Below are 64,780 nucleotides of genomic sequence, written 5' to 3' on the forward strand. Positions count from 1 at the left end.
CCAGAGTAAAACGTTCTCAGAACCTCCCTGCAAAAGTTTCACTTCCATTCTCAGAACGTTTTAAAAAAACGTTCAGTTTTACCGGTCAAGAAACTTATGGCTTCGTTCCCAGAGCCAATGGAAAACCAAAAATGTACGTTCCCACAACTTCCAAGGAACCAAATGTGCTAGCTGGGAGGTCTTTCAGCAAGTGCTACAATAGTTGGGTGTTACCCATTGCTCCTCTAGTGCCTACCACCCTTTCAAGTCTATGTTGAGAGCTTACTGCTTTGAGTTCGAGAAAGACTGGCAGGAAGTGGTATTGCTATTTAAGGCATGGGAGGTTGTTCATGAATCTCTTGATTTCAGTCGGAATGAGCTCGTGTTTGGACATCATGTCAGAGGTCCTTTGAGCTTGCAGAGAAACATGTTGTTGCAGGACAACACCTCAAACACGAAAACAAATCTGTTGGAGCACGTTAGCTCTTTTCGATTCAGATTGCACCGCGCCTGTGAGTTTGACAGTGAGAATCTGGAGAAGGCACAAACGAAAATGAAAGGTTGTTACGATTGAAAGGCCCGAAGCCACCCTTTCGGTTTTGTTGCCTGTTCTGGGGTCACCGTCGCAAGCTCGCTTTTCAGGACGTTACACCACAGAGAAAAAAGTTGGTTATCTGGATTACCTTATCGCCACACCGGAGCGCAGGAAGAAAGTCAGGCTGTGTCATGTCAACATGTTGAAACCATACTTCTCCCTCTGCGATCGGGCGGAGAAGTCGGTGGGAATCAGTAGTGATCCTCTACCTGTGGCCACTGCCGTAACCGTTGACTATAGTATTCCTTAAGAGCACGAGGAAACCCCAATACACCCTGTGTCTGTGGGATGGTTGAGTAACTCAGAGATTCTGTGAAACCTTGATGGCTTTTTGGCTCTCCGGTGGACCGGGTTTATTCTCAGATGTGCCAACTCAGTCAAATGTACTAGAGCAGGGTTTCCTGCCCCCGGATGCACGTTTTGTTTTTTGCCCTAGCACTACACAGCTGATTCAAATAATCAAAGCTTGATGATGAGTTGGTTATTTGAGTCAGCTGTGTAGTGTAGGAAACCCTGTACTAGAGTATGACATTGATGTTGGAAACTCTGCCCCAATCAAACAGCATGCCTATTGACTTAATCCTGAAAAGAGTGAGAAACACTGCAGTGAGGTGGAGTTCATGTTAGCGCATGACATTGCACGACATTGCAATACATGGTAACAGTCCGTGGAGTTCGCCCTGTGTATTAGTACCTAAGGCGGATGGGTCTCTGCGCTTTTGTTCCGATTTTCGCAAACTCAATCGCATTACTAAGTCAGACTCATCTGACATAGGAGAAGATGTGGGGTATGAAACGGGGTATGATTCTCGCTTTGGGTGCGAGAGGTCCTGGGTCAGATCCCAGATGAGCCCCCATTTTGTTACGTTCCCTAACAAGAAACCGAAAATTTTCACTCAAACAGAAGGGGGAACTAACAAAGAGTCACTAACAAGATCTAAGATCTTACTACCATGGAAATGAAAATACCTGTCAATTTGTGGAAAAATCACCCTGATTAACTCTTTAGTATTATCCCAGTTTACCTATTTGCTTATGGTCTTGCCTACGCCTAGCAAACAGTTTTTTAAATTATATGAGAAAAAAATATTCAATTTTATTTGGAACGGCAAGCCAGACAAAATTAAAAGAGCATATTTATATAATGAATATGAATTCGGAGGACAGAAATTATTTAATATTAAAGCATTAGACCTATCACTAAAATCTTCAGTCATCCAAAAGTTATACTTAAATCCGAACTGGTTCTCAAGCAAATTAGTAAGATTGTCTCACCCACTGTTCAAGAAAGGCCTTTTTCCCTTTATTCAGATTACAACCTCTCACTTTCAGTTATTTGAAAAGGAAATAATCTCCCAAATGTCACTATTTCTAAAACAAGCCATAGAAAGTTGGTTGCAATTTCAATTTAATCCTCCAGAAACGACAGAACAAATAATGCAACAAATATTGTGGTTAAATTCAAATATACTAATTGACAAAAAACCTTTATTTTTTGACAGAATGTTAAAAAAAAGGTATAATCTTCGTAAATGATATCATCGGTAGGACTGGTGGAGTTATGTCGCACATGCAGCTAACAAAAACATATGGAAATGTCTGCTCTACCCAAAATTACAACCAAATAATTGCAGCCTTACCGCAAAAGTGGAAGAGGAAAGTTGAAGGGGGAGAAAGTAAGGAACTTGTCTGTCGGCCTTGCATTAAAGAACATAATTGGTTAAGGAAAACTGTGATAAATAAAAAAGTATATCAGTTTCACTTAAGGACCAAAGGATTGACAGCCGTCCCATATAGATTGCAAAATAGTTGGGAAGAGATCTTTGACGTACCGATCCCATGGCATAGTGTTTATGAACTGACACGCAAAACAACACCGGATTCAAAAATTAGAATCTTTCAATTTAAATTATTATATAAAATTCTTGCTACCAATAGAATGTTATTTATATGGGGGATACAATCTTCCCAGCTCTGCAGATTTTGCTGTGAAGAGATAGAATCATTAGATCATTTGTTTTGGTTCTGTCCATTTGTAGCTTGTTTTTGGACACAGGTCCAGGAATGGCTAAAGGATTGCAATATTTACCTGGAACTAACCTTGCAGATAGCATTACTGGGTGATCTGAAAAGTCATAGTCAATCAATCAATAATATAATAATACTTTTAGCAAAAATGTTTATTTTTAATTCACAATCTGTAGAAGCAATGAGAATAGAAAGGTTCAGAACTTTTGTAAAACATCACAGTACGGTTGAAATATATATGGCAAATAGAAATCCTATATGGATGGTGTTAAGAGATAGATGGGAGGTATTGAATAGAGTTGAAGGATGGGACTAATAACAAATAACAACAAATAATAACAAAGATAGCTAATAATGTAAGCATACTGTGTCCATAATAAGTATATGGGTTGTATGTTGGGAGCTTTTGGGAAAGAGCACAGTTAGAAAGATATGGCATTTAGAAGCAAACCGGATGGACATCATGAAAATGATCGGAGAGGTTGAGAGTAGAAGAAGTTTAGGAGCAAAAAAATAAATATGTATATATATATATATATATATATATATATATATATATATATATATATATATATATATATATATATATATGTATATATATATATATATATATAGAGAGATAGATAGATATAGAATTATTGTAAAATTAACTCTGTCTATAAGGTGTAGATAGTAAGTATAGACCGGAAGTAGAGGCCTGGGCGTTGTTGTTCACTAATTTACTCCAAGTAGGGAAAGGATGGTGGGGTTGAAAAGTAATAAAGGGGAATATATATATAAAAAATAAAAATAAACATGGGGGATTGGAAGTGATGCAGACAATTACATTGATAGAAGATACAATCTATCTGCAATATTAAGCTGATCCATCCCCCAAAGAAAGAAAAAAAAATAAAAAGAGTCACTAACAACAACTAAAAGGGGTTCTCAAAGACACCTATTGGGGTGTCCACTGAAAGTTGCAAGCATCAATAAATATGGATCCTAAAAGACACCCACTAAGTTTGCCCAAGAAAAGGCAATCTAAAATAAAAACCCACACCAACCTGTAAAAGGAAAGTGGAGCAAACCAAGTAGACAGCGTTAAGTTCCTTGGTGTCCAAATCACTAAAGGCTTAAAATGGTCCAAACACACACACAGTTGTGAAGAAGGCCCCCTCAGGAGGTTGAAAAAGTTTGGCACGGGCCCTCAAATCCTCAAAGGTTCTACAGATGTACCATTGAGAGCATATTGACTGGCTGCTTCACTGCTTGGTAAGGCAATAGCACCGCCCTCGATCACATGGCGCTACAGAGGATTGTGCGGACAGCCCAGTGCATCACTGAGGCCAAGCTCCCTACCATCCAGGACCGCTATATCAGGCGGTGTGAAAAAAAGGCCCGGAAAATCGTTGGACTCCAACCACCCAAGACATAGACTATTTTCTCTGCTGCTGCATGGCAAGAGGTACCGGTGCATCAAGTCTGACAACAACAGGTTTTTGAATATATTTTATCCCCAAGAAATAAGACTGATAAATAGCTAACAAAATAGCTACATGGACAATCTGAGTTAACCTTGTGTCTTTATTGACCTTTTATTTTTTGCACTGTCTCTATGCACACTCACAGGGCCCTACACACTCACACACACCGTTACTCCAACACACACACAAACACTCACTCCCATCATTTGCTCACACACACATAATATGCACATACATTTATACTGACCCACACACCCACTCACATACAAGCTGCTGCTACTCAGTTTATCTTATAAACTGCTAGTCCCCATATCTCTATACATTCAGTATCTACCACCATCACTCCAGTATCCCTGCACATTGTAAATATGGTATTGGAACTGACTTTAAAAAAATATTTCCTGTATATAGTATGCTTACTTACTTACTTTATTTATTTCTTATTACTTGTGTTTTATTTCAGTTATACATTGTTATTGATTATTGCATTGTTGGGTTTTGAGTTTGCAAGAAAGGCATTTCACTGTACTTGTGCAAGTGACATTAAAACTTGAAACTTGAAATAGGGAGACACAATAAAAGGTTTTGTATTCATGAACTTAAGAGGGCGAGCTAAACAGCGGTCTAGCTCTTCCAACATCTCTCATGTGACGCTGCTGGGACATATGCAGTGTTTACTTTTTCACTCTTTACTTTCATTGCTGTTTGATCTGGCTTTGGAATTTAATGTTTTTACCGGCTTCTTGGTTTTGTCTTTACCCAGCGTTTTTCATTAAGCTTTGTGCGTTTTTATCTGCTCCACCACGCACCTGTCTGTTAAGGTTGAATGCCTCCTCTCCTACTTAGCCTCTTAACAAAAGCTTCTCCCAAGCGGGTGTGACAACTACTCCCGTTGCCTGCTGCACTGCTGCTTGGATCCCACCCGGCGATCTGCTCCCCGTCTGCCCTGGCATGTCTCCCCCAATTCTGACTTGTGCTCTGATTTCTCCTTCACTGATTTCTGCTCTTGTAAAAGCCTGGGTTTTCTGCATGTTAACACTAGAAGTTTATTACCTTAAATGTATCAATTGAAAGTGTGGGTTCACAGCGCCAATCCAGATGTGTTGGTCATTAATGAGACATGGTTAAGAAAGAGTGTTCTGTTAACCTTTCTGGTTAAAACCTTTTTCGGCAAGACAGATCTTCCAAAGGTGGTGGTGGCAATCTTTACAAAGGAACACCTTCAGTGCTCGGTTGTCTCCACCAAGTCTGTCCCCAAACAATTTAATTTGCTGGTTTTAAGCATTAAGCTTTCAAATAGCTCTTTGTTCACTATTGCTGGGTGTTATTGTCCACCATCAGCACCGGCCTGTACCCTACCTTCCCTAAGCTCTCTCCTGGCTGCTTACACTAAGTCTGAATTTGTCCTGCTAGGTGACCTAAACAGGGACATACTTAAACCACCTGTCCATGTCTTAAAACAATGGCACTTCCTAAATCTCTCTCAGATTATTACCAATCCCACAAGGTATGACTCCAAACACCCAGAAAAGGCTACTCTCCTTGATGTTATCCTCACAAATAATCCTGAACAGTCTGGTGATTTCTGTAATGACCTTAGTGATCACTGTTTTACGGCCTGTGTTCGTAATTGCTGCTCAGTTAAACGACCTGTCCTGATTGGTCATAGACAATTGCTGAACAACTTTAATGAGCAAGGCTTCCTTCATGACCTGGCCTCTGTAAATTGGTATAGAATCAGCTTGATCCCCTCTGTCGAAGTTGCTTTGACATTCTTTTTATCTTTTCAGTGGTATTTGCACTGTAATGCACTGTAAACATTTTAATATTTGATAAAACATTCAGCCTATATTCAGTCAGCAAAACAGGCTTTTAGAAATTCAAACAAATTGAGTAATCAAAGTAATAACTGACCGATTGATTATCAAAATAGTTGTTAGTTGCAGCTCTAAAAACAGTTCTCAAAACACATTTGTAACAGCTTTTACTTCATTTGCTTGAATAGTGTAGGCTCACAAGAATAATAAATTAGGGCAGCAGCAGTGGTGCAAGCCTCCCCAGTCACGCCATGCTGCCCCTCCCGGCCTGCCACCATGACAAGTAACCTAAATACCTGTGGGAAACACTGGTTGGGATGGTTGGCAAAGCAAACTAAATGCTGAAAATCTTGGAGTGCCCCTTTAAATATCCCAAAAGCCTGATTATTAAAAACACCCTTTTACATACAGTTTGTAAGTGACCAAAAATGTCCTCGGAGTGAATATAGGTAACCAAAACGGGTGGCTTTTTCAGAGTCAAAATTGCTCATAATTCTGTGTTGATCGACAACTGTAACAATGACAATGCACCTCTCAACTTTCTCAGGCTTTTCGTCTTTCTTGTCAGGGTCCTTGAGCTCTTTGCAATGCCATCCTCTATCATATCAACTTGCATCAAGTGTAACCCCTGTGCAAATCTGCAATATTGCAACAAAGAAATGAACAAATCAGATCAATAGTATATGACAATAGAAACCCAATTTTTGTTTTCATAAACGAAACCCACGATAGGCCCCAGACTCAACCCATTGAGACCCAGCTTTTGGTAACACAACCTTAACTTGCCCTTAACCCTCCCGCAGTCCTCGGGTCAAAATTACCCGCCACTGTGTTGAACCAACTTTAATTTATTTGTATATTTTACGGATCATTTGTGAGAAGGAGGCATTGAGACTTATGAATATAAAATTTTAAAAAAAGTTGGTTCAACACAGTGGCGGGTCATTTTGAGGGGTTAAACCACATTATCTTCAGCCTAGAGAGACCTACTCGCCATACATTGTTCCATTTCTGTACTAACCTATGCCACGGAACACTAACTAACATGTAATTACTTAGCAGAGAGCCCCACACTCACTAGTACCTTGTGTATGGTTGTTATGCTTCATTTTATTGGGGTCTGAAAGAGCATGGCCTTTCTGTGGGTGACAGCTATTAACAAACAAGGTGGTAAAAATTATGTATTTTCTGACCTTGGCAGGTCTACCTCTATCCCAACTATTTATTCATCAATGAAGCATGCCAGACATTTTTGGAAGCCCTTTTGGGTAATGCAGCCCCAGATTGTGAAACTTTTACATTTACATTTTCGTCATTTAGCAGACGCTCTTATCCAGACACTTTCTAAAAATGTCATTATCCAAAACTTTCTTAGTTCATTAACCTACCGGTGAAGAAATGTTACCCAATCCGTAAGTGGAACCCGAGAATAGCTAAACATTGAATCCTTCAGGATGGAGCAGGAGGGAGTCTGATGATGCCTCCTCTTGTATGGACAAATCCTGCAAGGAAACATGCACATTTAACTCTGACACAGGTGCGTGTTTTAGAGGCTGACACTAAGTGATAATTGAAATGGAATGTAGGCTAAGTAATTCTATTACACTCAATTCCATTATACTATGATTATCAATTAACCTTTTCAGTAGCAGTAGGAATACATCCACATTGTTGGAAATAGGAGAACAAAAGATTTCCAGACAGACATTAAACATTTTGAGTGGTAGGCTGCAGGCCAGAGCTAGACAAGAAGGGTGTGTGCCTCTTAAGCTCTTCACTTGCTCTACATGGGCTCGCAGTCCTGAGTGTCCAGAGTTGGATTGCAGCCTGGACACAGAGGAGCACAAGCTCTTCTAGAAAGACTGGAAATCTAATTTCTCGAGCAGCACAGACACAGTTATTAAAGACACTGGCCACTGGAAAGCTTAGATTCTTCTATTCAATGCATGTTCATATAAAAAAAAAAAATAATAATGTGCTGGTCAAATGATATATGTCATTAAAGAAGAGAAGGTGGCTTATATCACAGACAGTCACTGATTATGACTGTAACCAATCATCTGTTGGCTGACATTAGGCTGAATGTTCTCTTTATTTCTCCTTTTACTGTAAGACAAGGGGGTCAGACTCTCTCCCAAGGACCAAGTCCTGCCTCTTCTGTCTGTACGTTTATTTGCATTGTTTAATGGCATCTTTAAAGTTTTGTTTTAAAGTAAGGGACCGAGAACTTTCACATACAATAAGAGTGATAGCAATTAAGATGATTATAATGATGATAGCTACAAGTTTGACTCTAGATCTGGGTCTCTAACTTTACTAGCTGTTAAATAATTCCTCTGACCGTTTCCTCAGACAGGGTTTAAGAAGTCTTCCTAAGTGTGTGGGTTTTGTTCACGCAAAATTAGGCAAATATGACTCTGTGTATGCGACATGAACACAGCAAGTCATGAATGTGTCATTTCACATCAATCATTTCCAGACCCAGGGACATGTACTGGTCTGTGGCGACCTAAATGCCAGAACTGGGACCTGACACACTCAGCACACAGGGGGACACCTACAGTGAGGGAAAAAAGTATTTGATCCCCTGCTGATTTTGTACGTTTGCCCACTGACAAAGAAATGATCACTCTATCATTTTAATGGTAGGTTTATTTGAACAGTGAGAGACAGAATCACAACAACAAAATCCAGAAAAACGCATGTCAAAAATGTTATAAATTGATTTGCATTTTAATGAGGGAAATAAGTATTTGACCCCCTCTCAATCAGAAAGATTTCTGGCTCCCAGGTGTCTTTTATACAAGTAACGAGCTGAGATTAGGAACACACTCTTAAAGGGAGTGCTCCTAATCTCAGCTTGTTACCTGTATAAAAGACACCTGTCCACAGAAGCAATCAATCAATCAGATTCCAAACTCTCCACCATGGCCAAGACCAAAGAGCTCTCCAAGGATGTCAGGGACAAGATTGTAGATCTACAAAAGGCTGGAATGGGCTACAAGACCATCGGCAAGCAGCTTGGTGAGAAGGTGACAACAGTTGGTGCACAAAAGACCTGTCAATCTCCCTCAGCCTGGGGCTCCATGCAAGATCTCACCTCGTGGAGTTGCAATGATCATGAGAACGGTGAGGAATCAGCCCAGAACTACACGGGAGGATCTTGTCAATGATCTCAAGGCAGCTGGGACCATAGTCACCAAGAAAACAATTGGTAACACACTAAGCCATGAAGACTGAAATCCTGCAGGGCCCGCAAGGTCCCCTGCTCAAGAAAGCACATATACAGGCCCGTCTGAAGTTTGCCAATGAACATCTGAATGATTCAGATGAGACCAAAATCAAGCTCTTTGGCATCAACTCAACTCGCCGTGTTTGGAGGAGGAGGAATGCTGCCTATGACCCCAAGAACACCATCCCCACCGTCAAACATGGTGGAAACATTATGCTTTGGGGGTGTTTTTATGCTAAGGGGACAGGACAACTTCACTGCATCAAAGGGACGACGGACGGGGCCATGTACCGTCAAATCTTGGGTGAGAACCTCCTTCCCTCACCCAGAGCATTGAAAATGGGTCGTAGATGGGTATTCCAGCATGACAATGACCCAAAACACACGGCCAAGGCAACAAAGGAGTGGCTCAAGAAGAAGCACATTAAGGTCCTGGAGTGGCCTAGCCAGTCTCCAGACCTTAATCCGATAGAAAATCTGTGGAGGGAGCTGAAGGTTCGAGTTGCCAAAAGTCAGCCTCGAAACCTTAATGACTTGGAGAAGATCTGCAAAGAGGTGTGGGACAAAAACCCTCCTGAGATGTGTGCAAACCTGGTGGCCAAATACAAGAAACGTCTGACCTCTGTGATTGCCAACAAGGGTTTTGCCACCAAGTACTAAGTCATGTTTTGCAGAGGGGTCAAATACTTATTTCCCTCATTAAAATGCAAATCAATGTATACATTTTTGACATGCGTTTTTCTGGATTTTTTTGTTTTTATTCTGTCTCTCACTGTTCAAATAAACCTACCATTAAAATTATAGACTGATCATGTCTTTGTCAGTGGGCAAACGTACATAATCAGCAGGGGATCAAATACTTTTTTCCTCACTGTACCTGGAGGTAACAGCATTCCCTCTCCCATATGCCCCCCTAGGCACAACTACAACAACATAACCAACAAAAACGGGTCACAACTCCTGCAGCTCTGTCGCACACTGGGTATGTACATAGTCAATGGTAGGTTTCGAGGGGACTCATATGGTAGGTACACCTATAGCTCATCTCTTGGCAGTAGTACTGTAAACTACTTTATCACTGACCTCAACCCAGAGTCTCTCAGAGCGTTCACAGACAGCCCACTGACACCCCTATCAGACCACAGCAAAATCACAGTCTACTTGAACAGAGCAATTCTCAATCATGAGGCATCAAAGCCAAAGGAACTGAATAATATTAAGAAATGCTATAGATGGAAGGAAAGTAGTAGAAAACCTAAACAGTATATTTGACCTCAGCTTCCCTATCAAATCTAAAAATCTCTAACAGAAAATCCAAAGAAAAGTAACAACAATGACAAATGATTTGATGAAGAATGCAAAAACCTAAGAAAGAAATTGAGAAACCTATCCAACCAAAAACATAGAGACCCAGAAAACCTGAGCCTACGCCTTCACTATGGTGAATCACTAAAACAATACAGAAATACACTACGGAAAAAGAAGGAACAGCATGTCAGAAATCAGCTCAATGTAATTGAAGAATCCATAAACTCTAACCACTTCTGGGAAAATTGGAAAACACTAAACAAACAACAACACGAAGAGCTATCTATCCAAAACGGAGATGTATGGGTAAACCACTTCTCCAATCTTTTGGCCCTATAACAAAGAACAAACAGCAAAAAAATATACATGATCGAATGCAAATCTTTGAATCAACTATTAAAGACTACCAGAGCCCACTGTATTCTCCAATTACATTGAATGAACTACAGGACAAAATACAACCTCCAACCCAGAAAGGCCTGTGGTGTTGATTGTATCCTCAATGAAATGATAAAATATACAGACCACAAATTCCAATTGGCTATACTTAAACTCTTTAACATCATCCTTAGATCTGGCATCTTCCCCAATATTTGGAACCAAGGACTGATCACCCCAATCCACAAAAGTAGAGACAAATTTGACCCCAATAACTACCGTGGGATATGTGTCAACAGCAACCTTGGGAAAATCCTCTGCATTATCATTAACAGCAGACTAGTTCATTTCCTCAGTGAAAACAATGTACTGAGCAAATGTCAAATTGGCTTTTTACCAAATTACCGTACGATAGACCACGTATTCACACTGCACACCCTAATTGACAAACAAACCAAAACAAAGGCAAAGTCTTCCCATGCTTTGTTGATTTCAAAAAAGCTTTTGACTCACTTTGGCATGAGGATCTGCTAACCAAATTGATGGAAAGTGGGGTTGGGGGAAAAACATACGACATTATAAAATCCATGTACACAAACAACAAGTTAAAATAGGCAAATAGGCAAAAAACACACACATTTCTTTCCAAAGGGCTGTGGGGTGAGACAGGGATTCAGTTTAAGCCCCACCCTCTTCAACATATATATCAACGAATTGGCGAGGGCACTAGAACAGTCTGCAGCATCCGGCCTCACCCTACTAGAATCTGAAGTCAAATGTCTACTGTTTGCTGATGATCTGGTGCTTCTGTCACAAACCAAGGAGGGCCTACAGCAGCACCTAGATCTTCTGCACAAATTCTGTCAGACCTGGGCCCTGACAGTAAATCTCAGTAAGACAAAAATAATGGTGTTCCAAAAAAGGTCCAGTTGCTAGGACCACAAATACAAATTCCATCTAGACACCGTTGCCCTAGAGCACGCACAAAAAAAAAATACATACCACAGCATAAACATCAGCACCACAGGTAACTTCCACAAAGCTGTGAACGATCTGAGAGACAAGGCAAGAAGGGCCTTCTATGCTATCAAAAGGAACATAAAATTTGACATACCAATTAGGATCTGGCTAAAAATACTTGAATCAGTTATAGAACCCCTTGCCCTTTATGGTTGTGAGGTCTATCCTCCATGTACATTGAAAAACACCAAATAATGCATGCAGAGCAGAATTAGGCCGATACCCGCTAATTATCAAAATCCAGAAAAGAGCCGTTAAATTCTATAACCACTTAAAAGGAAGCGATTCCCAAACCTTCCATAACAAAGCCATCACCTACACAGAGATGAACTTGGAGAAGAGTCCCCTAAGTAAGCTGGTCCTGGGGCTCTGTTCACAAACACAAACAGACCCCACAGAGCCCCAGGACAACAACAACAACACAATTAGACCCAACCAAATCATGAGAAAACAGAAAGAGAATTACTTGACACATTGGAAAGAATTAACAAAAAAACAGCGCAAACTAGAATGCTATTTGGCCCCAAACAGACAATACACAGTGGCAGAATACCTAACCACTGTGACTGACCCAAACTTAAGGAAAGCTTTGTCTATGTACAGACTCAGTGAACATAGCCTTGCTATTGAGAAAGGCAGACCTGGCTCTCAAGAGAAGACAGGCTATGTGCACACTGCCCACAAAATGAGGTGGAAACTGAGCTGCACTTCCTAACCTCCTGCCAAATGTATGACCATATTAGAGACACATATTTCCTTCAGATTACAGATCCACAAAGAATTCAAAAACAAACCCAATTTGGATAAACCCCCTTATCTACTGGGTGAAATACCACAGTGTGCCATCACAGCAGCAATATTTGTGACCTGTTGCCACAAGAAAAGACAACCAGTGAAGAACAAACACCATTGTAAATACAACCCATATTTATGTTTATTTATTTTCCCATTTGTACTTTAACTATTTGCACATTGTTACAACACTGTATATAGACATAATGACATTTGAAATGTCTTTATTCTTTTGGAACTTCTGAGTGTAATATTTACTGTTAATTTTATTGTTTATTTCACTTTTGTTTACTATCTACTTCACTTGCTTTGGCAATGTTAACATACGTTTCCCATGCCAATAAAGCCCTTAAATTGAAATTGGTTGCGATACAGCACGAAATCCCAGCGGATGGTGGCTGTATTACATCCAGTCAGAGGTTCCTGTAAATCTGTCTGGATGGCGATGTATTTATTGGACGTGTCACTAATCCTTATGAAGGACTTCCTGGCAGAAGAGGTTACTCGACCAGTCAGCAGGCTGATTAAATAATTGGTGAAATGTTGCTTGATTATAAATTGTTTAAAGTTAATATCAGTAGTGGGTAGGTGCTCAATATATATAATCAGTTTCCTATAACGATGTTTATCACCAGCGCTGTTTGGCGCGATGGTAAGACATTTATCTTTTGATTAAACGACCGGAGTTTGAATCGCAGACAGCATCATGATTCATGAAATCTCATTCTAACCAATAATGGGGCGTGCTCATTATAAATACATTGTGATTTAGTTTCAGTATCAGACTAACTTTTCGTATGATTTTGTTTGCAGAGCATACAGGCTGGCAGTTTATCGCCAGTTCACCCAATGGGCACAAGGGAGAATAGGACGAGGTGTACGGCATCTCCTCCCACCCTGCGTGTGTTGTTTCTTCCATAAAGCGCGCATACCCAGAAGCAAAGGCATTTACATAGAGTTTGAGTTTGAATAAAACCAGTTCATTTAGTAAATCTAGCCTGCTGTAATTTTTTTCAAGACATAGACCTAATGCCTGTACTTTATATTAGTTAGCTTGTCCACTACAACAACAGATTCAAGTGTAACCAGATAAACTTGCTTTGAAGATAAAACTACTTTCAACTCGCACTAATCCTGTGTCCCTGTCGCTAGAGTAGTGACTTCAACTAGCTTTGGCTGCCATCTATTGGAAAGGAATGGTAACTACACTGGGCAGCTAGTTGGCAGAGTCAAAGTAGACTTTAATAATATATGCCATTTAGCAGACGCCTTTATCCAAAGCGAACTAGGTACATGGTAGTGAAAACAAATCATAGAAACAGGATTACAATTTTGATATACTGGATGGTCAGTCCTTGCATCTATATCTCTGTCTATGAATTTGAGAGTGGTTACATTTCTGTAGCCCCATCCCTCAGCTTTTTACCGAAAGAGGAGCAGGGAGACACTGTGTTATTGTATCTACTGCTGATTGCCACTTTAAGAAAAGATGCTGATTAAATACACATCAGAATATGTTACAGATACTATAAAAATGTCCCATCACTCAGACAGTTAGTGAATACACAGCATCAAGCACAGCAAACAATCAATCAATCAAATGTAAAGCCCCTTTTACATCAAAATAATAACCACATTGGTTACAGAGGGTGCAACAGTTCAACACCTCAGGAGCAAATGTCAGTTGGCTTTTCATAGCTGAGCATTCATAGGTTGAGAGAGAGAGTCGAAACAGCAGGACCGAAACGGGTAAAGAAAATCAGTGGAAAAACAATTCCACTCCGATTCCCTTTATGGATGGGTGTATCTTTGAATTCGCTGTTGAATGGCCTGCTCCTTCTCCATTTTCAGAACACCAGCCCACAACCCCAAAGTGATCAATAGTATATCTTGGCTCGCACTGTGATTGATGATTGTGATTCTGAGCTCTCAGGTTCATACAGCGAGTTATGGTCAACACTGATCTCAATCTCCGTCAGCTCCATCTGTTGGTAGAAAACAATTAAGGCATCTATTAGGCTATAGTTATATTCAAGAATCACTGCATATACTTGAAATAAACAATAGCCTTAGAAATAAAATGGATTTGCATGTACGTCCTCTGCCTCCTACACAGTCTCCTCCAGGATGAAAACCTTTTCAGGGATGAAGATGTCTTCCTGAAAACAAACAAACATTTTGTTAAGACAACTGAACCCAAATATATCAGTTGGCATTAACAAGCTACCTGTCTTCTATGCTTTGTCAACACACATACACACACACACACACACACACACACACACACACACACACACACACACACACACACACACACACACACACACACACACACTCACACACACAGCAAATACAGGGACATTTAATTTTCAGCAAACATTAGCTATGTCAACTTCAGTCTAACTAAATGAGGTGGAGCTAACAAAACATTACAAAAACAAATCTGTCAATAAAATGTGTTACTGTACTTGACTATCTGAGGTGGAAGCTAACTACAGTAACTACCTAATAACAGGGGTACACGGAGAAACTGTGTTGCAATATTTGTTGCAGTTGAGTTGCTTGCTAACGTTATTTGCTGGGGTGTGTTACACAAAACACTTCAGACGCAATTAGCTAGTTACCTTCAACTAGAGTTGCAACAAAGTTGTCCAGTGTCTAATGCTAGCCTAGTCAACAACAGTGACCGGTTAACGTTACCTCAGGCTCCATTGCATTGACTCGCGTCGCCTCCTCCGTTAAGTCGCTTTTGCTTGACTCCAAAGTCAGCGATGTTGATGATTGTCGGTCGGTAACCCCTACACCATAACCCTCGAAATGTCAAATGGAGGCGCAAGAAAAGAGCTTCAACGTAGGCCTATGACTCCTTTCCATTCGGAAACTCCCGGTTCCCACATAAAAAGTGCACTTCATCGCAAAGTCTGCCTCTGCCTGTCCCGTCCTTCCTCTTCAGGACATGGAGCCACTTCTTCAAAAGTTGTGGGTCCTTGGGCAGCCGATGTTAGTTTACTGAGGGATTTGTTTGGAGCCAATTCATACAGCCTGGCTCTATACAGTTCATGTTTGAATTACTACTTCTTGTTGCCATCTTCGTTGTCCGTACCTAACCTCCATGCGAAAACTCAATACCACAGATAATTTGCTGATTCCTGCCAGTGACGCACTGGCGTCAGTAGTTACTATGGCATTTTAAAATGCCGCTGACCATAGCTCAAATAAACGATCAAAATACTAAATATAGAGATGTGTTTATGTTAAATGCACATTTTTAGTATTAGTGGATTGAATGCATCTCTTTGTTTGGATTTACGTCCTAAAGTGTTTCCATTCCCCTTTAAGACTAAACAAGATGCGATCTTAGGCCTACTGCTCAATGGTGGTTATACAAGGCTGCTATAGCGAGCCTACTAATAATAATGACTTTACTTATTATTATAATGATGATCATAATAATAGTAATAATTACAATAAGGAGTGTTATTATTATGATAAATATTATTTTTCGGACAATTTGGAACAGTTTAAACAACACTAAATGAATTATAAATAATACCAGAGAGGCTGTTCTAACGGGAAACAAAAGTCTAAAGCCTTTATTACAGCAAATAAAGATGAAAAACAGTCAAATTTGTGAAATTGTTTACTTGACATGTCGTTGCATGAGGCATGGTGCTCACAGAATCAATAGGCTATTAAACAACCACTCAAACAGGCAACAGAAGAAGGATCTGTCTTATTTCTGTAGATATATATGGATGATTTATAAAGCCAGGCACATTTAACAGTTAGGCTATTGATTTATAGACCTAATTAAGTTGGGGTTTCCTCCCTCCTCACTTTTCTTAGACAATAAGGCGAGGGCTGTTTTCTCATCTCCTCATTCTGCTGCTGCCTCCGCCACATTGTTCTCAACACCAATATGCTGTTTAACTTTGCTATTATGCACATAGCAATATGGTCTAGGAAAAGGCGCCAATTCAACAGCACACTGATGTGTTTCAGAACTGCGGACAGCGAGCACTTTCGAACGCAGGAGAAACCGCATTTGTTATAAAATAATATTATTTTTATTAGTGTTGCACCATTGTCTCTTATGTAATATAACCATATACAATTTCAGTAGCACATGTCTTACAGTGATGGACTGTGCCATCCCCACGACATCCACAATGGATTTGTCCACTCAGACATTTGCGAATCAGACAGGTGTCGTGTACACCATGATATACAGTGGGGAGAACAAGTATTTGATACACTGCCGATTTTGCAGGTTTTCCTACTTACAAAGCATGTAGAGGTCTGCAATTTTTTATCATAGGTACACTTCAACTGTGAGAAGAAGGAAAAACAAGAAGGGACAAAAAAAGGAAACGGCTAAATGCAGAGGTACAGTGAGGGAAAAAAGTATTTGATCCCCTGCTGATTTTGTACGTTTGCCCACTGACAAAGAAATGATCAGTCTATACTTTTAATGGTAGGTTTATTTGAACAGTGAGAGACAGAATAACAACAAAATAATCCAGAAAAACGCATGTCAAAAATGTTATAAATTGATTTGCATTTTAATGAGGGAAATAAGTATTTGACCCCCTCTCGATCAGAAAGATTTCTGGCTCCCAGGTGTCTTTTATACAGGTAACGAGCTGAGATTAGGAGCACACTCTTAAAGGGAGTGCTCCTAATCTCTGCTTGTTACCTGTATAAAAGACACATGTCCACAGAAGCAATCAATCAATCAGATTCCAAACTCTCCACCATGGCCAAGACCAAAGAGCTCTCCAAGGATGTCAGGGACAAGATTGTAGACCTACACAAGGCTGGAATCGGCTACAAGACCATCGCCAAGCAGCTTGGTGAGAAGGTGACAACAGTTGGTGTGATTATTCGCAAATGGAAGAAACACAAAAGAACTGTCAATCTCCCTCGGCCTGGGGCTCCATGCAAGCTCTCACCTCGTGGAGTTGCAATGATCATGAGAATGGTGAGGAATCAGCCCAGAACTACACGGGAGGATCTAGTCACCAAGAAAACAATTGGTAACACACTATGCCGCGAAGGACTGAAATCCTGCAGCGCCAGCAAGGTCCCCCTGCTCAAGAAAGTACATATACAGGCCCGTCTGAAGTTTGCCAATGAACATCTGAATGATTCAGAGGAGAACTGGGTGAAAGTGTTGTGGTCAGATGAGACCAAAATCGGGCTCTTTGGCATCAATTCAACTCGCCGTGTTTTGAAGAGGAGGAATGCTGCCTATGACCCCAAGAACACCATCCCCACTGTCAAACATGGAGGTGGAAACATTATGCTTTGGGGGTGTTTTTCTGCTAAGGGGACAGGACAACTTCACCGCATCAAACGGACGATGGACAGGGCCATGTACCGTCAAATCTTGGGTGAGAACCTCCTTCCCTCAGCCAGGGCATTGACAATGGGTCGTGGATGTGTATTCCAGCATGACAATGACCCAAAACACACGGCCGAGGCAACAAAGGAGTGGCTCAAGAAGAAGCACATTAAGGTCCTGGAGTGGCCTAGCCAGTCTCCAGACCTTAATCCCATAGAAAATCTGTGGAGGGAGCTGAAGGTTCGAGTTGCCAAATGTCAGCCTCGAAACCTTAATGACTTGGAGAAGATCTGCAAAGAGGAGTGGGACAAAATCCCTCCTGAGATGTGTGCAAACCTGGTGGCCAACTACAAGAAACGTCTGACCTCTGTGATTGCCACCAAGTACTAAGTAATATTTTGCAGAGGGGTCAAATACTTATTTCCCTCATTAAAATGCAAATCAATTTATAAATTTTTTTTATAAAAAGTCTCTCACTTTTCAAATAAACGCTACCATTAAAATTATAGACTCATCATGTCTTTGTCAGTGGGCAAACGTACAAAATCAGCAGGGGATCAAATACTTTTTTCCCTCACTGTATGTGTCATGACACTGCACACATTTAGATAATGCATTCATTGAAATCAAAGAACAGTAGACACTTTAAGTGTTTAAAGGCAAGCTAGCACAATCAAGCTGTCATGTGGCATGTATATTCATGGAACACTAATAAAACTACTATTGAAAGGCCTGATTATTGTAAGGGGAACAAAAGCGGCCAGCTCCCTGTCTCTCCCAGCAAAATTACTACATTTTACAACTACGGTCATAAGTCTTTGAATTGCTGTCAGCTATTTCAACAAAAGGATATTATAGTCTGCATACATGTCAATACATACAGTACCTACTGTTTATGTCAACACATATTCCTGTTAATTTACTCAAATCAGTTTGAATTGCAGCTAGCTCACTCCTGCACAGGCTAGCCGACAAAGAGGCGTTAGATTGTCAACTTTGAGCTAGCACGAGTTAGCCTTTTCTTTCGTTGCTTGGGTTACCTTCCTGTCATAAAATAGTGCATTATGGGTTGGGTTCTGAAACAGATGCAGTAGAAAAATATTAGGGACAATCTAAATTGTACCTTTTAAACACTAAAATAAATGTTTACTTTTGGGAAATTTCAACTGCTTAGGGGTTCTGTAAGTGACCTGCGTTGTTACTTTTGTGGATATTTTAGCCTAGAACCTTGTCTTTAAGGGCAAGTTTTAGGCATAATGCACATGGACAGTTGTCACTTTAAGGCTAAAGCGCACCAACAGGACGGTTGGCTGACTGCTTTTCACCCTGCATAGGATAGAGCAGACCAGAGTTAACCACAAAATCATTATATAAACACGGTGTTCACACAGCCCCAACTTTGATAACACATAATTTGAACAGCTTGTTCTGCGCCTGCGCACAAGTGGAGCCAGCTGGCAATTTACATTACTACTACCACTCAATTTTCCAACATCTTAATTAAGGTTACTCTACTTTACACAGGGCCCAAAAGCCCCCTGGCAAAAGCAATATGGCATATTTGATATAGCTTAAAGTATATAATGAACAAATTACCTGAGTAATAATAGTAACTACTTAGTATTAGTTACTAGATAGTAATTATGTTATTAACAACATTGTAGTTTTATTGGAATTGCAACTATGTAATGACATGGTAATATTGTTTAGAGCCATAGGTTATTACACAGGTGGAACAAGGTATGGGGGAGGGAGGACTCAGGGGGAGGCGTCCTATAATATATAGTAATAATGTGTCACCAAACTGTAATTACATTGCAATTACTATTTACCTACATTGTTGTTACTAAGAGCATTACTATGTAGTTACTATATAACATCAACTTAAAGATAAGTTATCATATTTTCTAATTAAACATCCTCAATCATTCTGTACATGCTGAAGTCGATTTGGTTTTCTAGCTTAAGCTTTATTTGAGTTATGGCAGAAGGAAATATATTCAGTAAATATGTATGTTTAGAATAAATGCTATTGTGTTCAGATTTCAGCAAGCACATTAATACATTGATTTATGTTTTATATGTTAACAGCCAAAACCCCGGGCGACATAGCAAAAAGGTACAAGAAGGTCCTGGCGACCTACAAAAAGAAGGGGAGCATGTCCACTGCTTTCCACAGCGTGGGTGTGGATCGCAACACAGTGGCGATGAGTGCCCCTGTCACGGTCGTCTTCTTGTGAGATATTGGACCAAGGCGCAGCGTGTGCAAAATACATCTCTTTATTTTGGAAGAGAGAAAACACGAAACCGAACACTATCCAAAACTAACAAAACAACAAACGACCGTGAAGCTAAATAACGTAAGTGCACAGACAAGCAACAAACGTTCAACATAGACAATTACCCACAAACACATGATGCCCATGGCTGCCTTAAATATGGCTCCCAATTAGAGACAATAAACCACAGCTGTCTCCAATTGAGAACCAATCCAGGCAGCCATCAACATACAAACACCTAGACAAGACAATACCCCATAAAACCTACAAACCCCTAGACAAACCAAAACACATACTTCACCATGTCACACCCTGACCTAACTAAACTATTAATGAAAACAAAGATAACTAAGGCCAGGGTGTGACATAACCCCCCCCTTAAGGTGCGAACTCCGGGCGCACCAGCATAAAGTCTAGGGAAGGGTCTGGGTGGGCGTCTGTCCACGGTGGCGGCTCTGGCACTGGTCGTGGTCCCCACCCCACCATAGTCACTACCCGCTCGTAGCCTCCTCCAAATGACCACCCTCCAACTTAACCCCACTGGATTAAGGGGCAGCACCGGACTAAGAGGCAGCACCGGACTAAGGGGCAGCACCGGACTAAGGGGCAGCACCAGGATAAGGAGCAGCACCAGGATAAGGGGCAGCACCAGGATAAGGGGCAGCACCGGGCTAAGGGGCAGCACCGGACTAAGGGGCAGCACCGGACTGAATGGCGGATCCTGGCTGGCTGGCTCTGGCGGATCCTGGCTGGCTGGCGGATCCTGGCTGGACGGCTCTGGCGGATCCCGGCTGGACGGCTCTGGCGGATCCTGGCTGGACGGCTCTGGCGGATCCTGGCTGGACGGCTCTGGCGGATCCTGGCTGGACGGCTCTGGCGGATCCTGGCTGGACGGCTCATGGCTGGCTGACGGATCTGGCTGCTCATGGCTGGCTGACGGATCTGGCTGCTCGCGGCTGGCTGACGGATCTGGCTGCTCGCGGCTGGCTGACGGATCTGGCTGCTCGTGGCTGGCTGAAGGATCTGGCTGCTCATGGCTGGCTGACGGATCTGGCTGCTCATGGCAGGCTGACGGATCTGGCTGCTCATGGCTGGCTGACGGATCTGGCTGCTCATGGCTGGCTGACGGATCTGGCTGCTCATGGCTGGCTGACGGATCTGGCTGCTCATGGCTGGCGGAAGGCTCTGGCTGATCCTGTCTGGCGGAAGGCTCTGGCTGATCCTGTCTGGCGGAAGGCTCTGGCTGATCCTGTCTGGCGGAAGGCTCTGGCTGCTCCTGTCTGGCGGAAGGCTTCGGCTGCTCCTGTCTGGCGGAAGGCTCTAGCTGCTCCTGTCTGGCGGAAGGCTTCGGCTGCTCCTGTCTGGCGGAAGGCTCTAGCGGCTCCTGTCTGGCGGACGGCTCTAAAGGCTCATGGCAGACGGGCGGCTTTGCAGGCTCAGTACAGACGGGCAGTTCATGCAGCGCTTGGCAGACGGACAGTTCAGGCGCCGTTGGGCAGACGGGCAGTTCAAGCGCCGTTGGGCAGACGGGCAGTTCAGGCGCCGTTGGGCAGACGGGCAGTTCAGGCGCCGTTGGGCAGACGGCAGACTCTGGCCCCGTTGGGCAGACGGGCAGTTCAGGCGCCGTTGGGCAGACGGCAGACTCTGGCCGGCCGAGACGCACTATAGGCCTGGTGCGTGGTGCCGGAACTGGAGGTACCGGGCTGAGGACACACATCTCAGGGCTAGTGCGGGGAGAAGGAACAGGGCATGCTGGACCCTGGGGACGCACATAAGGCCTAGTGCGTGGTGCCGGAACTGGTGGTCCCGGGCTGAGGACACGCATCTCAGGGCTAGTGCGGGGAGCAGCAACAGGACGCACAGGACTCTGGGGACACACCGGAGGCTTGGTGCGTGGTGTAGGCACTGGTGGTACTGGGCTGGCCACGCACACCGTAGGCTTCGTACGTGGAGCAGGAACAGGCCGGGCTGGGCTGGCGACGCACACCTTAGGCTTAGTACGTGGAGCAGGAACAGGCCGGGCTGGGCTGGCGACGCACACCTTAGGCTTAGTACGTGGAGCAGGAACCGGCCGGGCTGGACTGGCGACGCACACCGTGGGCTTGATGCGTGGAGTAGGAACAGATCGGGCTGGGCTGGCCACGCACACCGTAGGCTTTGTACGTGGAACAGGAACCGACCGGGCTGGACTGGCGACGCACACCGTGGGCTTGATGCGTGGAGTAGGAACAGGCCGGTCCGTACTGGGAACACACACCACTGGCCTTAACCGGGGATCAGGAACGGGCCGGACCGGACTGGTAACACACCTCAGTCTCTTACGCCGTGCCTCAACTACTTCCCTCCCTCTACTCGCCAATGGCTCCCGTAATCCGGTAGCCTTCTCTCAACGTCTCCCTGTGGCAGCCTCCTGCTGCCCAGCCGCCTAAAGCCATGTGCCCCCCAAAAAACTTTTTGGGGTTGCCTCTCGTCCTTCCGACGATGGCCCTGCTGACGCCGTTGCTCCTCTCTCAGTCGCCTCTCCACTGTTTCACTCCATGGCCGGCGATCCATCCCATCCAGGATCTCCTCCCAAGTCCAAGACCCTTTACCGTCCACAATCTCCTCCCATGTCCAGACCCTTGGCTCCTGGACACGCTGCTTGGTCCTGGTATGGTGGGTAATTCTGTCACGGTCGTCTTCTTGTGAGATATTGGACCAAGGCGCAGCGTGTGCAAAATACATCTCTTTATTTTGGAAGAGAGAAAACACGAAACCGAACACTATCCAAAACTAACAAAACAACAAACGACCGTGAAGCTAAATAACGTAAGTGCACAGACAAGCAACAAACGTTCAACATAGACAATTACCCACAAACACATGATGCCCATGGCTGCCTTAAATATGGCTCCCAATTAGAGACAATAAACCACAGCTGTCTCCAATTGAGAACCAATCCAGGCAGCCATCAACATACAAACACCTAGACAAGACAATACCCCATAAAACCTACAAACCCCTAGACAAACCAAAACACATACTTCACCATGTCACACCCTGACCTAACTAAACTATTAATGAAAACAAAGATAACTAAGGCCAGGGTGTGACAGCCCCTCTGGCAGTGATCATACTAGAGGCACCGGAGTTCCTTTGTTCACAGCCAGCGTTTGACAGCTCTAAAAAGATGCTCAACCAATATGCAAGAAGGATCACCAACAATGCAACAACAGAGGTGAGTGACGCTATAAAAGAGATGAGGCGTAATGAACTGCTCCCTATCACTTAGAAGTTCAAATAAACACTGATTATGCACACTTATTCACACACACACACACTGGGTAGAGATAATGTAAGAGTAAAATACAGTGTGTTCCCGCTGTAAAAAATAAAATAAAAAGATTTTTAAAAATGTGTTAGTCTGTTTTCTGAGATGAGGCGCATGGAACTGCTCCATGTCTCCTATAAACGTGATTTTGCACACATTTATGTTGAACTGTTAAGGATACAGCATGTCCTGGCTGTAAATTCTAAACAAAAATGTGAGCGGTTAACGCTTGCTCCAGATGTGCAGTGGAGGGAGCAGTCTGTACACAGAATTTACATTAAGTTGCTTGTTCCTGCGTAGAAACATTGTATTCACAATACTTTTCTTTATAATGTTGTAATAACTGAAATTGTGATATACCCTGCCAAATGTTTAATAATATTGAAAGTACATAGTCATTACACTCAAAGGTGATGTAACAACATTCTTCCTAGATTGAGATGGATTCCCATTGATCACAACTACAATTACTGTATTGGGTGTCTGCCATCGTTGTAACATAGTAACTACACAGTAATTACTTGAGTAATTTACAATGTGTCTCACTTTACATTAAGTTGCTTGTTCCTGTGTAGAAACATTGTAGTTACGATACTTTTCTTTATAACAACATTGTAATAACTGACATTTTCAGGAGACTGAAAGATTTGGCATGGGTCCTCAGATCCTCAAAAAGTTATACAGCTGCACCATCGAGAGCATCCTGACTGGTTGAATCACCGCCTGGTATGGCAACTGCTCGGCCCTGGACCGCAAGGCACTACAGAGGGTAGTGCGTACGGCCCAGTACATCACTGGGGCCAAGCTTCCTGCCATCCAGGACCTCTATACCAGGCGGTGTCAGAGGAAGGCCCTAAAGATTGTCAAAGACTCCAGTCACCCTAGTCATAGACTGTTCTCTCTGCTACCGCACAGCAAGTGGTACCGGAGAGCAAAGTCTAGGTCCAAAAGGCTTCTTAACAGCTTCTACCCCCAAGCCATAAGACTCCTGAACAGCTAATCATGGCTACCCGGACTTTTGCATGTTATCTATGCATAGTCACTTTAACTCTACCCACATGTAAATATTACCTAAATTACCTCGATTAACCGATGCCCCTGCACATTGACTCTGTACCGGTACCCCTTGTACATAGCCTCCCTACAGTGTGTCTTATTTGCGATGAAAATGTCGCTGTTTACAAATAATTCAATCTCAGACGTCATTATGAATCTAACCATGGAACTTTCAAAGTGGCCTTCCCGCCCCAGACAGAGGCCCGACGCAGAAACATTGAAGTGTTAACTACAAGCTACATACACTGCATTTTTGGCTGACACATTCTGTCATTTAAATGGGTTAAATCTCCAGTTACAAGGAAGAGGGAAAACAGTTGTGGACATGGTGGAAAAACTTGAGGCCTTTACTAGGAAGCTTGAGTTGTTCGATTTGGACTTGTCATCTAGCTACTGCACTTCAGCACACTGAAGAAACGACAGGCAGAGGGACCAGGCCGCAGCATTGTCACAGAGGTGATGGATGATTTAATCAAGCAGTTGAGGGACAACTTCTCCACCAGATTTGAAGACTACAGCATGCCCAAGGATATCATTGCGTTTGTACGTGATCCTCTCACAGTTCGCCCAGGTGGAGAATTCTCCTCCCTTGCTAAGAAAACGATACCCTTGCTGGATGATGCCGTAATTCAAACTGAGCTGATTGAATTCCAGACATCGAGACAAATCAGGGATGCGCTCAGGAGTGGCGAGTCCTTGTGTGTGTTTTGGGTGGCATGCTCAGAGGAATACAGCACAATAAATACATGTGCATTTGATGTGCTAACAATGATTGGATCGACTTACACCTGCAAGTCCTCATTTTCCTCTATGAACGCAATATAGATTCATGACAGGAACCGGATTTCACATAAGTCAATCAAGGCCTGCCTGAGGGGGGAAATGCAACTTTTCCCATTGATTAAGTAACTTAGTGGCCTATATGACTGTATTTAGTAAATACTAACATTATTGTGAGTGCTTATCCAGGGATATGTAGGTGTCAAGCTGACAGTATTTTCTGTTTGTTCTGTCATTACAGGAGGAGGCTATCCCGATACAGACATCGACATTTCTTCTTTACATTTTTGTTTTATGTAGGATGCTACATTTGTTGCCAGTTGCAATTGTAAGTAGGCCTAAAACAAAAACTCCACATCTATTAGGCCATATCTTTTTTTATTGTGAAATATTCTGTTAAGCCTCATAGCCTACCTCAGCCAGTTAAGTTATTTTATATAGGCCTTGGCTCGGAAGAAATAGACTCCAATTAAGCACTCTTGTTGTTTGTAAAGTCAAATTACCATGAAGATTATTGTTGAAATGAATTACTTGACTGGTGTAGGTTTTCTCCATCTGTTGCTGGGCAACACTTGCATTGCAAGTTAGCTCTATTTTCAGCACCAGGCGCTGTTCTCCTCCTATTGATTGCGCTGCGGTTGCAGCTTTAAGTTTCGGCACCACAAAATGGTCCGCTGCCTGCTTTATTAATTGACTGTCTCCTGCATCCTCTCTCCTCATGAATTAAGTTAAAATGTAACTTCTGCATTATTTAGGTAGGGGTAACTTCCTTCTTGGGACATTGCATTTGGGAGTTTTTGCACCTTGGGTCCTAGATTATTATTTTATGAAACAAATATTCATAATTCGTTTGGGGGGCTTTGGGTGGCCCGCGGGCCACCAGTTGGGGAACCCTGCTCTACAACAAAGCTTTCTTAGTGTCCAACAAGCTTTCACTCCCCTTAACCTTGTTCTGAACACCTCCAAAACAAACTGGCCATCTCTGTATACCCGACGCAAGACCCATTAGTTGATGCTTATTTATAAAACCCTGTTAGGCCTCACTCCCCCCTATCTGAGATACCTACTGCAACCCTCATCCTCCGCATACAACACCCTTTCTGCCAGTCACATTCTGTTAAAGGTCCCCAAAGCACACACATCCCTGGGTCGCTCCTCTTTTCAGTTCGCTACAGCTAGCGACTGGAACGAGCAGCAAAAAACACACAAACTGGACAGTTTTATCTCCATCTCTACATTTAAATACTCAATCATGGACACTTACTTATGGCTGCTTCGTGTGATGTACCTTTATGCCGTTCTTGCTGTTGTCTGTGCCTAACAATGTTTGTACCATGTTTGTGCTGCTACCATGTTGTGCTTCTGCCATGTTGTGTTGTTACCGTGTTGTTGTCATGTTGTGTTGCTACCATGCTGTGGTGTCATGTGTTGCTGCCATGCTGTGTTGTTGTCTTAGATCTCTCTTTATGTAGTGTTGTGGTGTCCCGTCGTGATGTGTGTTTTGTCCTACGTTTTTATTTTTAATCCCAGCCCCCGACCCTGCAGGAGGCCTTCTGCCTCTTGGTTGGCGATCATTGTAAATAAGAATTTGTTCTTAATTGACTTGCCTAGTTAAATAAAGGTTAAAAAATATAATAATGGAGCACCGTGCCAACTGCTCTTAAATATCACCTGGCACAGGTGAAACTAACGACTTAACAAGGGGACTGGTGCAACATATCCTGACCAACGAGGATGATTCCAATCAGGGCAAGCCACACCCAAACAGAACCAATCTCGTAATCAAAAAATGAAATTGAGGAAAACCAAATCTCAACATGGACAACTTTAGCATTTTAGCTCATTAGCAACTTTGCAACTACTTAGCATAATAGTTAACCCTTCCCCTAACCCTAACTTTAACCCTTTAACCTAAATTCTAACCTCAACCCCTAACCTCTAGCCTAGCTAACGTTGACCACCTAGCTAACATTAGTGTTAGCCACCTAGCTAACATTAGCCACAATAAATTGGAATTTGTATCATATCATACGTGTTGCAAATTTGTAACATATTGTATGAATTGCAATTCGTAACATATTATATGAAATGGATGATGGACATCCACTAATTAATACATACCATACCAAACGTAACATATGATACTAATTTGAGTGTCCCGTATTTTTGTTTACTATGTTACGTCTACCCCTGAGTCCAGTTTGCAGCATGTGAACATACACTGTGTTTAAAAGTTGAAGTAAACACTTCTACTGCTACAACATAAGCATGTCATTACAGATGTTGTATGTAGTCGAAATGTCTGATGAGCTGATTTGACTTTAGTTGTGCGAGTTGCAAGGCTAGGGCATCACGCTAAAACAACAGCGGAGAAAGGGAGAGAAAAAGGTTTAGAGAAAGAAACAATTATACCATAACTTTGACCACGTTGAGGTGTTAGTGAATACCTCCTAGATCCTGACACTTGTTGATGTGGATTCTCTCTGGGTCTTCGGAGCAAGAACAGCAGAACCTGCCACAGCCTGAAAAAATAAAGGGTGCATTCATTGGTTATTGGCCGAACTAACAGGAAACTAAGGGGATTGTGAGGGAAAGTTAGGTAGAGAGGAGGGGAGCAGGACGACCAGTCTGGGCCCCCGACACGAGGTCAGGTGGTCTTCCACGTGGGAATGGCTGGGGGTCATCCAGGGCAGGAGGAGGGCGGCCCCCAACCGCTGGAGACTTCCAGGACCCTGGGTCAGGGAACGGTGGGTCCCCTCTGTCAAGGGGCTGTGGGCCTAGCAGGGTAGGGAACTCAGGACCTGACAGGGCAGGGGACATAGTACCTACAACTAAGACTGAGGACTGCAAGCCAGGTATAGCAGGGGACTGTAAATGAGAATTTGTTCTCAGTCAACTTACCTGGTAAAATAAGGGTTAAAGAAGAAAAAAAATTGCGCTAGGACAGGCGACTGGGGGCTGGGTGAGGCTGGGGGCTGCGAACTGGCTAGGGGCAGGGACTTCAGACCTAGAGGAGCAGATAAATAAGAGCCTAGCAGGACAGAAGATCCATGGCCTAGAACTAGGTTATGAGATGTGGCGTGTAGCACTAAGGGAGCGGACTGCTTGCTGACTGAGGCTGGGGTCTGCGGACCAACTGAGGGCAGAGGCTGCGGGCCTAGTGGGGCAGAGGACCTAACGGCTGGAAGAGCAGTCGACCGAGGGACTAATAGGGCTGGGGACAGCACACCTAGGACGGCTGAAGGCTGGGAGCCTAGTTCTGGTAACTTCTGGCCTGACAGGGATAACAACTCTGAACCTGACAGGGATACTGACTCTGAACCTGAGAGGGAAACCTACTCTGAACCTGACAGGGAAACTGACTCTAGACCTGACAGGGAGAACAACTATGGACCTGACAGGAGGAACGGCTCTGGGCTAGGAGAGCAGGAGAGCTCTGGGCCTACTGGAGAAATGGGTAACTAAGTCTAACAGGGCAGGAGCCTGATGACCCACTTGGGCTAGGGACTGAGGGCCGACTAGTGCTGGAGACTGAGGACCTAGCGCTAGGGACTGGGTGCCAACTAGGGCTGAGGATTGAAAACCTAGCGTATGGTGCCCAACAGGGCAGGCGGTTCTAAGCCTGGCAGGCTAGGGAGCTGCCTACCTACTAAAGCTGGGTTCTGCGATCTGACTGAGGCTGGGAACTGAGGGCTGACTAGGACTGAGGACCTAGTGCAGAGGACTTACTGTATGGCCTAGCAGGGCAGGAGGATCTAAACCTGGTGAGCTAGGACGCATACCCAATAAGGCAGGGGGCTGTGGTCTGAGCAGGGCAGGAGACTGCAGACCTGCAAATGGGGCAGCTAAGTAAAGGCCTAGCATGGTAGGATACCTAGAGCCTGGCTGAGCAGCAAACTTAGGGGCTACTAGTAAAGGGGACTGTGGACCTAGAAGGGCAAAGGACTGGGGGCCTAGCACTGAGGCGGGAGTCTGGGAACCTAAGTTAGAACAGTGTGAATCTACAACTAGGGCCTGAGACGGAGGGCCATGTACGGCGGGAAACGGAGCTCTTGACCTACCATGGGGGCAGAATACACTAAGCCTACTGGGAAGGCAGGAAACGTAAACCTTACTGGCAAGGCAGGAAATAGAAACCCTACGGGGGAGGCAGGGAACTCTGACCCTGACCCTACCGGGAAGTAGGGGAACTCTGAACCTACTGTGGAGGAAGGGAACTCTGACCCTACCGTGCAGCGGGGGGAACTGACCCTACCGTGGTAGCAGGAAATTGGACGTCTAGGTCAGTGGGGACATCAATGGTGCCTTCTGGTGGGTCACCCGGGTCGATGTCTGGCGGGTCCCCCATGGAGAGGACTGGAGGGTCCACTGAGGCGAGATCTGGAAGGTCTGGAGGTAGCAGGACCTTCTGGGCTGGAGCTAGCAGGGTGATAGAAGGAGGGGCAAGCAGGGACCCCAGGCCTGGGACCGGCAGGTCACACCAGGCAGTGGCTGCGGTGGTCGAGAGTAGCGGCGGTACCGGTGCTCCCGCTGCGGTGACTCAGGCCGGGAGGGCCTAGAGTACACCCTCCTGATCTCTTCTCGCTTACGAAGCAGGTCCTTGTAGTCCCTCAACAGCTCCCAACTGATGAGGGTGTGGTCACTCTCTGACCACTGAGGAGGCCTGGAGCAGGTCTGGTCGACTGTACGATGAGAGAGGTGTGTAAGGCCTCGCAGCTCATCTTCCTCTGGGAAGTGACGTCTTCGTGTGTGTAGTGGATGGTGACAGCAGCCCCATATGGCTTTGGAATGCAGGATAAACTTGTCTACATCCTGGGGTACGGAAACGACTCCTCTTCTGGGTACTGTAACATCTTTACTGTAGCCAGGTCAGAATGCAGCTTGAAGGACCATGTAAAAACGGCTAGCTGGAGCCGTCTGAGTGGTTAGCTGTAGATGCCCTCTCCCGCTAGTGACTTAATACTGATTGTTAAGGTTCTGACTCTGGCTACAGGCTGTCTGGCAAGAACAGTACGGATGCTTTTCAGTCCAGGATTTTATTTATCTTCATCACTACCGCACATATTATTAACACACACATAATCTTCTGTTACTGAGGAATGGACTTGTGGTTATTTCGGATTCACGCACAAACAGGTCGCCAGCCAACATTGCGTCTTTTCTGTCGACGACTAAAAACACTCTGAGCTAGAGTGGGCGGAGCCAGAGTCCAAATGTCCATTCAAGCACCCTGATTGTCTGGAAGGAAGTGTCTTTTTTCACATAAAGTGCCTCATTTCCCTGAGCGGTAGGTCGGAGAGAGTTTGAGTGGTCAGGGGTATTACTTACTGGCTCTAGGCATCTGTGTAGAGACAGGATATAGATATCATAGACAGGATATAGATATCATAGACAGGATATCGCAAATTATGTTGTTGAACCCGGGAGCAAAGTTCTCTGGATTTATCGCCACAAAACAGTGACCCTATGGTAATTCAACAAAACCAAACGTCAGTAAAACACAAGATGCCAAGTACTCTGGAAAACAGGTGAAATCACTTTTTTAATCATAATTGTCATTTAGCTATGGCTTTTCTACATGCAAATCAGACATATGGTTGAAAGATACACACCAGGTTTGCTACTCGGTCTGTGACCTTCCATGTGCAGATGACCCAGGCCAAAACCCTTGTACCCACCTGAGGGGAGGGAGGGAGACACGTCAGCGTTAGCTATAGTCAAATGTAACATGACGTGTTTGGTAATGACATAACTTTGATCGTGTCAATGATATAATCTGGATGAATCAATATTCACACACACACACAAGTACGCACGCACACACACAGTTGGCAGTTATTTGTAGCCTCGCAGCCCCAGATAGGCACTAGTCCCCCTCCGTTGAGCACCTCTCATGGGTCTGTGCTAGCCTGTCCTAGGAATCACAGCCCCAGCCCTCTGGGATGATGTCACCGCGCAGCTCATGGAGCTCACTCTGCACACAGGTGCGCAGGCACACAGACAGACAGGCGCACACATACACACACACGTTCAAACCACTGCAACTTAACCTCTATTAGCCAATTCCACCTCCATAGACTAACAACATAGAATTACAGTCTACTTTCCTGAGGGGAGGGGAAAACTGAAAATGTGCTGTTAGTGGCATAGAGGTTTGGAACTCTTTCTTATTGGTCTATTAACAAATTTACTGCATGGTGATGTCACCATGGAAGGCCAAAACTCTATCCCACTAAAACAGGCTGAAATTTCAGGTGGTTTAAAAGGGAACATTAAAAGGACATTATCATCATTTTCACAATTTCACAGTATTATCTCTATGTGAGAGACGCAGACTCGGTCTCGACCTTTAAGTCATTACTGAGTGTAGTCTGGCCCAGGGGTGCGAAGGTGAACGGCAAGGCACTGGAGCGACGAACCGCCCTTGCTGTCTCTGCCTGGCCGGCTTCCCTCTCCACTGGGATTCTCTGCCTCTGACCCTATTACGGGGGCTGAGTCACTGGCTTATTAGTGCTCTTCCATGCCGTCCCTAGGAGGGGTGCGTCACTTGAGTGGGTTGAGTCACAGACGTGATCTTCCTGTCCGGTTTTGCGCCCCCTCGGACTTGTACTATACTCAGCCTTGTCTCAGGGTAGTAGGTTGGTGGTCTGTTGATATCCCTCTGGTGGTGTGGTGGCTGTGCTTTTGCAAAGTGGGTGGGGTTATATCCTGCCTGATTGGCCCTGTCCGGGGGTATCGTCGGGGGGGCTAGGGTCAGTCTGTTAAATCGGGTGTAATTCTCCTGTCTTATCTGGTTTCCTGTGTGAATTTATGTATGCTCCCTCTAATTCTCTGTCTCTCCCTCTCTCCCTCCCATCCCGGAGGATCTGAGCCCTAGGATCATGTCTCCGGACTACCTGGCCTGATGACTCCTGGCTGTCCCCAGTCCACCTGGTCGTGCTGCTGCTCCAGTTTAAATTGTTCTGCCTGCGGCTAGGGAACACTGACCTGTTCACCGGACGTGCTACCTTGTCCCGGACCTGCTGTTTTCGACTCTCTCTCTCTCACTCTCTACCGCACCTGCTGTCTCAACCTCTGAATGCTCGGCTATGAAAAGCCAACTGACATTTACTCATGAGGTACTGACCTGTTGCACCCTCTACAACCACTGATTATTTTATTCGACCCTACTGGTCATCTATGAACATTTGAACATCTTGAAGAACAATCTGGCCTTAAATGGCCATGAACTCTTATAATCTCCACCCGGCACAGCCAGAAGAGGACTCGCCACCCCTCAGAGCCTGGTTCCTCTCTAGGTTTCTTCCTAGGTTCCTGCCTTTCTAGGGAGTTATTCCTAGCCACCATGCTTCTACATCTGCATTGATTTCTGTTTGGGGTTTAGGCTGGGTTTCTGTATAGCACTTTGTGACATCTGCTGATGTAAGAAAGGCTTTATAAATACATTTCATTGATTGATATTATTCCAACCTCATAGTGTGGAAATTTGCACTGAGTGTACAAAACATTAAGGACACCTGCTCTTTCAATGACAGACTGACCAGGTGAATCCAGGTGAAAGCTATGATCCCTTATTGATGTCCATTTCAATCAGGATTTTTAAGCCTTGAGACAATTGAGACATGGATTGTGTTTGTGTGCCATTCAGAGGGTAAATGGTCAAGACAAAACTTTTTGTGGCGACCTGTCCAAATTCACATAGAAATGTGTGTTATAGATCTGTCCTTCTCATTGAAAGAAAGTCTAAGAAAGTTGTAGATCTGTTCTATGTGCACAATTTTCCCATTCTTAAAGGAAAACTCCACCCCAAAAATATATTTTGGTATTTGTTTAATTATTCCATTGTTGACATGTTTTGACACTTAAGTTTTCAAGATATGTAACTTTCAAAATACAGAAATCATCCCGGTAAGTTTTGTTTTTGCTTTCGATTTTGCACACCAGCTTCAAATAGCTGAAAATACAATATGTTTGGTTATGGAAAATATATTTCACAGCGGTTTAGATGGTGCAATGATTCTCTATGCTATACTTGCTTGTTTTGTCACATAAACTGAAATTAGGTGAACTCTTAGAATTTTAGCAACCAGGAAATGGCGGAAAGATTTCTGCATAGCGCATCTTTAAGTGCCTTTGAACGGGGTATGGTAGTAGGTGCCAGGCGCACCAGTTTGTGTCAAGAACTGCAACGCTGCTGGGTTTTTCACGCTCAACAGTTTCCTGTGTGTATCAAGAATGGTCCACCATCCAAAGGACATCCAGCCAACTTGACACAACTGTGGGAAGTATTGGAGTCAACATGGGCCAGCATCCCTGTGGAACGCTTTTGACACCTTGTACAGTCCATGCCCCAACAAATTGAGGCTGTTCTGAGGGCAAAAGGAGAGGTGCAACTCAATATTAGGAAGGTGTTCCTAATGTTTGGTATATTCAGTGTATATAAAACATTGGAAAATCTGGAAGAGACGAAGCGAGAGGTTTTAGTCCGCCCAAAATCTGTCCACGAAAATAAGTCCACGAAGTGAGACATTTTTGTATGGAGGTCAATAAGAGAGTGTCGAATTTGGTCAAAGAAAAATGTAATTGTTAATTTGCTACGTGAAGCTTATTTGATCGAATTGAAGTTCCGTAATGGTTAAGTTGTTATGAATGCACTGATATAAGTGGACGCACGTGGCATTTCGGCAACTTAGAAGGAAAAAAAAATGTCATTATTATTTGTTTATTATTTGTTTATTTGCATCCCCAGTAGCTTTTGCCGAAGCATGACAAGTAACAAAACACTGATACACTGATAGACAAGGACAGTCACGCAAATGTTAAATACAATGATATACAAACAATACAAAAGCAAAAATAATATAAACAAATATCAGATTTTTGTGCCTGTTTATTTCGGAGTTGTGCCTGTTGTCATAGAGATAGATAGAGGACTCATCAAGGATATAACCTATTTTAGCATGGACATTGCCATTGAGAGCTTCCACCATTTGAAAGTAGTCAACTGGGTGGGGATTCCTATGAGTTGGAAGCAATCAGCCAATGACGAAGAAGAACATTGACTATTTTAAAATGAAGATGTGTCGGCTGTCACAGACTCTATAATGGCACAGATACAAAGATGAGTCCTCTATCGATCTCTATGGCCTGTTGCTCACATGCGTATCCGCCCTCTCATTAGCTGGAATGGTCCCACCTGATCTCGCCTGCCTTCCATCTTTGAGGACATGTATTTCCATTGTTAGAGTGGTCACTTGACCATCTTGTCAATATAATAGACAATCTTTGCCATTATATCAATGAGTATCTCTGACTTCCATTCGGGCTCAACAGATTAACAGTGACACATGATGAATGTGAACGGCCTGTCAGTTTAGTCCAGTTTACCTTGCCCAGTGCCACTGCAGACGTGGTCATGTCCAACACAAAACTGTCCTGTACACTGTACGTGGTACAGCACTCAACCCTGAAACATGTTTGCAATGACTCACCTCTTTAGCAAGTGTGGGGAAAACCAGTGGAGAGGTGTTGGTGTATGACATGACCTGCAGGGAAGAATATTATTATTGGACTAGTTTGTATCATGTAATCAAATAATTACAATAATTCACTGTTAATTGTATGTGTATGATGCTAGCCTGTTCTCTTTCCCCCGATTATTTAATGGGAAGTGTTGCCAAGGGTTGGATGGAGAGAGATGTGGGGATGATATTTTTGGCTTGTATTACTGTGTCTGATTTGTGCCATTATTTGTACAATAAAAAACATTGCCACAAAAACATGAATAATCATACTAATGCAATACATACAGCCACCACTCGGGGGAGACAAAACAAAGCTCAAGCAAGAAACAAGGGGACTTGCAATCATGTTGGCTTTCAGCCCCTCCAGCAGTTGGTTGGAGCCTGAACACAAAAATAAGTTCCAGAGAAAATAAAATGATTTACAATTATCAAAATACAGTTAAATTCTCTAATGGCAGTCTGAAACCAGATTATAATAACAGGAAGTTATTGAAAACGCATTGTCATTTACAATAAAAACCTTGTCACTTCTTCTTGACTGTTGAGCAAGAATGAATAAAGTCAAAACTATCCATGGGCTACGACCCAGCCGATGCCCATATTGATGGTCAGGTCCATGCAGAATTTGCCCACCATGGGCCCCAGCATGTTCCTGCCGTCCACCAGGGCCATGGCCACAGTCTCCTTCTCCACCGCCGGTTCCTGGCACAGATGCCAGTATGGATGTCCTTGACGTACATGTCTGAAGGCAGAGAGATGGAGCATAACAGATAACAGTAGAAAAAGAAAAAATACACACATCCACTTGTCAGGTGCAAAAAAAATATAATGTAAGAAGCAATGTCTGCAACTCTGTAACCACTGGGAACATTACATGTTTACAGACTTACAGTTATGGCTGTTTATTGTAAAGAATGCTGTACATTTAAGAATGGCCTATTTTTTCCTATGAATCTCCTGTAAAAATGTGATTTAATGAATAAAGTTCAGTCATAAAGTTGAACCATTACTGTTTTTTCTTATTCCAGCAGTGACACGGGCATGTTGTATGGCATAATTGTGTGGCATACTGACCCATCCTGTTGAGCCCGTGGCTGTAGTGCCCCCGCCGGTCGCCCTACACCAGCACCTCTGCCAGGCTCCTGGTATGGCTGTGCTTGGTGCCCACTGACATCATACATCTCTCTATGAAGGAGAGCACCTCCGCCTGGGCTATCAAACACCTAGAGTGAAAGTAGTAATAATTTAATTTGAATAATAATCTTTATTTAACCAGGTGAGTCAGTTATTTACAATGATGGCCTAATAATATACAATAGTCGTATATAAAGCATACCTATAAAGCACCTAGTGATACTAGCTACACAACATTGAACACATTAACCAAAACATTTAAGTAAGTTACTAAATTACTTAGACAATATAGTGAATGACAAGATATTCATTAAAACTGAGCATTCAATGTCTCAACTGGAAAGTACAACAGGAAAATTACATTAAACCATAGGAGGGACAGTGAGAGTGAAGTTCAAGAGCAAGAAGACAGATCAATTAATAATCATGCTTTTTATTGTCACATACCGGATAGGTGCAGTAAAATGTGTTGTTTTACAGGGTCAGCCATAGTAGCACGGTGCCCCTGGAGCAAATTAGGGTTAAGTGCCTTGCTCAAGGACACCGTGTCGGCTCGGGTATTCAAACCAGCAACCTTTCGGTTTATTGGCCCAACACTCTAACCGCTAGGTTTAAGCAAACACAGCATGATGGGTCAGCCAGGTACACAGAGTTCAATCCACAGCTATGTCAAACAACAACTGTCAGCCACTGGGAGTCTGCCCTCCTAAACTAAACTGACATGTGATCAGTGCACACTTGTAGCAAGTGATAAATTGATGCTTGTGTGTGCAGGTTTTGCAAGCTAGTGCAGAGACGTGTAGGGCCTTAAAACCTTTTACTGCAGTGGGCTAAATCAGGGTCAGACAGAGTGTATCTTGTGGTTCAGTTGGTAGAGCATGGCACTTGCAATGCCAGGGTTGTGGGTTCGTATTCCCATGGGGGACCAGTTTGGGGTGGAAAAGTATGAAAATGTATGCACTCACTACTGTAAGTCGCTCTGGATAAGAGCGTCTGCTAAATGAGTAAAATGTAAATGTAGTCTTAAACAAATCTACTTTGAAACAAAAGTATACACCTCACACACATGGTTATGGGCTTTAAAACAAGAAGATACCTGTACCATGTCAGATTTAGAGTTGAAATGTATTCAATTTTGTGTTTGCATAACACTATTACACTTTATATACATCACAGAAGACTGAAATATAGCTAAATAGATTTTCAGGGGGGGAAAAGGGTTTATTAATTATGAAATTATTAAAAATATTAATAACGTTCCACCCATAAGGCTATTAGAGGGAGATTTGACTGCAGGAAAGCGGTACGGCTATTACCTGGTGTTTTAAGTGTTTTTCAATCCATTCCAGGCAGGCGTAACCCTGGGAGCACAAATCTTCACTCTAGCCCAGCACTAACGCAAATTATAAAGAGGGAGGGTTAGACTACTGTAGGTTGTAGAGTTCCCAGTAAGTTAGGTTGTATGAGAAGGCATGGTTCAGAGATGTATGCCTCCATGTACGTCTCTTCAGAGAAAAACCCTCCCAAATGCATACTTACATCTGCTGCTGTGAATAATTAGTTTTTTAATGATCCACCCATCACCCCGCAAACACACACACACATATATATTGTGCACACATCCACAGACACATATACAGTGCCTTCAGAAAGTATTCACACTCCTTGTCTTTTTCCACATTTTGTTGTGTTACAGCCTGAATTTAAAATGTATTAAATTTAGATTTTGTGGAATTATGTTTTTAGACATTTTTACAAATTAATAAAAAATTTATAAGTAAGTCAATAAGTATTCAACCCCTTTGTTATGGCAAGCCTAAATAAGTTCAATATTAAAATGTGCTTAACAAGTCACGTAATAAGTTGCATGGACTCACTCTGTGTGCAATCATTTTTAAATGACTATACCTCCTCTCTCTAACCCACACATACAATTATCTTGCAAGGTCCCTCAGTCGAGCAGTGAATTTCAAACACAGATTCAACCACAAAGACCAGGGAGGTTTTCCAATAGCCCGCAAAGAAGGGCACCTATTGATAGATGGGTAAAAACGATATAAATGCAGACAGTGAATATCCCTTTGAGCATGGTGAAGTTATTAATTACACTTTGGATGGTGTATCAATACAACCAGTCACTACAAAGATACAGGTTTCCTTCCTAACTCAGTTGAGAGGAAGGAAACCGCTCAGGGATTTCACCATCAGTGGTGATTTTAAAACAGTTACAGAGTTTAATGGCTTTGATAGGAGAAAACTGAGGATGGATCAACAACATTGTAGTTACTCCACAATACTAACCTAAATGGCAGAGTGAAAAGAAGGAAGCCTGTACAGAATACAAATATTCTAAAACATGCATCCTGTTTGCATTAAGGCACTAAAGGAATACACCAAAATAATTTGGAAATAAATGAACTTTATGTCCTGAATACAAAGCGTTATGTTTCAGCCAATCTAACACAACACATCACAGAGTACCACTCTTCATATTTTCAAGCATGGTGGTGGCTGCGTCATGTTATGCGTATGCTTGTCATCGGCAAGGACAATGGAGTTTTTTTTAGGATAAAAAGAAACAGAATGATGCACAGGCAAAATCCTAGAAGAAAACCTAGTTTACTGAGAGACAAATTCACCATTCAGCAGGACAATAACCTAAAACACAAGGCCAAATCTACATTGGAGTTGCTTACCAAGACGACGTTGAATGTTCCTGAGTGGCCTAGTTACAGTTTTGGCTTAAACCGGCTTGAAAATCGATGGCATGACTTTAAAATGGCTGTCTAGCAATGATAAAATTGAAGAATTCTTAAAAGAATGTGCAAATATTGTACAATCCAGGTGTGCAAAGCTCTTACCCAGAAAGAAAGAAACTTACCCAGAAAGAATCACAGCTGTAATTGCTGCCAAAGGTGATTATAACATGTATTGACTCAGGGGTGTGAATACTTATGTAAATTAAATATATTCAATAAAAATGTTTTCACTTTGTCATTATGGGGTATTGTGTGTAGATGGGTGAGAAAAAAATATATTTAATCCATTTTGTATTCAGGCTGGAACACAACAAATTGTGGAACAAGGAATATGTTAAGGGATATGAATACTTTCTGAAGCACACTCTTTCACACACACATTCGTAGGCATTTTCGCACGCACACGCACGCACGCATGCACACACGAGAATGCACATATATTGTATACCAATATACTTCCAGAAAACAACTAGAACGACAAGTATAACCAATCTTGTTTACCTCATTGTAAACAAATGCCCAAGGTTAGAGCCATGACTTACCTGGTTAAATAAAGGCTCTAACCCAGAGCATTTTGTTACAATTTGGTTTCCATTGGATGTAGAAGCACATCACACATCCACTGTATACACAGAGTAGGGGAGAACGTGTATGGTTGTTACATGGGATAGTTGTAACACTTTAAATTCCTCCAATCTGGAGCAAGGTAGAATCATGTGATTCACTGTGCACATGCTCAGGTTCGTCCTCAGTCCTCATGTGAAGAACCCAGATATACGGTATTTGATGTAAGTTAGCACTTTCGCAGGTGAACTGCGGTGAAGGGGAGAATGCACGGGCTTGCATCGTTTGTGGAACCACCCAGTGGTGTCAAGTCTTTCAGGTATCCCGACCAGTGGAGGCTCCTCAGAGGAGTTTAATCAAAATAAAAATAGTGAAACATTTTCAGATAAAACTATACTAAATATATTCACGTCACCAAATAATTGATTAAAACACACTGTTTTGCAATGAAGGTCTACAGTAGCCTGAACTGCACTTTGTAGGGTAGCACCATTGTGTACCCGAAGGACAGCTAGTTTCCGTCCTCCTCTGGGTACACTGACTTTATTACAAAACCTAGGAGGCTTGTGGTTCTCAACCCCTTCCATAGACTAATGATGACAATTTCCGGAGGACGTCCTCCAACCTATCAGAGCTCTTGCAGCATGAACTGACATTTTGTCCACCCAATCAAAGGATCAGAGAATTAATCTACTACTGATAGCATAAGCTACAGCTAGCTAGCACGGCAGTGCATGAAATGTAGTGAGTAGTTGACTCAAAGAGAGAGAAAGACAATAGTTGAACAGTTTTGAACAAATACATTTCTTCAAAAATGAAGGAGCTAGCTAGCTAATTTAGCCTATTCAAACACCCGGCTCTAACAGAGAAGGATGCTATGTTAGCTAGCTGGCTATGGCTATTCAACACTGGAACTCTTCCAAGTCAGTAAGCTTTTGGTTGTATTCATTTATTGCCACCGGGGCCCGCCGGTGTAACTGCTAAAGTGCTTGCTGACTGTATACTGTACTGCATGATTGTAGCAGTTTTGCTAATACGTTAGTTCTATTAGCTACAGTGGGGAAAAAAAGTATTTAGTCAGCCACCAATTGTGCAAGTTCTCCCACTTAAAAAGATGAGAGAGGCCTGTAATTTTCATCATAGGTACATGTCAACTATGACAGACAAATTGAGAAAAAAAATCCAGAAAATCACATTGTAGGATTTTTAATGAATTTATTTGCAAATGATGGTGGAAAATAAGTATTTGGTCACCTACAAACAAGCAAGATTTCTGGCTCTCACAGACCTGTAACTTCTTTTTTAAGAGGCTCCTCTTTCCTCCAATCGTTACCTGTATTAATGGCACCTGTTTGAACTTGTTATCAGTATAAAAGACACCTGTCCACAACCTCAAACAGTCACACTCGAAACTCCACTATGGCCAAGACCAAAGAGCTGTCAAAGGACACCAGAAACAAAATTGTAGACCTGCACCAGGCTGGGAAGACTGAATCTGCAATAGGTAAGCAGCTTGGTTTGAAGAAATCAACTGTGGGAGCAATTATTAGGAAATGGAAGACATATAAGACAACTGATAATCTCCCTCGATCTGGGGGAACCAGCACCGGGCTATGTAGGCGAACCGGGGACACCGTGCGTAAGGCTGGTGCCATGTAAGCCGGCCCGAGGAGACGCACTGGTGACCGGATGCGTGGGGCCGGCTTCATGACATCCGGCTCAACGCTCAAACTAGCCCGGCCGATACGTGGAGCTGGAATGTACCGAACCGGGCTATGCACGCGTACAGGAGACACCATGCGCTCTACTGCGTAACACGGTGTCTGCCCGTACTCTCGCTCTCCACGGTAAGTACAGGGAGTAGGCGCAGGTCTCCTACCTGACTTCGCCACACTCCCTTCTAGCCCCCCCCCAATAAATTTTTGGGTAGTACTCTCGGGCTTCCAGCCTTGCCTCCGTGCTGCCTCCTCATATCGCCGCCTCTCGGCTTTAGCTGCCTCCAGCTCTTCACGAGGACGGCGATATTCTCCCGGTTGATCCCAAGGCCCCTCACCATCCAGAATCTCCTCCCATGTCCATGAATCCTTTATGGGAGTCCATAAATCCTGTGTAGGTAGGTCCTGTTGCCGCTTGACACGCTGCTTGGTCTTTTGTGGTGGGTTTTTCTGTCACGGTCGTCTATGTCGTCCAAGTATGACCAAGGCGCAACGTGTCCAAGAAACATGACTTTATTTAGCAAAGTAACCAAAATCCAAAACAAAAGACGACTCAATGAAGTCCACGGTACACAGACCGAAAAAGGAACAAAAACCCACAAACACCAGGTGAAAACACACAGTTTAAATATGGCTCCCAATCAGAGATAACGAGCCGACAGCTGACACTCGTTACCTCCGATTGGGAGTCACATGACTAATAAACCAGAACGACAACCCCCTAGACACCCCAACCAAACAGCACACAACAAAACGAACACACCCATACCCAACCTAACCCACACAACACCCAACAATACAAACACACCCTGGTTCAAAAACAACGTCCCGGAACCAGAGCGTGACAGTACCCCCCCCTAAAGGTGCGAACTCCGGGCGCACCAACAAAAGACTAGGGGAGGGTCTGGGTGGGCGTCTGTCCACGGTGGCGGCTCTGGCCCCGGTCGTGATCCCCACCCTACCATAGTCACAACCTGCTTACGTAACCTCCTCCACATGACCACCCCCCAACTAAACCCCACAGGATTAAGGGGCAGCACCGGACTAAGAGGCAGCACCGGACTCAGGGGCAGCACCGGACTCAGGGGCAGCACCGGGCTAAGGGGCAGCACCGGACTAAGGGGCAGCACCGGGCTAAGGGGCAGCACCGGACTAAGGGGCAGCACCGGGCTAAGGGGCAGCACCGGACTAAGGGGCAGCTCCGGACTGAATGGCGGATCCTGGCTGGCTGGCTCTGGCGGATCCTGGCTGGCTGGCGGATCCTGGCTGGACGGCTCTGGCGGATCCTGGCTGGACGGCTCTGGCGGATCCTGGCTGGACGGCTCTGGCGGATCCTGGCTGGACGGCTCTGGCGGATCCTGGCTGGACGGCTCTGGCGGATCCTGGCTGGACGGCTCTGGCGGATCCTGGCTGGACGGCTCGTGGCTGGCTGACGGATCTGGCTGCTCATGGCTGGCTGACGGATCTGGCTGCTCATGGCTGGCTGACGGATCTGGCTGCTCATGGCTGGCTGACGGATCTGGCTGCTCATGGCTGGCTGAAGGATCTGGCTGCTCATGGCTGGCTGACGGATCTGGCTGCTCATGGCTGGCTGACGGATCTGGCTGCTCATGGCTGGCTGACGGATCTGGCTGCTCATGGCTGGCTGACGGATCTGGCTGCTCATGGCTGGCTGACGGATCTGGCTGCTCATGGCTGGCAGACGGATCTGGCTGCTCATGGCTGGCGGAAGGCTCTGGCTGATCCTGTCTGGCGGACGGCTCTGGCTGATCCTGTCTGGCGGAAGGTTCTGACTGATCCTGTCTGGCGGAAGGCTCTGGCTGATCCTGTCTGGCGGAAGGCTCTGGCTGATCCTGTCTGGCGGAAGGCTCTGGCTGATCCTGTCTGGCGGAAGGCTCTGGCTGATCCTGTCTGGCGGAAGGCTCTGGCTGCTCCTGTCTGGCGGAAGGCTCTGGCTGCTCCTGTCTGGCGAAAGGCTCTAGCGGCTCCTGTCTGGCGGAAGGCTCTAGCGGCTCCGGTCTGGCGGACGGCTCTGAAGGCTCATGGCAGACGGGCGGCTTTGCAGGCTCAGTACAGACGGGCGGCTTATGCAACGCTTGGCAGACGGGCAGTTCAGGCGCCATAGGGCAGACGGGCAGTTCAAGCGCCGTTGGGCAGACGGGCAGTTCAGGCGCCGTAGGGCAGACGGCAGACTCTGGCCGGCTGAGACGCACTGTAGGCCTGATGCGTGGTGCCGGAACTGGAGGTACCGGGCTGAGGACACGCATCTCAGGGCTAGTGCGGGAAGCAGGAACAGGGCATGCTTGGCCCTGGGGACGCACCGTAGGCCTGATGCGTGGTGCCGGAACTGGAGGTACCGGGCTGAGGACACGCATCTCAGGGCTAGTGCGGGAAGCAGGAACAGGACGCACAGGACTCGGGGAACACACAGGAGGCTTAGTGCGTGGTGTAGGCACTGGTGGTACTGGACTGGAGACAGGAGGTGGCGCCGGAAATACCGGACCGTGCAGGCGTACTGGCTCCCTTGAGCACCGAGCCTGACCAACCTTACCTGGTTGTATGCTCCCCGTCGCCTGACCAGTACAGGGAGGTGGAATAACCCGCACCGGGCTATGTAGGCGAACCGGGGACACCATGCGTAAGGCTGGTGCCATGTAAGCCGGCCCGAGGAGACGCACTGGTGACCGGATGCGTGGGGCCGGCTTCATGACATCCGGCTCAACGCTCAAACTAGCCCGGCCGATACGTGGAGCTGGAATGTACCGAACCGGGCTATGCACGCGTACAGGAGACACCATGCGCTCTACTGCGTAACACGGTGTCTGCCCGTACTCTCGCTCTCCACGGTAAGTACAGGGAGTAGGCGCAGGTCTCCTACCTGACTTCGCCACACTCCCCTTCTAGCCCCCCAATAAATTTTTGGGTAGTACTCTCGGGCTTCCAGCCTTGCCTCCGTGCTGCCTCCTCATATCGCCGCCTCTCGGCTTTAGCTGCCTCCAGCTCTTCACGAGGACGGCGATATTCTCCCGGTTGATCCCAAGGCCCCTCACCATCCAGAATCTCCTCCCATGTCCATGAATCCTTTATGGGAGTCCATAAATCCTGTGTAGGTAGGTCCTGTTGCCGCTTGACACGCTGCTTGGTCTTTTGTGGTGGGTTTTTCTGTCACGGTCGTCTATGTCGTCCAAGTATGACCAAGGCGCAACGTGTCCAAGAAACATGACTTTATTTAGCAAAGTAACCAAAATCCAAAACAAAAGACGACTCAATGAAGTCCACGGTACACAGACCGAAAAAGGAACAAAAACCCACAAACACCAGGTGAAAACACACAGTTTAAATATGGCTCCCAATCAGAGATAACGAGCCGACAGCTGACACTCGTTACCTCCGATTGGGAGTCACATGACTAATAAACCAGAACGACAACCCCTAGACACCCCAACCAAACAGCACACAACAAAACGAACACACCCATACCCAACCTAACCCACACAACACCCAACAATACAAACACACCCTGGTTCAAAAACAACGTCCCGGAACCAGAGCGTGACAGTACCCCCCCCTAAAGGTGCGAACTCCGGGCGCACCAACAAAAGACTAGGGGAGGGTCTGGGTGGGCGTCTGTCCACGGTGGCGGCTCTGGCCCCGGTCGTGATCCCCACCCTACCATAGTCACAACCTGCTTACGTAACCTCCTCCACATGACCACCCCCCAACTAAACCCCACAGGATTAAGGGGCAGCACCGGACTAAGAGGCAGCACCGGACTCAGGGGCAGCACCGGACTCAGGGGCAGCACCGGGCTAAGGGGCAGCACCGGACTAAGGGGCAGCACCGGGCTAAGGGGCAGCACCGGACTAAGGGGCAGCACCGGGCTAAGGGGCAGCACCGGACTAAGGGGCAGCTCCGGACTGAATGGCGGATCCTGGCTGGCTGGCTCTGGCGGATCCTGGCTGGCTGGCGGATCCTGGCTGGATGGCTCTGGCGGATCCTGGCTGGACGGCTCTGGCGGATCCTGGCTGGACGGCTCTGGCGGATCCTGGCTGGACGGCTCTGGCGGATCCTGGCTGGGCGGCTCTGGCGGATCCTGGCTGGACGGCTCTGGCGGATCCTGGCTGGACGGCTCATGGCTGGCTGACGGATCTGGCTGCTCATGGCTGGCTGACGGATCTGGCTGCTCATGGCTGGCTGACGGATCTGGCTGCTCATGGCTGGCTGACGGATCTGGCCGCTCATGGCTGGCTGAAGGATCTGGCTGCTCATGGCTGGCTGACGGATCTGGCTGCTCATGGCTGGCTGACGGATCTGGCTGCTCATGGCTGGCTGACGGATCTGGCTGCTCATGGCTGGCTGACGGATCTGGCTGCTCATGGCTGGCTGACGGATCTGGCTGCTCATGGCTGGCAGACGGATCTGGCTGCTCATGGCTGGCGGAAGGCTCTGGCTGATCCTGTCTGGCGGACGGCTCTGGCTGATCCTGTCTGGCGGAAGGTTCTGACTGATCCTGTCTGGCGGAAGGCTCTGGCTGATCCTGTCTGGCGGAAGGCTCTGGCTGATCCTGTCTGGCGGAAGGCTCTGGCTGATCCTGTCTGGCGGAAGGCTCTGGCTGATCCTGTCTGGCGGAAGGCTCTGGCTGCTCCTGTCTGGCGGAAGGCTCTGGCTGCTCCTGTCTGGCGAAAGGCTCTAGCGGCTCCTGTCTGGCGGAAGGCTCTAGCGGCTCCGGTCTGGCGGACGGCTCTGAAGGCTCATGGCAGACGGGCGGCTTTGCAGGCTCAGTACAGACGGGCGGCTTATGCAACGCTTGGCAGACGGGCAGTTCAGGCGCCATAGGGCAGACGGGCAGTTCAAGCGCCGTTGGGCAGACGGGCAGTTCAGGCGCCGTAGGGCAGACGGCAGACTCTGGCCGGCTGAGACGCACTGTAGGCCTGATGCGTGGTGCCGGAACTGGAGGTACCGGGCTGAGGACACGCATCTCAGGGCTAGTGCGGGAAGCAGGAACAGGGCATGCTTGGCCCTGGGGACGCACCGTAGGCCTGATGCGTGGTGCCGGAACTGGAGGTACCGGGCTGAGGACACGCATCTCAGGGCTAGTGCGGGAAGCAGGAACAGGACGCACAGGACTCGGGGAACACACAGGAGGCTTAGTGCGTGGTGTAGGCACTGGTGGTACTGGACTGGAGACAGGAGGTGGCGCCGGAAATACCGGACCGTGCAGGCGTACTGGCTCCCTTGAGCACCGAGCCTGACCAACCTTACCTGGTTGTATGCTCCCCGTCGCCTGACCAGTACAGGGAGGTGGAATAACCCGCACCGGGCTATGTAGGCGAACCGGGGACACCATGCGTAAGGCTGGTGCCATGTAAGCCGGCCCGAGGAGACGCACTGGTGACCGGATGCGTGGGGCCGGCTTCATGACATCCGGCTCAACGCTCAAACTAGCCCGGCCGATACGTGGAGCTGGAATGTACCGAACCGGGCTATGCACGCGTACAGGAGACACCATGCGCTCTACTGCGTAACACGGTGTCTGCCCGTACTCTCGCTCTCCACGGTAAGTACAGGGAGTAGGCGCAGGTCTCCTACCTGACTTCGCCACACTCCCTTCTAGCCCCCCCCCAATACATTTTTGGGTAGTACTCTCGGGCTTCCAGCCTTGCCTCCGTGCTGCCTCCTCATATCGCCGCCTCTCGGCTTTAGCTGCCTCCAGCTCTTCACGAGGACGGCGATATTCTCCCGGTTGATCCCAAGGCCCCTCACCATCCAGAATCTCCTCCCATGTCCATGAATCCTTTATGGGAGTCCATAAATCCTGTGTAGGTAGGTCCTGTTGCCGCTTGACACGCTGCTTGGTCTTTTTGTGGTGGGTTTTTCTGTCACGGTCGTCTATGTCGTCCAAGTATGACCAAGGCGCAACGTGTCCAAGAAACATGACTTTATTTAGCAAAGTAACCAAAATCCAAAACAAAAGACGACTCAATGAAGTCCACGGTACACAGACCGAAAAAGGAACAAAAACCCACAAACACCAGGTGAAAACACACAGTTTAAATATGGCTCCCAATCAGAGATAACGAGCCGACAGCTGACACTCGTTACCTCCGATTGGGAGTCACATGACTAATAAACCAGAACGACAACCCCTAGACACCCCAACCAAACAGCACACAACAAAACGAACACACCCATACCCAACCTAACCCACACAACACCCAACAATACAAACACACCCTGGTTCAAAAACAACGTCCCGGAACCAGAGCGTGACAGTACCCCCCTAAAGGTGCGAACTCCGGGCGCACCAACAAAAGACTAGGGGAGGGTCTGGGTGGGCGTCTGTCCACGGTGGCGGCTCTGGCCCCGGTCGTGATCCCCCACCCTACCATAGTCACAACCTGCTTACGTAACCTCCTCCACATGACCACCCCCCAACTAAACCCCACAGGATTAAGGGGCAGCACCGGACTAAGAGGCAGCACCGGACTCAGGGGCAGCACCGGACTCAGGGGCAGCACCGGGCTAAGGGGCAGCACCGGACTAAGGGGCAGCACCGGGCTAAGGGGCAGCACCGGACTAAGGGGCAGCACCGGGCTAAGGGGCAGCACCGGACTAAGGGGCAGCTCCGGACTGAATGGCGGATCCTGGCTGGCTGGCTCTGGCGGATCCTGGCTGGCTGGCGGATCCTGGCTGGACGGCTCTGGCGGATCCTGGCTGGACGGCTCTGGCGGATCCTGGCTGGACGGCTCTGGCGGATCCTGGCTGGACGGCTCTGGCGGATCCTGGCTGGACGGCTCTGGCGGATCCTGGCTGGACGGCTCTGGCGGATCCTGGCTGGACGGCTCATGGCTGGCTGACGGATCTGGCTGCTCATGGCTGGCTGACGGATCTGGCTGCTCATGGCTGGCTGACGGATCTGGCTGCTCATGGCTGGCTGACGGATCTGGCCGCTCATGGCTGGCTGAAGGATCTGGCTGCTCATGGCTGGCTGACGGATCTGGCTGCTCGTGGCTGGCTGACGGATCTGGCTGCTCATGGCTGGCTGACGGATCTGGCTGCTCATGGCTGGCTGACGGATCTGGCTGCTCATGGCTGGCTGACGGATCTGGCTGCTCATGGCTGGCAGACGGATCTGGCTGCTCATGGCTGGCGGAAGGCTCTGGCTGATCCTGTCTGGCGGACGGCTCTGGCTGATCCTGTCTGGCGGAAGGTTCTGACTGATCCTGTCTGGCGGAAGGCTCTGGCTGATCCTGTCTGGCGGAAGGCTCTGGCTGATCCTGTCTGGCGGAAGGCTCTGGCTGATCCTGTCTGGCGGAAGGCTCTGGCTGATCCTGTCTGGCGGAAGGCTCTGGCTGCTCCTGTCTGGCGGAAGGCTCTGGCTGCTCCTGTCTGGCGAAAGGCTCCTAGCGGCTCCTGTCTGGCGGAAGGCTCTAGCGGCTCCCGGTCTGGCGGACGGCTCTGAAGGCTCATGGCAGACGGGCGGCTTTGCAGGCTCAGTACAGACGGGCGGCTTATGCAACGCTTGGCAGACGGGCAGTTCAGGCGCCATAGGGCAGACGGGCAGTTCAAGCGCCGTTGGGCAGACGGGCAGTTCAGGCGCCGTAGGGCAGACGGCAGACTCTGGCCGGCTGAGACGCACTGTAGGCCTGATGCGTGGTGCCGGAACTGGAGGTACCGGGCTGAGGACACGCATCTCAGGGCTAGTGCGGGAAGCAGGAACAGGGCATGCTTGGCCCTGGGGACGCACCGTAGGCCTGATGCGTGGTGCCGGAACTGGAGGTACCGGGCTGAGGACACGCATCTCAGGGCTAGTGCGGGAAGCAGGAACAGGACGCACAGGACTCGGGGAACACACAGGAGGCTTAGTGCGTGGTGTAGGCACTGGTGGTACTGGACTGGAGACAGGAGGTGGCGCCGGAAATACCGGACCGTGCAGGCGTACTGGCTCCCTTGAGCACCGAGCCTGACCAACCTTACCTGGTTGTATGCTCCCGTCGCCTGACCAGTACAGGGAGGTGGAATAACCCGCACCGGGCTATGTAGGCGAACCGGGGACACCATGCGTAAGGCTGGTGCCATGTAAGCCGGCCCGAGGAGACGCACTGGTGACCGGATGCGTGGGGCCGGCTTCATGACATCCGGCTCAACGCTCAAACTAGCCCGGCCGATACGTGGAGCTGGAATGTACCGAACCGGGCTATGCACGCGTACAGGAGACACCATGCGCTCTACTGCGTAACACGGTGTCTGCCCGTACTCTCGCTCTCCACGGTAAGTACAGGGAGTAGGCGCAGGTCTCCTACCTGACTTCGCCACACTCCCTTCTAGCCCCCCAATAAATTTTTGGGTAGTACTCTCGGGCTTCCAGCCTTGCCTCCGTGCTGCCTCCTCATATCGCCGCCTCTCGGCTTTAGCTGCCTCCAGCTCTTCACGAGGACGGCGATATTCTCCCGGTTGATCCCAAGGCCCCTCACCATCCAGAATCTCCTCCCATGTCCATGAATCCTTTATGGGAGTCCATAAATCCTGTGTAGGTAGGTCCTGTTGCCGCTTGACACGCTGCTTGGTCTTTTTGTGGTGGGTTTTTCTGTCACGGTCGTCTATGTCGTCCAAGTATGACCAAGGCGCAACGTGTCCAAGAAACATGACTTTATTTAGCAAAGTAACCAAAATCCAAAACAAAAGACGACTCAATGAAGTCCACGGTACACAGACCGAAAAAGGAACAAAAACCCACAAACACCAGGTGAAAACACACAGTTTAAATATGGCTCCCAATCAGAGATAACGAGCCGACAGCTGACACTCGTTACCTCCGATTGGGAGTCACATGACTAATAAACCAGAACGACAACCCCCTAGACACCCCAACCAAACAGCACACAACAAAACGAACACACCCATACCCAACCTAACCCACACAACACCCAACAATACAAACACACCCTGGTTCAAAAACAACGTCCCGGAACCAGAGCGTGACAGGTGTGTGTAGCGGTTAGCAGTTATGATATGAAGGTTTGGCAAGGAAAGGTTTTTTCGCCTGGTCACAGACAGCTGATGTGTTGTGCACTGAAGCAGGTAGATGCGAGAAGGAATTACAACGAGCAAAGTGATCATGCTGTTTGTATGTGGCTGCTATGAAGGTGAACTGTGTTTGCGTATGATCCATTCATTTGGGACTGGGGCTCATAGGTTCATGTACACAACACTAACCATGTTTCCATCCAACCATTTCATGGGGATGAATTACCTGATGTATTAACAAAGTCACGATCGGGCTGATGGAAACATGAAATGCTGGTACAATTTTATAAATGCCTACAGAAAATGTGTTCGTTTTACATGGTGGGATCTTTTTGTGTCGTTAAAATGAACTATGCAAGAAATGCACCTGGGATAGGATAAAGGGATAGGATAAAGTAAAGTAATCCTTCTACGGAAACCCATTTAACTTGTTTTTCTTTATTCGGTACATGGGAATTTAACGGCAAAAGTTATTTTTATGTGCACTATGTCATCACGCACAGCCTTTTATCCGCAAAAAGTATGTTTGCTGGAAACATTGCCGGTGGGAAAATGAGCATATTGTTTTATGCAGATTTAAGAATATTCGCATGAAAATCTGTCGCAAATTGGATGGAAACCTACCTAATGTCTTGGAGTGTGCAGTTATGCGTAACAGATTTTGGAATGCTGTCCCTTTCATTCAAGGTTTACAAAATGCCATCATCTAATTTCCCCATCAACCTCCCTATGCCTATCCCCTACTTAAACTTACAGGCTGCAAGTCAATGAAAGACGTTCTGGTCTCATTGAAGCTGGGTTGGAATGTCTTCCTGCCCATCTTGTAGACTGGTGTTGGGAGGACCACTGGCTGAAGTCTTAAAGCGATATCACCTTGTGTATCTGGAGAGAAGAATGTTTAGTGAATAACTTGACTGTTTCAGGCTAAAAATAAATGAGCAGTTTCACCAGCAGGGTCATTTCAAACTATACCTGCACTTCGAAGAGAAGATCTTGAAGACTGCGATCCAGTTATTAGTGAGTTTCCCCGAGCAGTCTGGGTTTATTTTTATTTTTTATTTTTTATTTTTTATTTCACCTTTATTTAACCAGGTAAGCCAGTTGAGAACAGGTTCTCATTTACAACTGCGACCTGGCCAAGATAAAGCAAAGTAGTGCAATAAAAACAACACAGAGTTACATATGGGGTAAAAAAAACATAAAGTCAGAAATACAACAGAAAATATATATACAGTGTGTGCAAATGTAGCAAGTTATGGAGGTAAGGCAATAAATAGGCTATAGTGCAGAATAATTACAATAGTATTAACACTGGAATGCTAGATGTGCAAGAGATTATGTGCAAATAGAGATACTGGGGTGCAAAAGAGCAAATTAAATAACAATATAGGGATGAGGTAGTTGGGTGGGCTAATTTCAGATGGGCTGTGTACAGGTGCAGTGATCGGTAAGGTGCTCTGACAACTGATGCTTAAAGTTATTGGGGGAGATAAGAGTCTCCAGCTTCAGAGATTTTTGCAATTCGTTCCAGTCATTGGCAGCAGAGAACTGGAAGGAATGGCGGCCAAAGGAGGTGTTGGCTTTGGGAATGACCAGTGAGATATACCTGCTGGAGCGCAGACTGCGGGTGGGTGCTGCTATGGTGACCAATGAGCTAAGATAAGGCGGGATTTGCCTAGCAGTGATTTATAGATGGCCTGGAGCCAGTGGGTTTGACGACGAACATGTAGTGAGGACCAGCCAACAAGAGCGTACAGGTCACAGTGGTGGGTAGTGTATGGGGCTTTGGAGACAAAACGGATGGCACTGTGATAGACTACATCCAATTTGCTGAGTAGAGTGTTGGAGGCTATTTTGTAAATGACATCGCCGAAGTCAAGGATCGGTAGGATAGTCAGTTTTACGAGGGCATGTTTGGCAGCATGAGTGAAGGAGGCTTTGTTGCGAAATAGGAAGCCGATTCTAGATTTAACTTTGGATTGGAGATTCTTTATGTGAGTCTGGAAGTTGAGTTTACAGTCTAACCAGACACCTAGATATTTGTAGTTGTCCACATACTCTAGGTCAGACCCGTCGAGAGTGGTGATTCTAGTCGGGTGGGCGGGTGCTAGCAGCGTTCGATTGAAAAGCATGCATTTAGTTTTACTAGTGTTTAAGAGCAGTTGAAGGCTACTGAAGGATTGTTGTATGGCATTGAAGCTCGTTTGGAGGTTTGTTAACACAGTGTCCAATGAAGGGCCAGATGTATACAAAATGGTGTCGTCTGCGTAGAGGTGGATCTGAGAGTCACCAGCAGCAAGAGCGACATCATTGATATACACGGAGAAAAGTGTCGGCCCAAGAATTTAACCCTGTGGCACCCCCATAGAGACTGCCATAGGTCCAGACAACAGGCCCTCCGATTTGACACACTGAACTCTATCTGAGAAGTAGTTGGTGAACCAGGCGAGGCAGTCATTTGAGAAACCAAGGCTATTTAGTCTGCCAATAAGAATGCGGTGGTTGACAGAGTCGAAAGCCTTGGCCAGGTCGATGAAGACGGCTGCACAGTACTGTCTATTATCAATCGCGGTTATAATATCGTTTAGGACCTTGAGCGTGGCTGACGTGCACCCGTGACCAGCTCGGAAACCGGATTGCATAGCGGAGAAGGTACGGTGGTATTCGAAATGGTCGATGATCTGTTTGTTAACTTGGCTTTCGAATACTTTCGAAAGGCAGGGCAGGATGGATATAGGTCTGTAGCAGTTTGGATCTAGAGTGTCACCCCCTTTGAAGAGGGGGATGACCGCGGCAGCTTTCCAATCTCTGGGGATCTCAGACGTTATGAAAGAGAGGTTGAACAGACTAGTAATAGGGGTTGCGACAATTTCGGCGGCTAGTTTTAGGAAGAAAGGGTCCAGATTGTCTAGCCCAGCTGATTTGTAGGGGTCCAGATTTTGCAGCGCTTTCAAAACATCAGCTGTCTGAATTTGTGTGAAGGAGAAGCGGGGGGGCATGGGCAAATTGCAGCAGAGGGTGCAGAGTTGGTGGCCGGGTTAGTGGTAGCCAGATGGAAAGCATGGCCAGCTGTAGCAAAATGCTTGTTGAAATTCTCGATTATTGTAGATTTATCGGTGGTGATAGTGTTTCCTAGCCTCAGTGCAGTGGGCAGCTGGGAGGAAGTGCTCTTATTCTCCATGGACTTTACAGTGTCCCAAAACTTTTTGGAGTTAGTGCTACAGGATGCAAATTTCTGTTTGAAAAAGTTAGCCTTTGCTTTCCTGACTGCTTGTGTATATTGGTTCCTAACTTCCCTGAAAAGTTGCATATCGCGGGGGCTATTTGATGCTAATGCTGTACGCCACAGGATGTTTTTGTGCTGGTCAAGGGCAGTCAAGTCTGAGGAGAACCAGGGGCTATATCGGTTCTTAGTTCTGTATTTTTTGAATGGGGCATGTTTATTTAAGATTGAGAGGAAATTACTTTTAAGGAACAACCAGGCATCCTCTACTGACGGAATGAGATCTATATCCATCCAGGATACCTGGGCCAGGTCAATTAGGAAGGCCTCCTCGCTAAAGTGTTTTAGGGAGCGTTTGACAGTGATGAGGGGTGGTCGTTTGACCGCGGACCCGTTACGGACGCAGGCAATAAGGCAGTGATCGCTGAGATCCTGGTTGAAGACAGCTGAGGTGTATTTAGAGGGTATATTAGTCAGGATGATATCTATGAGGGTACCCATGTTTAAGGATTTAGGGTTGTACCTGGTAGGTTCGTTGATAATTTGCGTGAGGTTGAGGGCATCTAGCTTGGATTGTAGGATGGCTGGGGTATTAAGCATATCCCAATTTAGGTCACCAAGCAGTACAAACTCAGAGGATAAATGGGGGCAATCAATTCACATATGGTGTCCAGGGCACAGCTGGGGGGCTGAGGGGGTCTGTAGCAAGCGGCAACAGTGAGAGACTTATTTCTGGAAAGGTGGATTTTTAGAAGTAGAAGCTCAAACTGTTTGGGCACAGACCTGGATAGTATGATAGAGCTCTGCAGGCTATCTCTACAGTAGATTGCAACTCCACCCCCTTTGGCAGTTCTATCTAGACGGAAAATGTTATAGTTGGGAATGGAAATTTCAGAATTTTTGGTGGCCTTCCTGAGCCAGGATTCAGACACTGCTAGAACATCAGGGTTGGCAGAGTGTGCTAACGCAGTGAATAACTCAAACTTAGGAAGTAGACTTCTGATATTTATGTGCAAGAAACCAAGACTTTTGCGATTACAGAAGTCATCAAATGATAGCTCCTGGGGAGTAGGAGTGATACTGGGGGCTACAGGGCCTGGGTTAGCCTCTACATCACCAGAGGAACAGAGGAGGACTAGAATAAGGATACGGCTAAAGGCTTTAAGAACTGGTCTTCTAGTGCGTTGGGTACATAGAATAAAGGGGGGCAGATTTCCGGGTGTTATAGAAAAGATTCAGGGCATTATGTACAGACAAGGATATGGAAGGATATGAGTAAAGTGGAGGTAAACCTAAGCGTTGGGTAACAATGAAAGAGATAGTATCTCTAGAGGCATCAATTGAGTCGGTCTCTGAGTGTATGGGGGAGGGACAAAGGAGCTAACTAAGGCAGGTTTAGCTAGGCTGGGGGTCTACAGTGATATAGTACAATTAGAAATAACCGAAACAACAATAAACTAACCATGTTTGGGCTGAGGCTAAACATAAACAGGATGTAGTACCGTAAAAAGGAACAGTCCAGCAGATATCAGCTGTATAGCTGAGTTATCATAAGGTCCGGTGGTGAAGCGCTAGTGAGTAAGAGGCCACGGCTAGCGTGTGCTACGTCCGTTTTGTTGTAGCCAGCTGGTAGCGATGAATCCGGAGTTAAAGGTCCAGTGATTCAGTGATTCCGGCGGAAAAACTGATATGTTCTGGGTCGATAACGCGCTGTGCAGACTGGCCGAATATCCGGTGATCAATGTCCAGTGATTAAAAATTAATCCCGCGGAAAAAAATCCAATATTCTGGGTGAAACACCGCTAGCTGTGGCTAATAGCAAGTAGCTAGTTCAGTAGCTAGTTCAGTTTAGTGAGTAAGAGGCCACGGATAACGTGTGCTAACGGGCCAGGGCTAGCAGATGGATGGAATCTTCGTGGTTAACGTCGTAACCACATCAGACGATTTCGTCGGCAGACCAGTCGTGTAGGATCGGCGGGGCAATACTAGGTGGTCCCGTCCGGTTGATAGAGAGGTAGATAGCCGGGAGATGGGCCTAGCTCAGGTTGATTAGCCAGACCACAGCGTCCGTTTTGTTGTAGCCAGCTGGTAGCGATGAATCCGGAGTTAAAGGTCCAGTGAATCCTTTATGTTCTGGGTCGATAACGCGCTGTGCAGACTGGCCGAATATCCGGTGATCAATGTCCAGTGATTAAAATTAATCCCGCGGAAAAAAATCCAATGTTCTGGGTGAAACACCGCTAGCACCGCTAGCTGTGGCTAATAGCAAGTAGCTAGTTAGCTGGCTAGCTAGTTTCAACTGGAGATTCTAGATTCTAGATAAAAGGTAAGTCAATAATAGAATCCGTTCCACATTGAGTGAGGCGGGTTGCAGGAAAGTATATTTTGTAGAAGGATGAAAAGTCTGATAGGGAAATATGTACGAAAAATACAAAAAAAACTGGGTATTTACAGGCTATTTACAGACACACGACAGAAACAGGACTGCACTACTTCGCCATCTTGGAACATCTGAGCAATCTGTAGCAAAGCAGACAATTACATTTTTTTAAATATATTTTATTTTACTTTCAGGGGTTTTTTTTACAAACAAAAACGTACATTGACAAAAACAATAGACAACTTTAACATTTATATACATATCCACAAAAATGTATGACATCACACTTGCTCAGATCCATGTTGTTCCCACTGTATCCACACCCAATGCTGTTTCTTATGCTTGTGAGACTCTGCCCCATATGACTTCAAATTGTGTTATGTTGTAGCCATTCCCATTGCAATTAATCACTAGTCTGGCTAACACCTAACTCTTGAAGTCCTCCTGGCTTCATAGTCTTGGATTGCTCTTTGATGTTGTCGGCACAATGCGTCGATAATGAAGGGGGCTGTGCTTTTACTGGTTGGCTCTCATCTGTGTCTTTCTTACTCAAACACCCACAGCCACACACAGTGGTGTAAAGTACTTAAGAAAAAATACTTTAAAGTACTACTTAAGTCGTTTTTTGGGGTATCTGTACTTTACTTTACTATTTATATTTTTCGCAACTTATACTTTTACTTCACTACATTCCTAAAGAAAATAATGTACTTTTTACTCCATACATTTTCGCTGACACCCAAAAGTACTAGTTACATTTTGAATGTTTAGCAGGACAGGAAGATGGTCCAATTCACGCACTTATCAAGAGAACATCCCTGGCATCTCTACTGTCTCTGATCTGACGGACTCACTAAACACAAGTGTGAGTGTTGGAGTATGCCCCTGGCTATCCATAGAAGGAAAAAATGGTGCCGTCTGGTTTGCTTAATATAAGGAATTTGGAATTATTGATACTTTTACTTTTACTTTTGATACTTAAGTATATTTAAAACCAAATACTTTTAGACTTTTACTTAAGCATTATTTTACTGGATGACTTACACTTTTACTTGAGTCATTTGCAATTAAGGCATCTTTACTTTTACTCAAGTATGACAATTGGGTACTTTTTCCACCACTGGCCACACACAGCCCCTGAGCGCCGCCCCCTTCTATTATGATGGTTGGATTTTCAAATCCAAACAACGAGAGGTCTCAACCCAGAGGAAAAAACTAATTCACACAATTTATTCGCAAATATTTCATTAACAGACAGACTCCTTTCCAGACCAGTGTGGTCACAGCTCTCCCTGCGCTGTGAGTCACGTGGGTCGTGTCAGACAGGCTTGTTAATCACAGCAAACAGAATCAAATTCAAGTCTACTGTTTTTGTAAAAAAATTTACCCACCATGCCTGGAGTATCCAGCAGACGCGGATACTCTCAACTATCTCGACTATCTTGGCCCCATTCTGTCTGGTCTACTGAGCCCAACCTGGTTTGCTGGCCAGATGTTGTTTAGCCACTTGGTCATCTGGGCTGCCCTCTCTTTTTACTCTGTTGTGAGCACAAAGTATTCAATTAATTATAAATGTCTTTTAACAATCCGTTTTCAAAATACACAACAAATGGTTCAACATGTACCTGGCAACACCCGGCTACTGCTCAAGCTTGGTGTGTCCACAGTCCCATGTATTCATGTGTGTGTCCCGGGGACCTCCCCTTGTGTATAAAAAGGTGGTATTCACAGAATACTCTCTAAGGCTTTTACGTTCTTCTTTAACTTCAGGCTATAGTTCAGTATTCCAAAAGCAAGAGCGTTTCCTGGTCCATCACTTCCGCTGCAAAAGAGAGGGTAAAAAGGAAAGAGGATATCTAATCAGTTGCACAACTGAATGCATTAAACTAAAATGTGTCTTCCGCATTTAACCCAACCCCTCTGAATCAGAGAGGTGCGGGGGGCTGCCTTAATCGACATCCATGTCTTCGGCACCCGGGGAGCAGTTGTTGTTGGGGGTTAACTGCCTTGCTCAAGGGCAGAACAGCAGATTTTCCCACCTAGCTGGCTCGGAAATTCGAACTAGCAACCTATCAGTAACTGGCCCAGTGCTCTTAACCGCTAGGGGGGAGATTTTAAGCAATAGTTTCAACCACATTTCTAAATTACATACTTTGACGGACGGGTTGATAAGCCAGGTCAAATGGTTGAACAAAGGCAAGGGAGTGAGGAAAGAGCTAAATGAATAGGGGCAACCGTGGGTATTCAAATGAGGCTGTCATGAAAACGTTCCATTCAAGCGTTGATTGACATGGTAATAGACCAATAGTATTCGAGAAAATATTAAAACACAGACCCCTCTGACGCTGTACGTTACATCGTGACGTGTCACGACGTAACGTACGGCACGCATTATGCAACTCATTGTGGGCTGTACAGCGTCTTTCCACCAGGGGTAGCGCTTCTCTCATAGATTTAAAAAATGCTTAACCATATAAACTTGTAAGAAACCTTCATTATTCATGATTTTCGTTTAAATGAGCATTAGTAGTAATATTATTATGGCTAATATTAAACATATTTTTCATGAGTTGGGTGGTAATAGCAATGTGGTCATTAATAACACAAACACTGAATCAATCAATTGTCACGCCCTGGCTCTGGGGACACTGTTATGTTGAGCCAGGGTGTGTAGATCTATGTGTTGTTTTTCTATGTCGGGAGTCTAGGTATGGTATTTCTGTGTTGGCCAGAGTGGTTCCCAATCAGAGGCAACGAGTGTCAGCTGTGGCTGGTTGTCTCTGATTGGGAGCCATACTTATAGAGGCTGTTTTCCCACATTAGTTGTGGGATCTTGTTCCGTGTTGGTTTGTGTTAGACCGAGGACGTCACGTTTTCGTTTGTTGTTTTGTTCGTGCATTCCCTAATAATAAAATATGTTTGCATTCCACGCTGCGCCTTGGTCCTCCTCCTTCGACGCTCGTGACAGAAGATCCCACCTTAACTGGACCAAGCAGCGTGTCCAGGAGCCATCGCCAGGGGAGTCGCTAGCAGATCTCCGTGGCAACCTCGACTGGGTCAAGCCTAATGAAGAGCAGAGAGGGTGGACTTGGGAACAGTGGAGGAAGAGTCTCGACTGGGTCAAACCAAATGAAGAGCAGAATGGCTGGAGTTGGAAGCAGAAGAGCGAGAGTTGGGCGAGAACAATAGAGGCCTGGCCCACGGGGAGGAGAGACCCCCAGACATTTTTTAGGGGGGGGGCTCACGACGTGGACGTCGGGGCAGCAGGAGGCCGCGATAGAGCGGTCCAGCGGGTTGGCAGAGGAGGCCGCCAGGTTACGGGGGCCACTGGTATTAAAGGGGAAGGAAAGTGTGGAGGAACGGCGAGAGGTACTGGGGTGTGTTACCAGTCCGGTCCGGCCCGTTCCTGATCCCTGCATAGGGCCAGTGGTGTGTGTCCCCAGTACGGTCCGGCCTGTTCCTGTTCCTCGCATCAGGCCAATGGTGCGCGTCGCCAGCCCGGCCCGTCCTGTTCCTGCTCCCCGCACCAGGCCAATGGTGCGCGTCGCCAGCCCGGCCCGTCCTGTTCCTGCTCCCCGACCAGGCCAATGGTGCGCGTCGCCAGCCCGGCCCGTCCTGTTCCTGCTCTCTGCACCAGGTCAATGGTGCGCGTCGCCAGCCTGGTCCGGCCCTTTCCTGCTCCCCACACCAAGCCAATGGTGCGCGTCGCCAGCCCGGTCCGGCCCTTTCCTGCTCCCCGCACCAAGCCAATGGGGCGCGTCGCCAGCCCGGCCCGTCCTGTTCCTGCTCTCCGCACCAGGTCTATGGTGCGGGTCGCCAGCCCGGTCCGGTCCTTTCCTGCTCCCCGCACCAAGCCAATGGGGCGCGTCGCCAGCCCGGTCCGGCCCGCTCCTGCTCTCCACACCAAGCCAGTGGTGTGCGTCGTCAGTCCAGCACGGCCCGTGCCTGTTCTCCACACCAAGCCAGTGGTGGGCGTCGTCAGTCCGGCACGGCCCGTGCCTGTTCCACTGGTGCCTGGTTCGGCACCGGTCAGATGCTTTACGCCGGAGCTAGAGCAATCCGCTCCATCAGTGTGCAGTCCAGCTCCGGCCAGCGGGGCCAGACCGGACCAGGGGTACTTTGGGGGGTTGGAGAGGGAGCGGGGATCAGGCCCGGAGCCGGATCCGCCGCCTAGGCGGAGTGCCCACCCGGTCCCTCCCCTGTGGTATTTGGTTGACGCAGTTGGAGTCCGCGCCTTTAGGGTGGGGTACTGTCACGCCCTGGCTCTGGGGACACTGTTATGTTGAGCCAGGGTGTGTAGATCTATGTGTTTTGTTTCTATGGTGTAATTCTATGGGTGCTATTTCTATGTTGGCCAGAGTGGCTCCCAATCAGAGGCAACGAGTGTCAGTTGTTGCTGGTTGTCTCTGATTGGGAGCCATATTTAAACTGTCTGTTTTCCATTCGTGTTGGTGGGATCTTGTTTCGAGTTGGTTTGTGTTAGACCGTGAACTGTCACGTTATCGTTTTGTTTATTTTGTCGTATATCGCTAAATAAAGAGTATGTTTGCCTGCAACGCTGCGCCTTGGTCCTCCTCTCTTACTGACGATCGTGACATCAATAATGAATTGCATAAGACTTTGATGTGCAGAACCTTAAAAATAATACCACTGCGCCAACCTCTGATCTGCATTTACACAAGCAAACCCATCACCTGCTGACAAAGAGCTTTAATTTTTTTGCTCTCACGTTTGCTGTGTTAATGTTTTGAAATACCTTTGCTGTGCCAACCTATTCACGAGAGCTGTGTGTTCAATAATTGTGAAATCTCATGTAATAACGCATGTCAATAACGCATGTCCTAAATTCTCACGTGTGCTATCTATTAAACTTGTTTCCAAATGACATGCTCTAACCCAAATTGAGACGTGACATTCCTGCATGCCACTCTTTCTGCTCTTGAGGTGAAGAAAATGAACGGGATTCCCTAAAAGACAGCATGTCACCAAACTGCAATAGTTATGAACTATGTGAAATGTTTTTGGACCATTGGCTTCCCTGTAAACAGGTACTGACAGAAGACATGAGCCACCTCCCTCAGGCTCCTCCCTGCCTTCACAGCCTGTAGCTGTTCGGGGGTGTAGCAACACCGTTTCTTGGGCTCTTGTTGGGCCTTTCCCTTTCCAGATAATACTATTAAGTTAGGTTTTTTGTGTGTGTTCATGCAACATCATTTATTAAGATAGTGCCAAGGAAATGGACTCACAAATGTGGATATCATTTCCATGTAATCCAACATTATTGCATATTTCATGGAAAGAGCAGGTGTTCATGTACACTCAGTGTATATGATGGAGTGAGAGGACAGAGGTGAGTTGGTGTTACAACTGTTGTTAGTTGTTACTGTATATTTCTGTTTTATATTAATATTGTTGCTTTATACAGAAATTTACTAACGTTAAGTCGCTTATAAAAGTATTTATCTTGTGCTATTGGAAGTTACAGTGGGGAAAAAAAGTATTTAGTCAGCCACCAATTGTACAAGTTCTCCCACTTAAAAAGATGAGAGAGGCCTGTAATTTTCATCATAGGTACACGTCAACTATTACAGACAAAATGAGAAAATAAAATCCAGAAAATCACATTGTAGGATTTTTTAATGAATTTATTTGCAAATTATGGTGGAAAATAAGTATTTGGTCAATAACAAAAGTTTCTCAATACTTTGTTATATACCCTTTGTTGGCAATGACACAGGTCAAACGTTTTCTGTAAGTCTTCACAAGGTTTTCACACACTGTTGCTGGTATTTTGGCCCATTCCTCCATGCAGATCTCCTCTAGAGCAGTGATGTTTTGGGGCTGTCGCTGGGCAACACGGACTTTCAACTCCCCTCCAAATATTTTCTATGGGGTTGAGATCTGGAGACTGGCTAGGCCACTCCAGGACCTTGAAATGCTTCTTACGAAGCCACTCCTTCGTTGCCCGGGCGGTGTGTTTGGGATCATTGTCATGCTGAAAGACCCAGCCACGTTTCATCTTCAATGCCCTTGCTGATGGAAGGAGGTTTTCACTCAAAATCTCACGATACATGGCCCCATACATTCTTTCCTTTACACGGATCAGTCGTCCTGGTCCCTTTGCAGAAAAACAGCCCCCAAAGCATGATGTTTCCACCCCCATGCTTCACAGTAGGTATGGTGTTCTTTGGATGCAACTCAGCATTCTTTGTCCTCCAAACACGACGAGTTGAGTTTTTACCAAAAAGTTATATTTAGGTTTCATCTGACCATATGACATTCTCCCAATCCTCTTCTGGATCATCCAAATGCACTCTAGCAAACTTCAGACGGGCCTGGACATGTACTGGCTTAAGCAGGGGGACACGTCTGGCACTGCAGGATTTGAGTCCCTGGCGGCCTAGTGTGTTACTGATGGTAGGCTTTGTTACTTTGGTCCCAGCTCTCTGCAGGTCATTCACTAGGTCCCCCCGTGTGGTTCTGGGATTTTTGCTCACCGTTCTTGTGATCATTTTGACCCCACGGGGTGAGATCTTGCGTGGAAACCCAGATCGAGGGAGATTATCAGTGGTCTTGTATGTCTTCCATTTCCTAATAATTGCTCCCACAGTTGATTTCTTCAAACCAAGCTGCTTACCTATTGCAGATTCAGTCTTCCCAGCCTGGTGCAGGTCTACAATTTTGTTTCTGGTGTCCTTTGACAGCTCTTTGGTCTTGGCCATAGTGGATTTTGGAGTGTGACTGTTTGAGGTTGTGGACAGGTGTTCAAACAGGTGCCATTAATACAGGTAACGAGTGGAGGACAGAGGAGCCTCTTAAAGAAGAAGTTACAGGTCTGTGAGAGCCAGAAATCTTGCTTGTTTGTAGGTGACCAAATACTTATTTTCCACCATAATTTGCAAATAAATTCATAAAAAATTCTACAATGTGATTTTCTGGATTTTTTTTCTCAATTTGTCTCTCATAGTTGCCGTGTACCTATGATGGAAATTACAGGCCTCTCTCATCTTTTTAAGTGGGAGAACCTGCACAATTGGTGGCTGACTAAATACTTTTTTCCCCACTGTACATATGAGATGAGTAATGCAAGATATGTAAACATTATTAAAGTGACTAGTGTTCCATTTCTTAAAGTGGCCAGTGATTTTTATAGGCAGCAGCAGCCTCTAATGTGCTAGTGATGGCTATTTAACAGTCTGATGGCCTTGAGATAGAAGCAGTTTTTCAGTCTCTCAGTCCCAGCTTTGATGCACCTGTACTAATCTCGCCTTCTGGATGATAGGCGGGTTGAACAGGCAGTGGCTCGGGTGGTTGATGTCCTTGATGATCTGAGCCCTGCAGTTGCGGGTGGTGCAGTTGCCGTACCAGGCGTGATACAGCCCAACAAGATGCTCTCAATTGTGCATCTGTAAAGTTTTGTGAGGGTTTTAGGTGCCAAGCCAAATTTCTTCTGAGGTTGAAGAGGCTCTGTTGCGCCTTCTTCACCACACTGTCTGCTTGGGTGGACCATTTCAGTTTGTCAGTGATGTGTACACCAAGGAACTTGAAGCTTTCCACCTTCTCCACTGCGGTCCCGTCGATGTAGATAGGGGGGTGCACCCTCTGCTGTTTCCTGAAGTCCACGATCATCTCCTTTGTTTTGTTGACGTTGAGTGATTACCACACTCCCAGAGCCCTCACCTCCTCCTTGTAGGCTGTCTTGTCATTGTTGGTAATCAAGCATACTACTGTTTTGTCCTCTGCAAACTTGATGATTGAGTTGGAGGCGTGCTTGGCCACACAGTCATGGGTGAACAGGGAGTACAGGAGGGGGCTGAGCACGCACCCTTGTGGGGCCCCAGTGTTGAGGATCAGCGGAGGTGATGTTACCTACCTTCACCACCTGGGGGCGGCCCATCAGGAAGTCCAGGACCCAGTTGCACAGGGCGGGGTTCAGACCCAGGGCCTTAAGCTTAATGATGAGCTTGGAGGGTACTATGGTGTTGAATGCTGAGCTATAGTCAATTAACAGCATTCTTACATAGGTATTCCGCTTGTCCAGATGGGATAGGGCAGTGTGCAGTGTGATGGCAATTGCATCGTCTGTGGATCTATTGGGGCGGTAAGCAAATTGAAGTGGGTCTAGGGTGACAGGGAAGGTGGAGGTGATATGATCCTTGACTAGTCTCTCAAAGCACTTCATAATGACAGAAGTGAGTGCTACGGGGCGATAGTCATTTAGTTCAGTTACCGTTGCTTTCTTGGGTACAGGAACAATGTGGCCATCTTGAAGCAAGTGGGGACAGCAGACTGGGATAGGGAGAGATTGAATATGTCCGTAAACACACCAGCCAGCTGATCTGCGCATGCTCTGAGGATGCGGCTAGGGATGCCGTCTGGGCCGGCAGCCTTGCGGGGGTTAACATGCTTAAATGTCTTACTCACGTCGGCCACGGAGAAGGAGAGCCCACAGTCCTTGGTACTGGGCCGCGTCGGTGGCACTGTGTTATCCTCAAAGCAGGCGAAGAAGGTGTTTAGCTTGTCCGGAAGCAAGGCGTCAGTGTCGGCGACGTGGCTGGTTTTCCTTTTGTAATCCATGATTGTCTGTAGACCCTGCCACATACATCTCGTGTCTGAGCCGTTGAATTGCGACTCCACTTTGTCTCTATACTGATGTATTGCCTGTTTTATTGCCTTGCGGAGTTAGTAGCTACACTGTTTGTATTCTTCCATATTCCCAGTCACCTTGCCATGTTTAAATGCAGTGGTTCGCGCTTTCAGTTAGCTAGCTATCACATGAATTGTGCAAAAATATGATAGCTAACGTTAGCTAGCTAAGCACTAGCCAGTCAGTCAGTGGCGCTGACAGATTGAAACTGGTATCAACAAAATGTGTTTCACTTTATCCTATAATACAGGACATTGCTAACTAGGCCTCCTTTAGCTAATAAAATGTTTATTAGGAAGTTTAATTAATAAGTTAGACACTCACCGGACAACTTTGGTAGGTCGCTAGCTAGATAGCTTGGTTTCCATTTTCCAACAGATGTTTCTAAACCCCCTGATTGGTCATCAACGGTTACTGGTCTTG

The 64,780-nt window shown here is 46.1% G+C and overlaps 1 pseudogene; it reads right to left on the reverse strand.

The window, feature by feature from the left end:
* Positions 1-27,726: 27,726 nt before the first annotated feature.
* Positions 27,727-39,307, reverse strand: LOC121531190 (annotated as a pseudogene).
* Between the last annotated feature and the right edge of the window lie 25,473 nt (positions 39,308-64,780).

This window comes from Coregonus clupeaformis, chromosome 19 (genome assembly GCF_020615455.1).
Source record: "Coregonus clupeaformis isolate EN_2021a chromosome 19, ASM2061545v1, whole genome shotgun sequence".
Classification (NCBI taxonomy): Eukaryota; Metazoa; Chordata; class Actinopteri; order Salmoniformes; family Salmonidae; genus Coregonus; species Coregonus clupeaformis.